This window comes from Panthera pardus, unplaced genomic scaffold, assembly GCF_024362965.1.
Source record: "Panthera pardus isolate Hobbes unplaced genomic scaffold, ASM2436296v1 HiC_scaffold_22, whole genome shotgun sequence".
In the NCBI taxonomy this organism is placed as follows: domain Eukaryota; kingdom Metazoa; phylum Chordata; class Mammalia; order Carnivora; family Felidae; genus Panthera; species Panthera pardus.
In genome coordinates, this window is record NW_026526788.1 from 44,759,769 (window position 1) to 44,822,879 (window position 63,111).

Below are 63,111 nucleotides of genomic sequence, written 5' to 3' on the forward strand. Positions count from 1 at the left end.
GTCATAAGCTTCTGCCTTGTCCCCCACTCTACCATGCTTGTTTCAAATATGTCCTGTCCTGTGGACAACCACTCGGAGTCCTAGTATGGGGCCCAGAACCCCTGGCTCACTCCTGCCTCCTGGGAGTTTTCTCTGCTGCCCTGCGCGGTTCTCCCTCCTTGCTGCCCCTGCTTGGCAGCTTTTCTCTCTACTGGCAACAATAGCCTGCCTTTTCTTCTCAGGAACTACCCTCTCCCCTCTTTGCTCACATGGTAGCTGAGGGAAGACGGTCTCTTCCCTTTACCCACATCACCGGCTCACCCTTGTTCCGGGGCCTTGCACATGACCCAGGCCAGGCCACCCAGTGTGCTTCGTTCCCTGGGGCAATGAGATGTTTCACTCTGGAATTTTTGTGGAATCAGCATTTGTGGACACTTCCTTCTTTGCAGGCCCCGTGGAGCTGGAGGAGCTCAGTCCGGGGTGGTTGGGAGCACTTGTGTGGAGGAGGGTGTGTGAGACCAGAGTCAGCACAGGAGCACAGAGTAGGGTGGGAGGTTTCATGATGCTGTCTGACCCCTGGTCCTGGAACCCTGGCGGCCATCTCTCCCCAGATGGTCCAATAAATTAAATTAAAAAAAAATTTTTTTTTCTTAAGCCCGTATGAGGTGATTTCTGCCACTTGCAATTAAGAGTCGTAATTAATCGTTAACAGAGGCAGGCCACGAATGGGTGGGCAAGGTCTGTGAGCCTCATTCCCATCTCAGTCAGGTGGAAAGTGAGACTCAGGGGTGATGAGTTGCCTGAGGCCACCGAGCCAGGAAGTGACTGGCCAGTCTTGACACCAGCTGCTCTGTCTCCTGACCACCAGCATTGGCCCTCAGACGATGCAGAAGGCAGGGATGGAGGCAAGGCTTGTCATTTCTGAATTGTCACCTCTGGCCCTGCTGCTGTCCCAAGGATTGTTGGCCTCTCGGGGGCGGGGTCTAATCAGTCAGGGCTGTTGTGGCCAATAGCAGTGAATTTATTCCTCAGCCCCCGGTGCCCACCCCACCTCCTCCAGCTTTGTTGCCAACACCAGAACCCACACTCTGTCAGGGCAGCAACACAGTGGGGCCCGGGGATGAATCTGAATGGTCTGGGCCATATTCACAGTGCTCTCGGCCCCCTTTGCTGGGTTCTGACTCGATGAGCCATCTTTGCAGCTACGGGTGGCCCCGTGGCAGTGTTCTAGCCAATGAGACACGTGAGGACATCTTTCAGGGGGCTGTTGGGAAATACTTTAAATTTTTTTTTTTATTTTGATGTGTCAAGGTGTTGATGTTTTGGCGAAGATACGAAGAAGTTTGCTATCAACTCCAAAGAGGGGTGATAGAGATGCAGATTTTCAAAGGTGGCTGAGAACCAGCCACCCAGCTGTCCCACTGGGGGAAAGACAAGCTGAGCGAGTGGAGGGGAGAGACAGGACTTTGGCAAAGGTTGGAGCTGAGAAGGGGACCCCCAGCACGGGGGACGGGGTGGGTGGACATATCCCCCTCAAGCCCAGAGAATGCGTACCTGAACAGGACCACTCTGAGAGCTTGGTTTGCGTCCCCAGAAATTTGGGATTCCTCTGAAGCTTCCTCTCCCACTGCAGTGATGGGTTCGGGGAGACACAGGCACAGGGACTGACCAGGGCCAATGAGTGGCAACATCAGTGTTCCTACAGTGTTGGGCCAGAGGCTCTTCCCGAGGGCCTTGAGTCTTGCCAGGGAGTCTGTTTGAAAGAAAAGAGCCTGACCGGCGGCTGATGCACACAGGCATTTGTGGCTTTTGGCTTGAGGTGGTGCAGGCAGAGTGACAGGTGCGTTGCTGCTGTATTGGGAGGCAGGTGCCCTCCCTCTGATTGGGGGGGGGGGCGGGTCAAAGACTTGTTGACCTTAGGGGTCAGATCAGCCACTCATGGTGGGAGTGTGGGCCTGGGGAATTGCCATCAGCCTGATCCAGGTACTTGTCAGGATGGGGAATGTGTGGCACGTTCCCCATGACTAGAGGTGAGCCATGTGATCGAAAGAGCCACTGTGCCATTGTCTCAGACCCTGCCCCAAGCCTGCCCGGAGCTGATGGGACCACAGCAGAGGGGAGGAGGAGGTGAGCTTTCTAGGGGCTGAAGAGGGAGCAGGTGGCTTCAGATTCATATGCTGGGATCAGGGACTACAGCTGGAGCTGGGGGTGGGGACGGCGGGGTGGGGAGTGTCAGTGGCAGGGGACGGTCTGTAAGAGACTTTTGAAAGTGCCCATGATGGCAGTAAGCCTCTTTGAGATCCAGAAAGCATAAAGCCATCTTATGGGACCATCAAGAAAGAACTTTCCATATTTCTTCCCTTTCCTCTCTCCACATGCTCTGACCTCAGGAGTCCGTGTAGGCAAGGTGCAGGAGGAGAGAAGGTGCTGACCATGCCGCTGTGTCAGAGACCAGGGGCTTGTCTGAAGCTGGCCTTTGCTGTGGGAGGGAGGAAGACTTAACTCTAACCAAGTTGTCAGGTATGATGACTATCCGGGCTGGGCCTTCTGAGGACTGGGCCCAGACTGTTGAGGGACAGAATGAGGGGGGAGGGGTAACCTCTGTTGGATGTTGCTCCGTTCCAGGTGTGACCTCCGTGTGGAGTTTAGGGCTCTCCTCTATCCTCCCCCTCCCCTCCTCCCTTCTCGCAGAGAGATCACGTGACCATGGACAAGGCCATTTTATTTGGCTTCAGTGCTTGCAGTTGGGCTTTCGCTATGACAAGGAAATCAATTAAAAGTGCTGAGCCTGGGGGGAAGGCTGTTCCTTGGCGACCTCGTGTGGCAGATTAAATTTTTGGTCCCAGGGTGCCTGGGTGGCTCAGTCAGTTAAGCGTCCGACTCCTGATTTTGGCTCAGGTCCTGATCTCACGGTTCATGAGATTGAGCCCTATGTGGGGCTCCTCGCTGACAGCTTGGAGCCTGCTTGGGATTCTGTCTCTCCCTCCCTCTCTCTGCCCCTCCCCCAATCTCTCTTTCTCAAAATAAATAAACTTAAAAAAAAGTAAATTGTTGGTCGCAGGCCCTCTCTTCCTGGTTACTAGTGTTGCACTTCCCCATCCCTGCAACATGGTGGGGAAGCATACTTCCCTACCACTTGACTTTGAGCTTAGCCATGAGATGAGCTTGGGCTGATAGAATGTTAGCAGAGATGATGCAAGGCTGGAAATGCCTTGTCCTCTTGAGCTTCTGGCACTGTGGTAAGGAGAGCATGCCCCAGGTAGCTGCTGGCTGCAGGCCAGTGAAAGATCTGTGGGGCGGCTCCAAACCCAAGTGGGAGCCTGGAATCAAATGGGCCCACCCTACACCAGCTGACCCCAGCCAACCCGGCAGACATGGGCGGGAGATACAAACGCTCGTGGATGATTGCCATAGAGATTCTGTTAGCGGCAAAAGTTGACTGAAACACACTCTTTTTGTTTACTAGAATGAAACCAGAGTGATGAGCTGAGCAGGGCTCACTTCTGGAGGGCTATACTCTATCTCCTCTTCCACAGTTCTTGAAGTTGGGGCCCTGGGGTGGATGGGCTTGCCACTTCTCCTTACTGGCTGACTTTGGTCTTCTCTGGATCAGCTTTCATTGTCGAGGGAGTGATAAAGTGCTGAGGCCTGGGTGGTGGTAGTGGGCTTAGGGGAGAGAGAGAAGAGGGCTTGGGGAGGACATCTGGGGTTGTTGTAGCACAGCATCCTTTGTCCTTCTGGTAGAATGGTACCCCAGTGTGTTCTGGGAGAGCACCTTTCTCCTGTCAGTGCCAATGGCTCAGGTGTGGTTGACTCATCCCTCTGCCTTGATTCCTCTGAAGCTCCTTCTCCTGCTGTAGTAATGGGTCCAGGGAGACACAGACACAGGGACTGACCAGGGGCAGTTTTCCTGACAATGCTGGGCCAGAAGCCTCCCAGAGGGCCTTGCATGGGCCTTGCACCAGGGAACCTTGCATGAGAAAAGAGCCTGACTCCATATGAATGAAAGTAGCCGTAGGTGATACTGGAAAAGAAGTCTGGGCCCAAATCATGGAAAGCTTTGTATGACACAGAAATTATTTTGAACTTAATTCTGTAGATAGAAGTAAGCCTAATAAGATTTTCTTGAGATCAATGTAATATTTATTACGTACTTTCTGTGAGCCAAGGCAGATAGGACTAACAAATAAATATAAAAGCAGTTACCACTGCAAATGATAATAGCCTCAGAAAATTAGTTGTGGTACTAAGGGATGCTGTCTTAAATTTCTGTACCAATATGGCAGGCAAGTCTTTCATAGATCTGAGCACAACCGAACAGAATACCATGACTTATTACAGTGGTTGGCAAGCTTTTACATGTAAGGAGTCAGATAATGTATATTTTAAGCTTTGAGAGCCACACGTTATCTTAGTTGCCACTCTTATTATTCTAGTGCAAGACAACCATAGTCGATATGTAAATGAATAGGTGTGGTTTGTGTCAATAAAATTTTATTAACCAAAAAAAAAAAAAAAAAAAAAAAAAGCCTAACTAAGAACAGAATCAGCATCAGCTAAGGGCAGTTGGTGCCCAGGGAAGAAAGGGAATTACTGGGTCTTAGTAACAGATGAATCAGGCTGTGTCTGAAGCCAGAGCATGACCAGACTTTTCCCTTAGGTGAGTCAACAAATTCACATTTGTACTTAAGCAGGTTTGAGTAGATATCTACCATTCATAATCAAAAGTCTCAAATGATACAAGAGTGCCACTTGCTTTGAGTTCTCTGTTGCCCAGATTTGTAACTCAGTGCTTACCTTGGACTTATTTTTTGGATATATACCTCTCTTAGAGGTGTGTATGTGTGTGTTTACAGTTGGACATGGTAGAAAAAATAATTTATATAACTAGATATTGAGCCCCTGACAAAAATACCATCCCTTTAAAATAATCTACATCAAGTACTTTACTTACATTATTTTATTCATTCATTCTTCACAACCACCCTCTATAGTAGACATTTTTTTCTCAGTTAAGAATTCTTTTGGCTACAGCTTACATAAAACCTGACCTAATGTGACTTAAACAATAAGGAGATTTATTATCATACTTAACTCTAAGATGCTTTTGATTGTAAAATGTACCACTATTGTATCACTTTCCTTGCATTAGAAAAAATGATGTCAAACTATGAAGCAATTCTTGGGGCGCATGGGTGGCTCAGTTAGTTAAGCTTCTGACTTCGGCTCAAATCATGATCTCACAGTTCGTGGGCTTGAGTCCTGCGTTGGGCTCTGTGCTGACAGCTCAGAGCCTGGAGCCTGCTTCGGATTCTGTGTCTCCCTCTCTCTCTGCCCCTCCCCTGCTCTCACTCTATCTCTCTCTCTCAAAAATAAACATTAAAAAAAGAAACTATGAAGCAATACCTTACTATCAAATCAGCTGTAAGATGTGACTTGATTTCAGAGGTGTTAAATGTAAAAGAGAATGTGGGTCTTAGGACTGGCGAAATGTAGTATTAACAAGAAATTTGTAGTTAGATGGCTTCACATTTGGTTGGGCAGCTGAAGGTTATCATCCAAGACCCAGGCTCCTTGTGTCTTTCTGCTCTGCCATCTCAACATGTACACCTTAAAGTTGCAAGATAGTTACCACAGTACCAAACTTGGTGTCCTCTGGCACCAAGTTCAAAGGCAGAAAAGAAGGAAAGGAACATTGGGTGGGAATAGTGCTGCTTTCCTCACTCACTTCTCTCCTTTCATAAGAAAGCTCCCGGCACGTTGACTCTTATACATCATTGGCTAGACCCACACATAGCCAAGCTGGTTTCAAGGGGGTCAAGAAAGTGGGCATCTGATCTTTTCAGTCTTACAGTGGGAGGTAAGTAAGGGAAATGCCTATGTCACAGGATTTTTATTCCCATTTTACAGATGAGGAAAGTAAGGCTCAAAGAGCCTAGTTATATGTCCTTAGTTATCCATTCAAGGCCACATAACTGGAAATTGGCTGGCCCTAGAATTGAAGCCTTCACTGACTGATCCAAAGCCCATGTTCTTTCCACTGCACCGTGAACCATCTGAATGTTAAAGACTGAACACACAGTCTTTAACTGAACAAAACTGAAATTTTGAGAAATTTCAAACACAGAAAGGGTAAAGAGTAAGGAATGCAGATCCCATACAACCCTGCTATCAGTGGATCAAAGAGATATGGGTTTCTTGTTCTTATGTAACAAGCAGCCCACAGACTAGTAGCCCAGGACAAGGCAGCTGCTCAGAGATTTTATCAAGATTCCAGGCTCCCCCATCCCCTTCCTTCACCTTCCTTATCATGTGGCTTCCATCCTTATGTTCACAGCATGGCCACCGTATCTCAGAGGCATCATGGCATCTTTCTTTCCCAGTGGTTCCCTTTTACATCTCATTGGTCAGAACAAGGTCACATGGCTATCTCTAGTTACAAGGGAGTCTGGAAAGGTACAGTTAGCTGGGCACACTGTCACCCTGGACAAAACTGTGACTCTTTTAGGAAGGAGGAAGAGAGAGAAACTGGGTAGTGGTTATCATTAGTGCAGTGTATATCTGACTTTCTTCTTTTCATGCAGGTGGTACGAAGTCCCCCTTGGGCTTAGACATGGATGTGTGATTAACTTTGGCCAATGAAATATGAGCAGAAGTGACATGTATCACTCTCTAATGGAAGCTTTAAGAGTTGGTGCTCGATTCAACCTAATCTCAGACTATGTGATAGGGTGGGCTGACTTCTTAACTCCAGGGTTCAACTTGATCTGGAACTGGTCAGTCAGAGAGCCTCACATTTCTTAGGCTACAGTGATGGGTTAAAAGCTGGGTGGTGACTCACATTAGTTTACTGTAACTCAAACCTAGAATTTTGGGGGATAACAACAATAATAGCAATACAATAACTTGGCATCGTTCTCAACTCTTTAAATTCTTTTCCATAGACTTATAGGTGTGAGGATAAAATCCAGGAGCTACTGAGAGCCAAATATTTATGGGAAGTCTGGCTAAAAGAGATGGTGAGGTGCCAGGTTCTGATGACATCCCTTACACCTAGATCCAGCCAAACTCACTGCCTTGGACTCTTGACTTACAAGAGCCCAAGCAATGTTTTTTGGCTGGTTCAGCCGATTTGAATTGGGTTCCTGCTTCTCAAAGTCAAAAGAGTACTGGCTAACACAATATTTCTGTGTAGACATGCAAGACACATCAGTAGTGGTACCTGCCATGCCCATAGCCCTAGCAGGGAGGACAGCCAGTAGGTGGACGTGTTTTAGACCATGTGACCTTTGGGTGGGAGGAGGCCCCTGACCTAGGTGCTGAATCCATCAGCTGGCCAGGACTTGTGTGTTCCTTTGGCATGAAAGATGACCTCTGTCTATCAGCTTTCTCTTGTTTGAACTGGGAGTTGGGGGAGATGGCAGGAGTGAGGCAGCTAGCAGGATGAGTGAGAAGGATGCATTAAGAGATGCCACCAGGAGGAGCTGGGGCCTTGGCGATTCAAGGTATTCAAGCAACAGAAATTCTGCATCAGTAGAGGGCACTAGTTGGCAGAGAGCACGGAGCAGAGGAAAGTCAGGAGGAAGATGGTGCTCCCAGGCTCCAGGAAGAAAGCAATGCAACAATGGATATTTCTGGATCTGTCTTGCTAGTTCCTAAAGACTTCCCAATTAAAGTTCAGATGTATTCTTATAACGGATCCGTGTTTTCCCAAGCAAACTTCAGGTGGTCTCTGACTTCCCTTATAAGACTGAACTCAGGGGCGCCTGGGTGGCGCAGTCGGTTAAGCGTCCGACTTCAGCCAGGTCACGATCTCGCGGTCCGTGAGTTCGAGCCCCGCGTCAGGCTCTGGGCTGATGGCTCGGAGCCTGGAGCCTGTTTCCGATTCTGTGTCTCCCTCTCTCTCTGCCCCTCCCCCGTTCATGCTCTGTCTCTCTCTGTCCCAAAAATAAATAAAAAACGTTGAAAAAAAAAAAAAAAAAAAAAAAAAAAAAAAGACTGAACTCAGGTAGCTGCCTTCCATGTTGCCTCCATAATACTCCAAGGCTTGGCTGAAGACTATCACTGAGGCTACTTTTGGTAGAAAAGGATGGAAATTTAACCCAAACTAGTTTAAATAAAAAGGATAATTATTGGCTTCCTTAGTTGAGAAGTCAGGGAACGAGACCAGTCTTAGCCTAAACTGCATTCAAAGCTCAGATGATATACCTGGGACATTGCTTTTCTTCACATCTTTACCTTGTCAGGTGGTGGCTTCAGTCCCCACATCTCCTTAGGGAAAAGAGTGAGTTTCTTCGGACTCCCAGAGAAATTCTTTATGGCACATCATTGGCTCTAAGTGGGACACATGCTTATCCTGAACGATCTCTGGAGCCAGAGTAATGTGATACAGTGATTGGCTTGGGCCTAGTCATATGCTCCTCTTCTGAGACGCACCCAAAGCACATGGGCGTAAAGGAGAGGGTGAGTAATTTTTAGAATATAGGTTGAACTGCTGGAAGAGACACTTCACATAAGGTTGGCTTAAACAAGACAGAAGTTTCTTTCTCTCTCACCTGTCTGCAGGTAAGCAGCCTGGGAGCCCAGATTTCTTCCTATCTTGTTTATTCAGTACTCGCAAGTATGGTGTATTTGTGTGGTTTGAGATATTGCACGATCTCTACCACCCAGCCAGTGGAAACAGAAAAGAGAAAAGAGGAGGGCATGCCCCCCCCCCCACTTCTGGTTAAAGACATCACCTCTCCCCACTTCAGGTCTACTGGTCAGTTACTTGGCCAAATATAGCTTTTCTCCCTGGATTTCCTGTTGCCAGGTAAAAGGCAGGGATTCTTTAAACAAATGAGGGGATCGTGACTACTAGGGGCAGTTAGCAGTCTATATAGCAATCTGTTCCTTTAGCCATCCAAATATCAGTGTCCCCCATTCTTCAAAGTTTGGAATGCCCTCTCCCAAGTGCATCCAGGGCAGGCACACAACTCTTAGACTAGCATCTGGGCATGGACCACACAGTGCCAGGTATGGGTATGGTTCATCGTAGTGCAGTGTCCTGTAAACTCATATACAAACTGTCCCATCATACCCAATATACAACAGGTAAGAATAGGGTAACATAGTAGGAACCCCCGTCCAGATGAAGGAAAAATGGGAACCCACTGAAGCCACTCGTTGGCTGCTGGGCAGAAATTGGGCAGGGAGTAGAGCAAATTCCTTGAATGACAGCCCTTTCTCTATGACTGTCCCTCTGGGCCCTGGTGGTCCCCTCTTTGTCTACTGCCGTCTGTGGCCAAATCCAAAGCTGGCATTGAAGATGTACACCTCTTGGGGCTATACGGTTATGTAGCCCACTTCCTCCTGGTATGGGTTTGGTGGCAAGAGGTTGGTGGCTGGGTTTTTTTTTTTTTTAATAGTTTTTATTTTAATTCCACTTAGTTAACATACAGTGTTATATTTCGGTGTACAATATAGTAATTCAACAGTTCCATACATTACCCTGTGGAGGTTGGTTGTTTTATGGAGTCAACAATGAAGGCATTGTACTGGCCAGGCTCATGCTTTCTTTGGTAATACACGTCCCTCAAAATCTTAGTTGGCTTTCTGCCTGTTTGCTCCCAGCTGTTCTCATGGGCACACATTTAAGATTTAAGCCTAAAAGCTTTGGTCTTTCATTTAGCAGACACCTGACCACCTCCCTCTGAACTTGCATCAGCAAAGACGTTCAGCTTAGATTGGAAGGCAACATCCTTGGTCTGGTCTTTGCCGTGGAGCTGGCTGTCATTGTCAGGCTGAGAACTCTTAACTCAAAGTGCTTGACAAAGACTAGTGTCCATAGTCTTGTCTCCTGCTAATGCTACTTCAAAAACATCTTCTATACCTGCTTCAGTTTGGGGTATAGAAGCAGTTGAAGTTTCCAAATGCAGAAAACTTTGTGACTTAGGTTGTGGTCATAGAAAGAGAGCTCCTCCTAGCCCCCCCTGCATTCCCTCCCATCTCTGCCAGCATGCTGGCTAGCTCTGGTCAACTTCTTCTGGCTCACGTAGGGCTTTGCTGAGAGTGGCAAGATACAGGCAGCAGACACAAGTACTGTAAAATATTCCACCGTGTTCTTACAGCTACAGACAACTTTCCAGGGTACGCAGGGAATCAGCTTATCAGCTGCTTCAGCATGTTACAGCAAGGGTTTCCAGCTTTCCAGCCTACAACATCTATGTGTTGAGAACACATTTGAAGTTTTGTTACCTCGTGTACCTCTCTTCCAGGCACAAAATTCTGTCTCAATTAGTATATAGGCTTTCCTTCGGTAAGAGAACCTCACTCCAAACGGCAGCTTAAAATAGACTACAGGCTAATTTCTCTTTCATGCAAGGCTCGGTCATAAATGGTCCCGGGCTGATAGACAACTGTATAGTGTTGAGATTTAGGCCCTTCTATCCTGTTGTAGTGATGTCTCTGGGGCCTTGCCCTCATCTGAATGGTCCAAACTGGCCTAACCCCAGTTGACTTGACTCCTGAGAACAGAAGTCCTGGCCACCTAGACTGTATCCTCCTGCCACCAGCATCCAGAATACTGTGGCCTTTGACTCTCTTTTTTTCTCTCTTGCAACTGTAAGTCAGAATTAAAACTCGGTTTTCCTTGATGGTTCTTTCTGGGGGATATTACTGCTGGTCACAAATCTTGCATGGGACCCAATATTGCCTAGCAATATTGACTTCATGCCAACCAGGGGAGAGAGAAAGAACGAAGCACATTCTTGCTGAGGGGCACATCCCTGAAACTTCATGCATCACTTCTGCTAACATCTCCCTGGACAGAGCCCAGTCAGTCACACAGCATGCCTTGCTGCACGGTGTCTGACGAATGTGCTCTCCGCTCTGGGCGGGCATGTTCCTGGCTAGGGCAGTTCTATGCCTACAGAAGGGGAGAATAAGTACTGGGGGGCAACTGGCAGTCTCTGTAGTGGGTGATCCCTTAAATGAAGTGGGGTTGCGGACTGTGGGGAGCTAAAAAGTAACAGATGTCTACCACAGGGCCTCTTCTCTGTGTGCCCCAGCCCCATCTGTCTCCTTTTACCACTCTGATCTAATTGTCTGTGTGTCTATCAGGGCTGTCCCTGAATGCCCCATCACACAGTCTCTGAGGTCAAGGCACCATTGATACAGCCTGCCTTCCCAGCTCATCCTGTAGGACTGGCACTTACTAGGGACTCAGTAAAATGTTTGTGGATGAAACTGAGGTGGTAATTAATAGGTAATAGGTAATAGGTATATCTTAGTAAACTAGTTCCTCCTTCCCTCCCTTCCTTCCCCCCGTCCTTCTTCCCTCCCTCCCTTTCTTTCAGCATCTATTATATGACAGGTCCTGGGAAGTCAGTGTCTTTTGTCAGACAAAAAGACACAGTCTTTTCACTCACGGATCTTATGGGTACAGGAGTCTCTCATACTCTAGGGATTTTCTTGTCTGAAAAACAGACACTGTTGAATTTAGTCAATGCTCTCCCTTCCTTAGGCATTGATGACACACTGACACATTTGGGCTCCCAGTGGCTCCTTTTCTGAGACTCCCAGAGACCCTGCTGCCTGTGGTCATCTGCGCTTTGGGACAGCTCAGTGTCACTTTCCCTGTAGTCTGGCGACAGCATCTTGCCGGCCCACCACTCTCTGTGACCCTTGAGGGGCTGCCAGTTATAGGACAGTGCCCCCACTGTCCTGGGTAGAGTGCATGACACAGGCTGGCCAATCAAAAAGCTCTTTCCCTCTGGCCCGGGATTGTCAGGCAGGGTCAGTAAGATTCGGTTTGTGGATCCAGAGATGTGAGGACGTAGATTTGGGGCTGCTGGCTTTCTTGTTTCACAAGAGGAGAGAGTCTATGTAAGGATGAATCTAACCCAGAGTGGGGTGCCTGGGTGGCTAAGCTGGGTGAATGTCTGACTGATTTCAGCTCGGGTCAAAATCTCGCGGTTCGTGGTTTCGAACCTTGCGTTGGGCTCTGTGCTGGCAGTACAGAGCCTGCTTGGGATTCTCTCTCTCTGCTCCTACCTCGCTCGTGCTGTCTTTCTCTCTCTCTAAATAAATAAATAAACTTAAAAATTTTTTAAAAAAGAAATGAATCCAATCCAGAGGGAATCAGGGGGAAGGAGCAGGTGATGGAGGGCCCTGCCCACATCATTTGAGTCTTTGACTTCAGCAATTGCCTGAAGCTGTATTCAAAAAATTCTCTTATTTGCCTAAACTATACAGGATTAGCCCTCTTATCCAGCGTTCAGGTCTAATAAATGATTGGTTCATAGGCAAGTCAGTCAACTTCAAGACACCTGGGAAGCAATCCGATTCAAGAATTTTCTAGATTGTTATGGTTTTCCTCCTGTTCTGTTTCAAGTTGCCCTTCCCACACTCGACTGACAGCAGTTTTTGTGACTCACTTTCCAAAGCGTTTAACCTAGTTTTCATAGGAACAGAACTTTCTTCTTCTATGCATAGTCCATCCATTCATGTGCTATTTAATTGAATTAGATTTAATTATTTATGTAATTGCATAATGACAGCATGTACAGTTAGAGTAAGTAACTTGGATATGAACTCAGCTGACTCTTGGTAAGCCAACGTCTCCACCACTGATGGCAGAAGGGCCAGCCGGCTCAGCTGTATCCTTCTGGCCACCAGCTTCCAAAATGCTGTGGTCTCCGACTCCCTTTTTCACCCTTACAACTGTGAGTCCTGATTAGAATTTGTTTTTCTTTGATGATTCTTTCTGGGGGATGTTAGTGCTGGTCACGAATCTTGCTTGGGCCCCAGTACTGCCTGGCAATCTTCTACTGCTTTCTTTGGCCCACAGAGGCTCGTCTCCCCTCTGCAATCTCTATTTCATACCTCCTCTGCTCTTCTCACCCCTTCCGATCTTTCCATCTTCCCCTTTCTGTCTCAGAACAAGAGCCTGCCTGTTCTTTCACAGAGAAGATGGAAACCATCAAACTTAGATTTCCAAGCCTAGTAACCTACCTAGGTACTACCCCTGTCATTTCTGCTTGCTTTCTGGTTACATAGAGACCTTATACCAGCAGCGGCTCCCACTCTTTCCACCTCTTCATCTGCTCCCTCTTTATGGCTCCTTTACCATCACCACCCTGCCCCCACTCCACTGTCAAGCGTGCTCAGTTTGTTACAACGTGCAGTGGGTCTATCTGGCGACCTGGACTCCATTGCTCTCTCTGGGGGAAAATATCCTGGTAGGCTGTAGGTACTCCTAGAGATACACTCAGACAGGTATTCCTCTATTGTCCAAGGACAGAAGGCATATGGCCATGGCTCGCCCAAAAGAGCTCCTGCTTCCCTGAGACTTTGAATCTTGAGCTGAGAGGCAAAGGACAAACAACCAGAATCCTTCCTTTGTGGCGATGACAGGGCAAGACTGTGGCGTGGCTCCTGTTGTTGAGGTCTGGAGTCACTTGGCTCCCATCCTAAAGGACCAAGGCTAGCTCTCCACATTAGATTCCATTCTGAGCTCCCTGCAGTCTTCCAACCCTTTCCCTTTGTGCCCAACTTAGCCTGAGTTGTTCTGTGTTGCTTGGAATCAAGGAATCCTATTCCATGATGCAGTGTATTAAAAAGCAAACCAGAAAAAAAAAAAACCCATAACCAAGTCCCCCAAATCTCTCTCATGACCCCATATCCCTTCCCAAATAATACCTTTCTTTTCTTCTCCCTTTTATGGCCCTGCTGAAAAGAGTTTTCCCCTCTGACTCCTCCCTCAGTGCACTCCTTGGGTTCTGCCTCCAGCACCTTGCTGAAGCTGCTTGTTCTAAGTGCCCCATGTCACAGCAGTGTCCCAGTTTCCCTCTTTCCTTTCTGGCCACTCCTTCTCAGTTCTTTGCTACCTGGTTACTCATAGCTGGGTCCTAGGTGCTCTTTGCTACACTCTTCCTGAAGACCTTACCCACTCCTGTGACTTCAGGGACCCCTGTGCCCATGATGCCCAGACCTTCTGGGAGACTCCAGTTCCTCATGTGCAACTCGCCTTTCCATCTGGTGTCGCCCATACCCCCACAGAACTCCTGAGTACGCCATATTTGCTTCTCTTCTGCCAGATTCCAAGTCTCAGGAAATGGCACTTGGCCCATGGGGTCCTAAACCAGAGCCTCCCCTCTCTACTAAAGCAGTCAACAAACCCCACTCCTGTCCTACACCATGCAGTCCTGGCTTTTTATCTCCTGAACCTGACACAGGAGGAGCTTGATAAATATTGACGACAGCAAGAGCATTCTGCAGAATACTTTCACAAACCCTGTCTCTCCCACAACCCTGGGAGGAGGTACAATTACTGTCACTGTGCAGATGAGGAAACCGATGCCCAGAAAGGTGAACAGTTTTGCCTGGGTGTGGGATCGCAGAGCAAGTGAATATGTGGGGGTGGTTAGGATTGCAATTCATGGCTGACTCTCCCTGGGCAGCCACTGCAGCCAGAGAAGCTTCTTGGCCAAGCCACAATTGGAAGAAGAGGACCAGCTGGACAAGATGCCAAGGCCAGGGTGATTCTCAGAGACCCCGGTGGCAGGTCCAGCCAGGTTGCATCTGCAGATGGACACCCAACTCCGAGCCACCTCCCTGAAACATCCGTCTTGAGGTTCTCAGATGGCTCTCATATAACCAGGGAGCAGGAAGTCCCAGGGACTGGCACCAATTCTCAGTGTAACCCCAGGCAGCTCATCCCTTCTTGGAGCTCAGCTTATTTCCCTAAATGGGGAATATGAGTAAGATTCCTGAGATATGAAAGGAGGTGCCCTAATTGCTAGGCGGGAGCAGGAGCGGGTTGGTGACCTCACCAAACAAATCTCCCATTTGCCTCCTTTGGGCAAGATCCCTCTGCCCATCTGTGTGTGGTGGGAGGACAGGGCCTGGGGCCTCCACTTGGACATTCCTGTTACCCCTCAGTGCTTACTGCCCCCTCCATAGCTCTGTGCGAGACTCTGGGTCAATGCTCTAAGACCCCACTGGAAAGGGGCGCTTAGGGCAGTCTGAGTCTTTCTGAGCAGAATGTCACCGACTCCACCAGTGAGTGAGCCCTGACTGGAAGCTGTAACTGACTGTGGTGAGAGGGGCAGAGGAGGTAGGGCCAAGGCTTCCAGCCAGGCCCTAAGCAGCAGGATTCCAGGTCAGAGAGGAGGAGCCTGGGGAGGCACGGATGCCTGTGTTAAAAGCCAGGTGGAAAAGTGTGAGGGTATGACCTGTGGGCCCAAAGGCTGTGTGTGACAGGGTGGTATCGTTGTCTCCTTTGGTCCATGAGATAATCTGATGAGGGGCAGTTCAGAACTACAGACAGGGATACTGAGGCTGGGAGGGGTCCCGCATGCAGGGAATATACCCGGGGTGGCGTGGGGTGGGGGTGGCTGGGTGTGAGGTACCAGCCACACCTGTTGCATAGAGCTGCACACCCCTGTTCTGGACTAGGTGCCAGGCTAGGGGCTGGGGGAAGGGTAGTGAATGGTGCACCTTCCTGCCTCGGCTTTCTACTCTCCACCTCAATCCAGGGGCTGAGGGGCTTTCTGCTGACCCTCTCCTGATGCTCTGGCCTCAGAGCAGGGCTGGGAGAGGCTGGAAAGGTGAGGCTGGGGTCCGGGGTCTTCCCAAACTGGAGGGGGGGCAGAGAGACATTGGCTTCTGGGGGCACTGGACCAAAGGGATGCAGACCCCCTCAGCAAGAGGTTGGGCAAGCAAATCAGGGGTTCCTGGAGTTGGATACAACACTGGGACCCAATTCTCAGAGACGGGGGCCCTGAGACAGGTCACACTCTTCTTACTGTGTGGCTCTGGGGGTGCGTGGCAGGAACCGCTCAAGAGCTGAAGGTGTCATGGGCAGGCCTGTGTGGGGGGCTACCTGTTGTGAGTCTGTGAACCCCAAGCTCTGCCAGATACTGGGGGACATAGAGGGAACGGAGGCAAAACCAGGTGTTCCCAGGGCCTGGACGCTTTCTGGAGCGGGGCAGAGAGGTTGGGAGGGAGGGAGGGAGGGAGGGAGGGACGGTGGGAGGGCATACTGCCAGCTAGAGGAAGCGGCAAGATGGGGTGTGGGCTTGGGTGGGGTTGACTCACCTTCTCACTCACGGTCATTGCACATGCCAGCTGTTGGGGTCCATGGCGGCCGGGCTGGCGACTGAATGCCTGGAGTGAGGTTGGGTTGGGGGGCAAAGGTGGGGATGGGGACACGGGCGGGGAGAAAAGGGTGGGAAAATACAGGCTTTGGGGACGGGGCCAGGGACGCAATTCTAGAAATGGAGTCTACCAGGCTGGGCTTCTGGGAGCTGGGCAGTGGGCTCTGGGGACAAGGCTGGCTGCGTGGAGGGGCCGTGCAGGCGGAGCTCAAAAGACCGGGGTCAGTCTTGGAGTCCGCGAATGTGGATCTGGGAGGATGGGACTGTGGAGTTCAGTCTGGGAGAACGGGGTGCATAGCGGCGGGACGATGGGGAACGCGGCTTGGTATCCGAGGGTGGGTGGCCCTGGAGCAATGGGGGCTCGAAGGTGGGGTCGGAGGCCGGAAACTTGTGAAGGGCGGGGCCAGGATGACGAAGGACACGGGGCGGGGCCGTGAGGAAGGGGGTCGACGGAGGACCCGTGGACTTCGGTGAGGGGTGTGGTGAAGGTAAACAGGGATCGAGGGGGCGAGGCAATGAGGAAGTGTACTTGGGGGCTGGGTCGGAGGCTGGAGGGCTGTGGGGAGCCAAGCCTATAAGACCCGGGGAGTGGGGGCAGGTCGGGAAGATGGGTATCTTGGGGGTTTGTTGGGCAGCCCGGTAAAACAAGGGATCGTGGTGGGGGCGGGGCCGCAGAGACGGGACAGTGGGGACATGTCCTGAGCACGGGAAGGAGGACCGGGGGCTCGTGGACAGAGGGGTGGGGCTCCGGCGCAGTGGGCCAGGGGCAGTGCGCGGAGCGGAGGGGCCGTGGGGGCGGGGTGGATCGTGTCCGGGGGCGTGGCCGCGGGCAGGGGGCGGGGCCGGGACGCCTACGCGGGCGTTGAAGCGCGGGGGCGGGCCCAGGTGAGCAGGGCCACCGCCCCCCCCCCCCGCCCCTCCTCCCGGGTCCCCTAGCCGCCCCCGGGCGCCACCCCGAAGCTGGTTCCGCGGGCCAGGCGGGCGGCGGCGGGTGGCGTCTTCGGCCCGGGCCGGGTCCGGCTCCGGCTCCATCTTGGGCCGCTGCGCCGGGCACCTGTGGCGGCCGCAGGAGCAGCGCTTCCGCCGGCCTGCGCGGCTCCGGGCGGGCGAGTGGGTGAGAGGCCGGCTGTGTGCGTGCCCGCGGTGGGGGGTAGGGGAGGGTGGTGGGATGGGCGGCGCCTTCCTTTCCTGCGCCCCAGAACCCCACTCCTCACCTCGTCGTGCGCTCAGACCCTCCGCATCCCAGGCCCCGCCTAGTGCTCAGCGCCCCCCATGGCCGCGTCCCTCCTCTCATCTCTCCTCTCATTGCCTATCCCATCCCCTCTTCCACGTCTCGTCTGCCCATCCTCCCATTTCCAGCCCTCTGCCTAGGACCCCGTCGTCTTCTGCCTCCACCCCCGCTGCTGTCGCCGTCCCCTCCCATTCCTCTTCCCTTTTCCACCCCCACCCCTCTCTCCACCCTTCCCTGCTGCCCCCAGCCCCAGACCTCCCTTCCCTCTCCTTCCTTCTGCCCCCCATCCCTACTCCATTGCCCCATAGCCTCATCTTTCCTCAGTCATTGCCTTAGCTCCTGGGAAGATCTGTAGCCTAGTTTGGGGGATTGTGTTGAGGACCTTCTCCCCGAGTTGGGTGGGCTTGGTGTGGAGGGGCGGGGAAGGGAACCCTGTCCTGGGAGAGAGTGTATGGTGTGGTGTGTTCAGGCCTTTGGCCCCACAGCCAGAGGCGGCCTGCGTGCAGCCGTGGAGATGCTGTTTCCTGCCAGCTCCCACAGTAAATGGGCCTGTGCGTCGTCGGCCTCTGATGTGGCCACGGGTGGGGCTCCGGCCCATGCTGGTGCATGGGTGCACGGGTGCCTGGGAGCATGCAGGTAGGGAGACACTAGCTTCCTGGGGCTGCCTTTGTTTTGGGGCACCTGGGCCTGGAGGCTTACCTTCTCCACCCCAGACACCACTTGGGAAGTGTGGGCAAATCCTCCTCAGGGGAGAAAGCTCTGGGGCTGGTGGGGGCCTTGGCCTCTCTCTAGTGAGCAGAGCGGGGTCCTTTGGGCCTTTGCCTCACAGTTATCCCAGAACCCTTTACTAGCACAACTTGTGACCTGGGCATTTTGTACTTAAGGCCCCTTTGTCTTCTCTGTGGTGAGCAGATTTTGTCCCCTTCAAACAGTCCTACTTGGTAGCTCAGGAATGCTTCTTGCTGCATTGCCCAACTTTGGCCTTGAGAGGTCCTGTCAGGCCCCCTTTTGCCGCTGGGATGGACCAGACCACCTGCTGGAGGTTGCCATGCCCCAATATCCAATGAGGATTTTGTGTGGTGCCCTACCTGGTCCTTGAGGGTTAAAGTCCATATTTTAACATTGGAGCCGTTTCCCCTCCTGACCACCTGGATTTGCTTTTCCGGTTTGGGTTTTGCTGGAAGCAGAAGTCATCATCCAAATGCCTGTCGCTTAACAAGAGATGTATATGGATGCCACAGTGTGGTCTGAGACAAGGCCTGCTTGCAGTGGCTTTGGTGGTCCCCCTGGGCACACCCCAGAAGGCCTGGGTGATATGGTGGGAGCTAGAATCTCTGACCAAGTCAACCTAACAGTTTCTTTGGTTGGGCCAGTTTGAAAGTTTCTGCAGAACTGGGAGGTTTTACTCAAAATAACATTGGTTGATTGCTGCATGTGAAACTGGCTGTTCTTCCATTTACTGACCAGCAGAACTGAGGCACCAGGAGAGTCCTATATTGGCCACAAGGCACGGCCACATTGCAACTTTGGCATCAAATGGGGCAGGAGAGAGAACAATAAGGTGTCAAAGAACACCAGGGGTCTTGGCTACCTCCATGTACCTGTCATTTATCTGGTGCTAAAACATCTTCCTAGGGTCTCTTTGGGGTGAACCCAGAGCCTTTTAGATGATTTGTAAGGCAGGTGGGCATGCCACTCAAGCCAGTTGGAAGGCAGACTTCACACTTGTGTGTTTCCACATGTGTGTGTCTGTGTGCATGCATGTGTAAGCATGTGCATGTATATCCTCCCAAAGTAAGGCTTGGGAAGCTTCGTATGGTGATGGAGACCTGGGGACACGGGTGGTGACTGGGTTCTAGGATGAGACGAAGACAGGAAGGGTTGGGAAGCAAGACTGGGCTAACCTGTTGGGTGTCTCAGTGGCTTCCTAAAAAGGCCTTTCTGTCCACCAGTACTAGTCCCTGTGATACCTTGAGCACAGGCCACTCCTGATGGGAGGAGGAAAGAGAAGGTTATTATTAGCAATTGCTGTTCCATCATATTAGGATTCACAGCAACCTTGCAGTGGAGACTTACTTCCGTTCTGTAGACTGGGGAACTGAGGCTCAGGGAGGGAGGTGTGCACCTGCGGGTGCTTTCACAGGAAGGGGAAGAGTCAGCGTTAGAAGCAGACCCCTGTCCCTCCTGCTTACCCACAACTCCCAAGGTCATTTGGTCAGCTCCCCTCACTCCCTGGGGGCCCTGTTCTTAGTGATAGGGGGTGTGGGAAACCTCCTTTCCCTGGGATGACTTGAGTGGCGTTCCTCAGAGTACTTCCCTTCTTCAGAGCTGGGAAGGCCAGATGGTAGGAGAAATATCCTGTTGGGGTTCAGCTGTGGGCTCTCTGAAATTTCTGAGCTGCTCTGGGCCTCAGATTTGTCACCTGCCACTTGTGGAGGTGAGGTGAGGAAGGGAAGCCACAGATACCCACCCAACTGGGGTCTCTGTGATCACTGCTCTCTCTGGGTCATGGCTAGTCCTGGTCACTGGACAGCCATCTGGTGAGGCAGGGACAGTGGGACCCTTGTCACTGGTGGCTTCTCACTAGCCCCTGGGGGGGTCTGAGGGCACCCCCAGCCTCATCCCACCTGTTTCCTCAGGGCAGGGGGCAGGGTCTGGCCTGGCTCTTTATGGCCCTGCTCCCTAGGAGGGTTTGGGGTAGGTGGGGCTCAGCCAGCGGCTGTGTAGGCTGTCCAGATAGGGCTTTCTTGGTGTTCTTGGACCTGTAGCTGGGTGCTTGTCGCCTGCCGGGAGCTGCTGGTGACCACAGCTTTCCCAGCTAGCAGGTATATCCTCTGCTCTCCTGACTCCAGGTGGGTGGGGGTCCAGGCTTTGTTCCCACTCATTCAGTCATGGACTGAGTCGGGACTCAGCCAGTCCCACTGGCATGTCATGGAAGCCACTGCAAGTGCCAGATGCTGTGTTGGGTGCTGGGGCTTCAGCTGAGTCAGGACAACAGACAAGTAAAAAGATGGCCACAGTGGAGATCTGCACAGGGCTCAGAGTGGGCACAGAGAACCTCAGGCACTCCTGGCTTTGCTTCCTGACTTAGCACTCACTGTGCCTATGGGCAAGTCAGTAAACCTCTCTAAGCTTTGGCCTCTTCATCTGTAGAATGGGGTTGATGTATCTCATGAGCCTGCTCTGACACTTAAATGAGACAGTGTGTCAAAGGATGTGGCACATGCCTGGCACAAGGTGAGTAGGTACTGGGAGCTGTTATTATCATCACTGTGATGGTTAATGGCTTTGTTGCCCTTTATACATCCATCTTAGAGCTCCTTGAGAATGGGGACTGGGTTCTAGTCCTCTCTTGGCTACTCATCCTTTTCTTGGCTGTTCCAGGGACCAGTCTGGCTTCAGCCCCAAGGAGCAGCAGGGATGGGACACTCCTGTCCAGGCAGGAGCTGTGTCTAGAGCTGCACGGTCCAGTATGGTAGTCATTAAGCACATGTGGCCATTTCCATTTAAATTACTTCAATTTAAGTAAAATTAGAAAGCCAGTTTCTCAGTCACACTAGCCGTCTGTCAGGTGCTCAGTAGCCACATGTGGCCAGTGCTGATCTAATCGGACAGTGCAGATCTTTCCATTGGCCCAGAAGCTGTGCTGAACTGGACTCCACAGGAGGCCTCGAGCTCTCAGGGGACTGCAGCTCCAGAAGCATCCTCACTGTTGGCTTGAATAACCAGCAGCTGTCTCCTGAGTGCTGGGGCAGAAGAAGTTTGTCATTATACAGAAACGGAGTTTCCGAGAGCCCTTTCCGAATTCCCTTTCAGGTGGCCTTGCTCCCCTGGTCAAGGTGGCTGGTTTCCTGGCGGTTCTTATCAGCCCCAGGGGTGGGAGGGCAGGACCGGGATTGCCCAAACTGCGGCTGTTGCTTCTTCCCCCACCCTGTTTCTGCAGCTGGTCCTGCCTGGCAGGGAGTCTCTGGGAGATATTCCTCATTCACAGCTTTGGCCAGGGCCAGGCTGGCCCACATGCCCTGACCCCACTTCCTCCCCCTCGGGCCCTGCCCGGCCTTCAGCCCGCTGCTCCCCTCATGTGCCTCCTGCCTTCTGCTCATCCTGTTCCTCCTCTCCTGACACCTCTCCTTCCTCTCCCTCCAGTCCCGACCTCCAGAAGGCCTTTCCTGATCCGTCACACAAAGTGAGCTCTCCTGGAAATGCCCTTTCTCAGACCCCGTTTTGGTGCTCAGCACTTTCCTCTGTGGGTTTACTCTTGTATTCTCTTGTTCTCTCGGCCAGGCACATGGCAGACATTCTCTGAGGGCCAGCTGTGTGTCAGGGCAGCGCTAGGTGCTGGACAGGTAGAGGGGGACAGGGCGCAGGCCTGCTTTGACAGCTTTGGATTGGTGGGGTGGCCAGGTTATTGCATCCAGGCGAGACAGTGCTCAACCAGAGATGGAGCCGGCCCAGCCTGGGAGAGCTTCTCTGGGAGGAGGTGCTGATGTTGAAGGGCCAGAATCAGTGAGCAGGTCCAGAGGGGTCTGTGTGGCTGGGAAGAGACAGGAAAGGCAGGGAAGGAGGGAGGCAAGGTGGGTGCAAGCACACTTGGCAAGAGGTCATTTAAATTTGATGGAGGGCATTTCTGATTGGTGATATTAGACCACATTCTTGGAGGCACAGGATCTTAGTTCCATGTCCCCTAACTCCAAGGCCGGGCATGCAGTGTGTGCTCTGAAGATGGCTGTGGAATGAGTGAGCATTTGCCAAGTGTCCTGTGTGTAAAGGGCTGGTGCGTGGGGTCTCTCCCTACCCTGGAGCCAGACAAGGGGGTCAGAAAACCCCTTCCTCTTCACAGCTTCCAAGACTGAGTCCCAGAGACATGATTGCCCAACCAGGCTAGGCCTGAGAGGGTGGGGAGGGGGCCAGGGGAGAACCCAGGGCGTGTCCTCTATGTGCCCTCTATTCATTGTTCATTTATCTCACAAACCTCTTTTGAACGACAACTCTGTACCCAGGAGGCCCCAGTCCAAACCAAGATGGATACGGACAGTTCTGGGAAGAACCCAGCTAGTATTTGCCAGTCAAGCTTTACTGGTTATTAAAATACTGCGATACTCCTGTGCTGGTTGACTAAGAGTTATTGTCCCAAAGCGCCCGCCCCCAGTGTCCTGGCAGCCTTGGCCTCTCCCCTGGATTCTCCTCCCTCCACATAATCCAGGACCCTACCCTAGGGCTGGTTCTAATCACTTGGTACCGGTTATTAGATATTTGCAGGGTCATATTGTGTATGATGTGTGATGATCTTGATTTGGAGTGTCTGGTGTCCTATCACTGTTTGGCTCCTGGCTCTGAGCCATCATCCAGGCTAGCGCTGAAACTGTGCCCCGCTGTGTGCCTTGTACCGTGTGAGCCGAGAGCAGAGTCCATTCAACTCCCTTCCCTCCCTCTCTCTCCTGCAGGCATCATGAGCACCAGCCACGCTGACCAGGGTGCCCGGCCACCCCGGAGTCCCTGCCCGCAGCCCCTGTCCCGGAGCTCTTCCAGCCTGTTGGAAGGCCAGGGGCAGAGACCAGAGCTCCGCAAGAGCGCCAGCAGCACTGTATGGCAGGCCCAGCCAGGCGAGGCCAGCGCCAGTCCGCAGGTCCTGGAGGAAGAGGAGCACCACGCTGAGAGCACGGAGCAGACGCAGGCCTCCAGCCCCCGGCCCCGGCCCCGTGCTGTGGGCCACTGGCGGAGCAGCACTGTGGGCAATGTGTCTACAGTGGGTGGTGGTGACCTGGGTCGCCTGAGGGCCCCCGGTGCCGCTGCCATGCAGAGGAGCCACTCGGACCTGGTGCGCAGCACCCAGACCCGGGGCCACAGTGGTGCCCATAAAGCCAGCCTCAGCTGCTCGGCCCTTGGCAGCTCACCGGTCCACAGGGCTCAGCTGCAGCCCAGTAGTACTTCTGGCCAGGGAGGCCGGGCCCCTGCAGGCCTAGAGAGGGACCTGGCTCCAGAGGAAGGGACTTCGAACTCAGCCTGGACACTGGGAGACAGTCAGGTGTGGGTGGCGCCACTAGACCTGGGAGGGACAACCACCCACAGCAGCAGCCCCCAGGCTGGGCCCAAAGCCACCGGGCAGCCAGCCACAACCTCCTGCCATGCCCTGTCCCCAGCAACTCTCCTCTGCAATATGAGAGAGGTGGGGACCGGTGGCTGTTGTCATGCCCTGCCAGCCCCGGGGATCCTGGCCTTTCCCAAACTAGTGGCATCGGTAAGTGAGTCTGGGCTGCAGGCTCAGCATGGGGTGAGGTTCCAGTGCAGGTTGCCTGGGGGGCTCCCTGGGCATTCCCACTGCTGTGCCCACCCTTGGGGTCCCACTGGGTTAGTCACGGAGCCTGGTACCAGGACCAAGGATGTATGGACCATGACCTCAGCCAGTGACTTGGCCCCTGTGTTGGCATCCTCTCTGTCAGCCCAAGATGCTGGTGTACAGGCAGCCCCCATGGCGGTTTGCAAGGCTGTGGCCACCAGCCCACCCCTGGAAGCCCCCGTGGCCCTGCACACATTCCCGGAGGTAACTCTGGGGTCCGGCCTGGAGGAGGCACCATCCCCTGTGCGGGATGTGCGATGGGATGCCGAGGGCATGACCTGGGAGGTGTATGGAGCTGCAGTGGACCCTGAGGTACTTGGCGTGGCCATCCAGAAGCATCTGGAGATGCAGTTTGAGCAGCTGCAGCGGGCACCCACCAGCGAGGACAGCCTGTCTGCGGAGGGCCGGAGGGGGCCTCTGCGTGCTGTCATGCAGTCCTTGAGGCGCCCCAGCTGCTGCGGCTGCTCCAGTGCAGCTCCCGAGTGAGGAGCTGTGGCCCTCAGAGCTATCCTGGGCCTGTGGACTCAGCCCCAGGCCAGGGACAGTGGGGGCCCTGGGCTCCTTGGACCTCCTGGCAGCTGTGGATGTGTCTCTGCTGTTGGCTGACCGCAGGGCACAGGACTGCAGCCTGGGGACTTCCTGCTCCTTGCAGCTGGGCTGGTTTTTAAGGGCTTCATTCCTGAGAGCCACATCCCTGCACATCCAGGCTCTGAACTTTGGGACAGACTTTCAGCACTGTGCATAAGGGAGATCCCGATTTTTCTGTAAAAATTCTCGACGTTCTGTTTAGTGTCTCCTCAGAACTCTGCCATGATTTCCCCTGGGACTCTTGGTGGCTGTATTTTAAAGCAGGGCTCAGATACAACCAATTCCTGACATGAAAGTTGGGGCCCCACGTGACACAGGGACTGGCTGGGTCTTTGGGGATGGCCACCGACACTGTTTAAGACCTCCTATGTGCCGCACACTGTGCTTGTCACCTTCCCTTGGTGAGTCTTTGCCTCTTTGCCCGATTTATGGGTGAAACCACAGGCATTTGGCAAGGCTGTGGCTGACCTGCCCGTTGGACTGCTGGAGGTGGTGGGCCGAGATTCAGAGCCAGGGCTGGCTGAAGCCTGGGCTGCTTTCCCGCAGCACACTGGTAGTCAGTGCAGTGTAGTCATGAACCAGAAGGATTTATTGAGTCTGTATCCTGTGCTAAGTTCTGTGGAATCCTTGGGGAATGAGATGGGCTGTCTGCACCCTCACTGAGCTGACAGGGTTGGGGAGGCGGGATCTACATCCGTACCAGGGCACCGGGCATCCCAGAAGGGCCCGGGGCTGCTGCTAAGAGCCAGCCCTCCTTGTTGGTCATTGGGTCAGGGGCTGGCCTCAGGAAGGGGAGAAAAGGTGGCCACTTGTCCCCAAATACGTTGCAGTGCCTGAAACGACACCATTATCACCTCATTCTTTTGGCTTAAGGACTTATTCCTGGCCAGTGTGGTTCTTGGAAGGAGAGAAGGCAGAAATGGATAGGAGGAGGGAAGGAGCCTGGGGTGGGGTTTTTCACCTGGTGGGAAATGGCCAGAGCTGTGAGGCCGTGGGGAGGTGGGAGGCCTGTGGGCCTGTCCTCCCAGCCCTGCCCATGTGAGCTGACGTGGGACAGGAACAGGGGGCTGGGGTCATGCGGTGAGGAACCCAGGGCACAGGCTTGGCACAGCCTGGCTTCATTGCCCAAGGACCTCCCAAGACCTGTGGAGTTTGGGAGTGGGCCTGTGTTCTCATCCTGGGGCTTAGCGCTGAAGATCCTAAGCTCCTGGGACAATCCGCCAGCCTGCCCTGAAGAGGGAGCCAGGTTAGTGTGCTGCTCAGGGTCCCCTGGCTTGGGAGGGTGGAGTAAGGGCCCATGTGCAGCCCTGCCCGTGACCTGACCCTGTTCCTGGGCCTCCTGCACTTAGGAACCCGGGACCTGGCAGCTGGCTTAGCTTTCCCCACCTCAAGGACCCTGTACTCACTGTGGCGGAAAGGACTCCTCCAAAAGCAGGTTGAGTTGGAAAGCAGGGCTGGCATTCTAACGGGCCAAAGGAACAAGGTGAGGAAGGCATGCATGAGGTCTGAATGCCTCCCATGGCCCTGAGGTGGGGCTTTCTTACCCCCAAACGCACCCTTCCCGCTCTGCTTAAAAAAAAATGACAGCACATCAGAACTGCTTCTGAGGGTGGGGCTGGGGCAGAGGGGTTTGGCGTGGTGAGTGGTGAAAATGTGCACAAGCAGGTTTTCATGCACGCGTAGGCTCTGGCTACTGCGCAGCGCGTCTGTGCCTCTGGGTGTTCTGCGAGGCAGGCCATCACACTCTGGGCGATGACACATGCGTACCAGGCTGCCCACGTGCCTGGCGTGGGCTCTGGGAGCCCCAGCTGTGGGGCCATGAGGTGACAGGTGATGAAATGGAGTGGGGAGGGCACCAGCACACAAGGCCACAACTGAGCGGGGTCTTGACACAGGCTAGACAGGTGGCAGTGGGGAGGGGCGTACCAGGCAGAAAGGACAGCCTGGTCAGACGCATGGAGGCCCCTGTCCTCCCGCGCCGTGGTGAGTCACCGCAATGCACGTTGGGCTGGGTGTTTGTTGGGTTGGGAGGCTGGCAAGGGGTCCCTGTAGTGAGGATCCCTGTGTGACTAAGGAAGCGGACTTCGGGGAGCTGCGGAAAGGGTGACGGGGCCAGATTTCATTTTGGAAACATCCCTTTGGTTGCCATTGGAGAGATCAGTGTGGGAGAGGTGGGAGGCTGGGGCCCAGGGGGATATGGGTATGCGAGCCAAGGAGAGGCCTGTCGGGGAGATGGAAAGGGAGCTGGGGGTTGGGCATTCATGCACATACATGCACACACACATGCACGCACGGGTGCACACAGGGCCTGCAGTGGCTTCAGGAAGGAGGAAGAGTTTTAGGAGGCTGAGGTTTCCAGTTGAGCAAAAGGAGGTGAGGCCACTACCTGGGACAAGGAGAGGCAGGTGAAGGGCCACATGCCAGGATATTTGGCTGAAACCCTTAGAGACTTTCTCTGTCACATGCAAATTCCCTTGAGTTCATTCTCTGTTTGGCTGCTGTGTGCCAATCAGTACCCCTTCCTGGCTGTACCTGGTGTGCCAGGATGGCAGGCTGGGCTGGGCCCCAAGTGGGAAGGCCTAGCCAGTCCTTCCACCCAACTCATCGTGACCAAGATAAATGTTTGCAAGGTGGTGCTGGAATCCAGTCTGGCCTGTGTCCAGCCTTGGGGCTGTGCATGGCTGGGGGCCCCATCGTAACTTCCTGGTTAAGCTTGCTGCCCTGGCCGTGGCCCCACTAGCCAGACTGCACAGCCTCGGCCAGTGGGTCCACCTGGACTGGCTGCAGCTTAAATCTGAGTTTGACCTGGAGAACGAACCCCGGCCCCATCCCCTTGCTGTGGCCCCTCCCTGGCTGGGCCTGACCAGCAGTGGTTTAGGGTCTCAAGACATGGCCACCAGCTTAGTTTACAGATCTCCCTTCACATTCCAGATTTCTGACCAGACTTTCTGGGTCCCCTTCAGGCCCTGCTCTGGCAGGTGATGGATTTCATTATTTGTACATTTGTTTTGTTTTGAATTTGGAATAAAGTATTGGAGGTCAGAGCTTTGCTAGGGAAGGGTCCATGGTCCTGGCTGGTCTTGTTTTTTTCTGACAGATTTTGTCCTTCAGAACATCCGCCCTAGATTCTGAGCTTCCATGTCCAGGCAGCAGCCCCCCTCTTTCTTCTCCAGGGACTCCTCCCTTCTGTCCACTGTTCGTTCCTTTCTGGCGGCCTTCCGGGCCCCCAACAGCTGAAGCCCGGCTTCCGGGAGCTTATCACCTCTGGGCGTGGCCAGGTCACAGAGCAGGCATCTTTTGTCAAGCCCCAAGGTATCCCTGCTGATACCTTCACAGGGAATCACTAGTCCACCCTAAGGGAGAAGGCGTTGCTCCCAGAGTATAGGCTACTACCCGCCTGAGGTCACGATGTGTGTACGGGGTGGGGCTGGAAAAGCAGAGAATGGGCCTGTCCCACTGTGACATCACCTCCTGTGTCAGCTGGATTGGGTCTCTGTCCCCAGAAGTGCTGGATTCTTATTTGACAGGTGCACGGGGCCTTCCCAGTGCAGATCCTGGCACTTTGGGCATTGTGGGGAGGGTGGGCACTACAGTTTAGTGGTCTAAAATTTGAGTTTGAATCCCGGATCTCACCTGTAGCCATGTTGGGTAAGTTGCTGACCTCACTGATCCTCGACTTCCTCACGATGATATGATAATTGTGCCTCCTTCTTTGGCTTGCTCTGAGGATTACATGGAATAACCCACGTAAAGCGCTTGGCACCGAGCTGGCATTCACCACGTGTGCCAGTGTTCCTTTGGCCTACCTCCATGGCCACAGGCAGGGGCTAGCTCTTGCCTGGCCAACTTGGCTCTGATCAAGGTCCACATCCCATCTTGGCCATTCCTCATTTAGAGCCTCCTTCAAGGTCCTTTACCCTGTGCTTCATACCCTGCTTAGGTCACATGTACTCTGGCCTTGGCTTTCTGATTGTGGTTCCTGGAGCCATGCTGAGGAGGCTGGTCTGGGGCTGGGCTCCCAGAAGCTCATGCTAGGATGAGGATTCTGGATTGACTAAGGAAAAGGGAGTGGGGAGTGCAAGTCAACAAGGGTGTGATTTCAGGTAGAGTCCTGGCCTTGGCCAGGTCCCGTAGGGGAGACCTGGGGCATGCCTGCCATGGGGGCCAGGGGTCTGTGCATGTGTGTGGGTAGTTCCAGGCATCCTGGCTGTGGCAGGCAGGCTATGAGGCTCCAGGAGCCCTGGGGAAGGTCTCTGCATGGCGTTGTAGGCCCCTTATCCCAGGGGAGGTGTGCACAGAAACCAAGGGCATCTGTGGGGTCTGGGGGGCACACTCATGAACGGTTGCACTCGTGCCCTGAGCAGCCCTCTCACCCAGTAGACGTGTATGGAGTCCACAGCCTGCAGAGTGCCCAGAACTTCTCCCCGTGAGCAGCTCGGAAAAAGTTGTCTCCTTTGTGTTCATGCTGAGTGACCTTGGTCACTCAACTGCAGAGCTTTGCATTTGCCGATGCTAAATTCCTTCTTGGTTGTCGTTCTGGCCTGGCCTAGTTTGGTCATCTGAAGCTATGACTAGTCCTTTATCAGTTTCCAACCAACTTGTCAGGCAGAGCAGGGCCACACAGAGCCCACGGCCTGTCACTGAGTCATCTTATAGGTCAGCACTGGTCCCCAGGTCCCTGTGAATCAACAGTCATCATGGGCAAGTCCGTTTAAGGTGAATTTGTGCAAATCTGGGTCTTCAACATCAGTAGCACTCTTCTGACCCAAGTCCCGGCCCAGGGACCCTCCCATCCAAACAAGGAAGGGGGGTAGGGGCTTGACTGGAGTCCTCGCTGTCCACATAGCCGGTTCTGGTTCTGGTGATCGCTGCTTCCCTTTCTAACATCTTACTTCTACATCTTACATCTTGTCTGTTTAACAAGCTGTTCTAGAAGTTTGAGATCTGCAGCAAGCTAAGATTCACAGACTCTCCCTTGTAACCTTTTTGGAGATGGGAAGCCACCCCACTGTGTGCTGGCATACCTCCTTTTCATCACCCCCCTCCCCAGCCCCGGGCACATCAGGGCTCACCTCGAGGTTCCTGGGGGGTGGCTGTGAGGAGCATGACACTCATCACAGCTGGCCTCTATCTAGCACCTTCTTCAATGGGCCTTTCCGTGGGGCTGCTCACCCTTTTTTGATAAGAGTCTTTCTGAAGCTGGGTGGAGGTCTCTCTAATGGATAGACATGGGGCTAGTTCTGTTGCTGTGGTTATGTAAAGATAATAAGCCATGAAAAATACCTCAGGAAAGTTGATGTTGGTTAAAGAAAACCAAACCAAATCAGAGTTGCATTGGCCTTTAGGACTGGAGGTGGACAGGTAGGGTCTGACTCTCTTGCTCCAAGAGTTGGGTAAACATTGCCTTTGCTCCCTTCCGTGGTGACCCTCCATGACTCATTCGTCATTTCTCCCTCTCCAAGCGTGGGGTAGCTCAGCAAGGAGGCAGGTCTGTACCCTGAAACATGTGCTCCCAAATGGGTGTCCTAGAATTCATGTTTTATGGCCCCACTTTATAGGACAGAATGTGGGAATTGAGCGAACATGGCAGTCCACATCTGAGGGGCTCAGGGCTGGTGAGCGTGTCCCATTTTAAGGTATGTGGCTCTTAGCCATGTACGCTTCACCCAATCTGTCCTGGCCTGGAGCTTTCCATTTCTGAAACACTCCTGAGAAGAGACACCAGGCACCCAAGAATGTGGTCATGGGAGTGCAGTGCCTCCCCGGATGTCCAGACAGGGCCCAGTGGGAAGGCTCTGCTCTTGGTGTTTTTCTCCCCAACCCCTGTTTCTCTTTAATCTCAGTCTTTCCCTTCTCCTCTTCTGTATCTGGTCCTCTGTGCCCTCCAGAAGTCTTGTGTCTCTGCACTGTCCCACAGTCCTTGCCCCTGCTGCCGAGGGTCTGCCTTGCCCTAATCCTCCTGCTGCAAGCAGCTGCTTGCTCTTCTCGTGGCCACTTCTCCCCCAGCCATGGCTGGGTCTGGGTTTCAGCGTTCCTGCTTTTCACAAGTCTGGGCTCTTCCTATACACCTGTCTGTTCTCTGTCTCGGTAAAAACCAAAACATCTGAGCGTGCCAAAGAGCTTCTGAGCATCTCCCTAGAGAAGGAGGCTTCCTTGGGCTAACCTGGGATCACATTGTCAAGTTTCCATCCTTTTTGCCTCCAAAAGGGAAATCAGTTGTCCTGCCGGGTAAGTGCAGGAACTTTGGTATCCCATCAATCTTCAGTTTTGGTGGCCCTTATTGGCACCTGGCTGGTTAGGTCACCTGAGGGGCATACTGGATGTGTGGTCTCCATCTGCTAGTTTTAGGCAGGCCATCTCCTCTTTCGTGCTTTCAAACTCTTCTTGCTTGGCTTGTAATTAGATTGGGAGATTGGGGCATGTCCTGGGCCTCATTGGGGACACAGCGTGCTGTCCCATCTCTGTGCCTCTCTCCTGTGTGGGACTGGTTTGTGTCTAGGAGCCAGGGCTGGGGACAGGGGGACGAGACTTCTGTCTTTGACACCAAGTAGGCACCTGAGAAAATGCCCACTGAGAAAGCCTGAGCAAGCCCAAGTAGGTAGCCTCTGTTGGGTCTGGTATTTTCTGTGACTCATCATGGAACTAAATTTGGGGTGCTGGAGCCCTGCTGGGGAGGACTGGAGTTCCTCACCCATGTCCACTTGGCCCCTTACCTGTAACCTTCTGCTTTGCCCTACCTCTGTCCACTTCTCATTGTTAGCAGTCAAGGTCCGGGGAGGTGTTGGCCAAGGGTGCCATTTTGTATTCAGGCTTTGTGGCTTTTGTAAGCCCAGCCTGTGTCCCTTGAGGAAGACTATGCGGTCTGATTTTCTTTCCCTTCAGAGTTGAGGCAGTTCAGGGAGAGGGGAAGGGGTTTCCTGAGAAGTTTCCAGCCCCTAAACTCCCTTCTGCCCTGGTGCAACTCAGGGTGTGGTTCAGACTCCCACCAGGTCACACCCCTGGGCTGGGGAGGGAGTGGGCAGGAACCAGCAGGGCTCTGGGCCCAGGAGAGCTTGGACACACAACTGGGCACTACTGGAGGCACCAGGAACATTGCCTGAGTCTTGCTGAAGGTGCAAAGTGGGATCCTGCCTTTATTTGGCTTTTTGATATTTTGTCATTTATTTTTTTGCATTTATTCTGATTTTAAAGTATTCACTAAAACATTATTTATCTTGATTACCGAGCCTTTTGCCATCCCCTTACATTTTGTGCCTTGTCCCTGCCTGGCACCCTCCTCTCCTAGAGCTTTAGGTCCCCTGGGCACCCAGCCCCCCCCCCCCCGCCCCCCCCCCCCCCCCCCCCCAGGACTCTAGTGCGGAGAAGGAAAGCCAGAGGTGCCGCCCGCGGGAGGAGCTCGGTCGCCCCCTAGTGGCCTCAGAGCCGCTCCTTCAGAGACACCTGGGGGCGCAGGCTGGGAACCAATGACTTTGTCCCCTCCCCAGCAGCCTCAAGCTACCTCCAGCCATCTCGCCCCGTGCCTGCGCTCTGCTCCCGGCTCTTCTCCTCCTCCAGATGCTCCAGGACGGGGGCTGAAGATTTCCGACGGGAGGATAGCGATGAAGAAGGTGGAGGGAGTGGAGTCCAGGCGGAGGTGGGGAGGCACCCGAAGCCCTGAGGGGAATACAGCCTCATTTTACAAACCTTTGGATTCCAATTGTGAGCTATACTCTCCAAGGGGGCTGGATGTGGGACCCTTTGTCATTCCACCCTGAACTTGGGTGTGTTTTTATAACCCTTCTTTGACTTGCCTTTGTCTTAAAATTTACCTGGAGCCTTTAACCGCGGGGTGGTCCCACCCCAAGGGAGTCCTCTTCCTGGGCCTTGGGGAGAGCAGGCGTAGACAGCCAGGATTGTGTCTTCCCTCATGAGTCACTGACTTTGTTGGCGGAGGGAGGATGGGGGGCAGCGGGCTGAGAAGGGGGGTTCTGAGCTGGAGTTGACTGTCAGAGAGGGACTGGGGTCTAAAGTTTGTTGCGGTGGGGGCTGTCCTGAGAGCCTTTATTCCTGTTATTCCTTGTCTTCACTGACTCCCTGTGGTCCCCAAGGCCAGCTGAACATGTTAGAGGTCATGCGAGCCAAGAGAGAGGTTGGAGAGAGAACCTCACATGTGAAGTGTGGCTGAGAGGTGTGCCTGGGACTAAAAGAGGGAGTTGAGGTGGGGGGGGGGGAGTTCTTCTCTTCTTTGGTGGCACGAGGGTGGGAGGGAGAGAAGGGAAGTGGCTGTGCCAGGCAGGTGTTCCTATCTCATTCCATGCCCACACAACCTCTCCAAGGTGATATCTCTCTTAGGACATTTTTGGCTGCAAGTAACTGAATTATGAACCAAAGGTATCTGAACAATTAGGATGTTTAATTTCCCACTTAATTTTTTTAAGTTTATTTATTTATTTGGAGGGAGGGGAGGGGCAGAGAGAGAGAGAGAGAGAAAGAGAGAGAGAATCTCAAGCAGGCTCCACACTGTCAGCACAGAGCCTGATTTGGGGCTCGAACCCACAAACATGAGATCATGACCTGAGCCAAAATCAAGAATTGGACACTTAACTGACTGACCCATGCAGGCGCCACAATTTCCCACTTAATTCTTAACTTCATTTCAGAGTTGACTGAGTCACTTTTAGAGTAGTCTCTGTGGCTCAATGGAGACATCAAGGATTCAGGTTCTTCTCTTAATTCTGCTCTGTCATCTTTACAGTATTAATGAGGGCTGTCCTCATGGTCACAAGATGGTTGCTGCACCTCCAGATATCGCATTATGATGGGAAGGAAGAAACCAAAAATCTGCCACAAAAGGTTATTGGTGCATAGTCAACTGATTGAAAATGTCAGCTTTTCATAGCTCGCAGATGAGTGAAGTCTGTCGCAGTTTGACACTAAACAAATGGCAGAAGCACTGACTATGTTTTGCATACGTTATCTTTTCACTGCTCACGATTACTTCACTTCACAATGACAACCGAGGTTTGGAGAAGACCAGTAACTTGCCCTGTTTTATGCCAGCAACTGACAGTGCTGGAATTCAAACTCCAGTCTGTGTGACTCTAGGCCTGGCTTTTCATTTGACTCTTTAAAAATGAAAGAAATACATATTTATGATAAGAATTTCAAACAATGCAGACCTTGGCTTTTTGCTTTGAAACAGTATATGTTCATGATAAGAATTTCAAGTAGTGTAAAGGGCATAGTGAAGATCTGCCTCTCGCCCCTCTTTGTAGTTCCCGCTGTAATTTCAGTGAATCTTCCAGATTTCCTCTGTAGTCACAAGCTCAGACTTCTAAATATTTTATACAAATGAGATCAACTCTGATACTATTCTGCACTCATTTTAAAAATTAGTGCATCTTGTGAGGTGCCTGGGCTCAGTCAGTTGAGCATCCAACTTTGGCTCAGATCATGATCTCACGGTTCGTGGGCTTGAGACCTGCATCAGGCTCTGTGCTGATGGCTCAGAGCCTGGAGCCTGCTTCGGATTCTGTGTCTTTCTCTCTCTGTCCCTCCTTGGTTCACACTCTCTGTCTCTCTCTGAAAATAAATAAATAAGACATTTAGAAAATGAAAGAATATTAATACATCTTACTAGTAATATTGCTATATAATAGAGTCTACCTCTTTCGTTCTCTTGGGTGTATTGTATTGCATAGAATACAAGAATTATTACTGATATTGTTCCAGTTCTCTTCTGCTGGTCTTTATGTCATTTCTCATATTTTTTGTGTTTATAACAACCATGGAAAAGTAAATTTCCTTGTATATATAGTTTTGTGTCCATATGTGAGAATATCTTTGGATGAAGTTTTTATCAGATTGTATATACAAAATGTCTATGGATATTGGCAAACTGTCCTCCAAAAATATTGTACAAATAACACATGGAAATCCTTATTTTCTCATACCTGTGCCAAATTTGAATGTTACCACACTTTAATATTTTGGCTAATTTGATAAATGGAAAACTAATATCTTAATGGTTATTTTGATTTGCACTTCCTTTACTGTGAGTAAGGTTGTGTTTAGCCAGGCTGCTTGGGTGAGAATTCCTCTCCGGTGTTCTCAAGCTGTGTGATGTTGGGCAAATTGCTGTACTTCTCTGAACCTCAGTTTCCTCATCTGTAAAATGGGGACAGTAATGGTACTAGCCTTATTAGTTGGTTTTCAGGATTTAATGGTGTCATACATATAAATTGCTAGCAGAGTTCCTAGCTCAAAACAAGGGCTAAGTAAATGTTTGGTATTATTATTATTATTATGTCATATATTTACTGACAACTTGAGTCTGCTTATGATTTGCCTATTCATACCTGTTTTCCATTTTCACTGGATTCTTTTTTCCTTATTGATTTATTAGAGCTCTTTGTATATCAATAACAAAAACCTCCTTTTACGTGTATTACAAGTATTTTTGTTTGCCTTCTAATCGACTTTATTGTTGAGAGCAATTTTAGGTTCACAGCTAAATTGAGAAAAAAGTACCCAGATTCCCATATTCTTAATTAATTCAGTGAGCTAATGGACCCATTCATCCATTCATTCAATAAACACTTTTTGGTATGTCAAGCTCATGCCTTGCAAACAGTGGCAGCAGCTTAAGATACCAGGCACATCTTGTCACCTTCAACTGTGGACAGTGTTTGCTAATACCAGCATTGGAGAGCATTTTACGAGTTGCGGTGTGAAGGAGGCCTGTCCTGGGCAGGGATTTGGGTTGGCCGTCCAGGCATACTGGGGGCCCTGCCCACTTTGAGCAGCGCTATGGTCACCGGGGCATAAAGACGTCTGCCCTGGCCAGCTTGCTGCCTTCCAGGTGCACCCACCTGACTGATAATCCCAGACACCACACACAGGCCTGGATACTGTGTGTAGAACAAATGTTTATGAGAGGCTTTAATAGAACAAGGCAGATCTCACAGAGAGACAGGGAGAGAAAGAGAACTGGAGAGAAGGAAGAGAGAGAAAGGGAAAAAGAGGGAGAAACAGAGACAGTGAGGAGGAGAAAGGATGGTTAATTTGCCCTGGTTTTCCTGGTTTTCTCCTCTAAGACCCATGGCCTGGAGAGCCCTATAGGCTTGGGAACCTGAAATTGTTAGCCACCCTAAAGGAGGACAATGAGGGAGAGACAGAACGAGGAACAGAGAGCAAAGAGACAGACGCGGAGAGATGGTGTACCCCCTGCTAGGGCTCCTGTAACTGAGCACCACACACTGAGTGATTTAAACAACAGACGCTAACTGTCTCAGTTTTAGAAGTGAGAGGTTAAAGATCAAAGTGTCAGCTGGGCTGGTTCGTTCCGGGGACCAGGAGGATAGGATCTATTCCAGGCCTCTCTCCTTGGCTCATAGGTGGCTTTTTCCTGTGTCCTCATATCGTCTTCCCTCTGTGCATGTCTGTCTCCGAGCCCAGATTTCCCGTTTGTAAGGACACCAGTCAAATTGGATTAGAAGCCACCCTAATGACCTCACTTTAACCTGATTTTCTCTGTAAAGATCCTGTCTCCATAGAAGGATGCATTCTGAGGTACTGGGGGCTAGGACTTCAGCAAATGAATTTGGGGGACACAGTTCAGCTTGTACCTGATGGGAAGTCAGAGAGAGACACCCAGAGGCCAGGGGGCACAGAGGGAGGAGAGTGGTGGGTGACAGTGAGGGGACCGAGGACTGGGAGTGACCACCCACCACAACCAGTTTCTTCTCCTGACAGTTGGCTTCTGTCCATGGTCTATATCTCTCCCAGTTACGTCCTGCCTCCACTCTCCATCCCAGCCCAGGGCCCTCCCCAGAGCCTTGTGTCATCGCACTGCAGACTCCACGTGGGGTATGGTCCCACCCCCAGTTCCAAGTGCAAGGAGTAGTGGCCCCCGCAGAGCCTCAGTGCCACCTCTGTCCCTCTGCAGCTTCTCTGAGCCCATGGGCTATGGCATGCCATCCTACACGGCCATCTCTGGCCTGCAGAACTGCTCCTGGGCAAGGCCTGCTACTCCCTGTCCCACGGGGTGCCGCCAGGGACCATCTATCCCCCTGGGCCACCGGACTTGGAACCTCATTCTTCTCAGGGCATTTATGGTCCGACATTTTTGTCATTTCCACCCCCACCCTACCTCCCACTTTCAGACCTAGTCGGGTTATGGGCAATGTAATCTTGTCTGCTGGGATTCACTTACCAGCTGATTTGTAATCCCAAACAAAACAAAACAAACAAACCATTCCAACCTACAGGTCTTGCGCAGCTTCTCTGACTTTGTTCACAGGTGTTGGGGAGTACTCGGCATGCTTACAGTCAGTTTCTGAACTATTGGCTGCGAGGTGGGGTTTGGTCTAACACCAAGCCTTAGTGCTGAGTTTCATTCCGTTTAGCCTGGGGATCTTGGCAACGATAGATGGATTCTCTGGCTCCAGCAAAAGTTTCTCTGTTGTCTCCTCCCTCTTTGTTATTGCTGTTTTCTCTCCCAACCACTCAGTTTATCCATGGATATTCTCATCCATCCACTTGCATTCCATTACCCATCATTCACCACCTTCCCATCCATCAATAATCCATCCATCCATCCATCCATCCATCCATCCATCCATCCATGCATCCACCCATTATCTCTCCACATGTTAATTTATTCACAATCCATCCATTAATCATTCATCTATACATCTTCCTACCTATCCATTTTTCATCATTCACCACAATCCAGATATTCATTTATTTATACACCTTCATCACTTAACAACCCATCCCCATCTAACTACCATTATCCATCTATCCATTCATCTATATCTCCATCCACCATCCATCACTGACTGTTCTCCCATCCACCCACCCACCCCCCACCATCCATCCTCTCCCATCTGTCCCAGCTCTCCATTTATCCATTCAGCAAGTATGCTCTATATTTTGGTAATATGACAGGGAAGGTCTTAAGTCTTGTAAGGAAGGAGATGAAATGAAAACAAAATGAAACAGTACTCTAAAGCACTGCAACAGCAGTAAATCCAGCAGGGTACTGTGGGAACCCAGAGCGAGGGAAAAATCACTAAATTTCTAAGGCTGTTGGGGAAAGTTTCAGAGGAGGTGACATTTGACTAGGACATTGAAAGATAAATGGGAGTTGGTCATAGAGAAAATGAATGGGTGGTGATTGGGGGTGTGTGTCGGGAGGGGAGAATACACATTCCAGGCTGAGGAATTGCATGTGCAAATGTGCAGATGATGCAGGGGATTCCAGGGAGTGGGGAGATGTCTAGTGGGGCCAGGGTGTGGGAGGTGGAATAAGGAATCTCTGGAGGCTGAAGCTTTGGAGGTAGATAGGGGCCAGATCAGGGGTGTCTTGAATGCCGGGCTTCATTCCATGGACATGGGGAGTCACCGAAGACTATGGAGAAAAGGAGGACCTCAGTCAGGTTTGGGCTTTGGAGGATCATTCTGGCAGTGGGGTGGAGAAGGAGCAAGCCTGAGGTGGAGGTGCCGGGGCCCACACCAGGCCGCCAGGAAGATCAGCCCTTGGTATGGGGGTGGCAGGTACCAGCGAGGAAGGGGCTGGCCCCCGGGGGAGCTAGGGTCTCGGTAGGAAAGTGGATCAGTGACTCCAGCCTCAGATGGAGTCCTGGGGCCCAGTTAGAGCTGACTGTGGGTAGGGAGGATTCTGCTGGTAAGATAGAGGTTGGCGGGCAGTGTTTCTGTCAGCATGACAAAGGGGCCCCTGTGGGCTTCAGTGGAACCACTGCCAGCAGCCAAGAGGCCACCCAGGCGGGGTCTCAGGCAGCAAGAGCCCAGCCCACCCACAGCTGAAATCTGGGGTCCCACGCCCAGGCCTGAGGGAGTGCTGGGGTCAGAGGGCAGGAGTAGGTCCTGATGCTTGGCACATGGAGGTGGCAGGGACTGTTCACAGGGGTCTGTGATTCGAGTGGTTGTGAGCCCACGCCGTGTCGAGCTCAGCCATCTCCCTGGAGATCCTGGCACCGGTAAACCCTGGTGGGTAGTCCAGGGTTCTCTCTCAGTCTGCTGGCGCCTCTGACTTCCTCTCCGGGACGGGTCGTCTCACCGCTGACATGAAGGCTTCTTGAGGTCAGTCCCCAGTTCCCCAAAGGCTGGGGGGAATGGGGGGCTCAAGCACCCCTGTGTCAGTATGTTGCCTGAGGGGCTCCCGGTGCCTCTCTCAGGGAATGGTGGAGGGGTTGCCGTGGAGTTTCTTCTGTGACCTTGGGGGAAGGGCTTCCTACCCTCCTGTAGTTCAGTCGGGTTCTCGCCCTCTTGTCACTGTCTGCTTTCTGACTGTCTCTCCCCACAAAGCATTCACTTCCATCCCCAGGGTCTAGCCCGGGATGTGGTCCAGGTGTAGCATGGCAACCCCCTAAAACAGCCCCCTGGCTACTGTAGGATCCGTTGTCCCCAGCCTGGCCCCGGTGTCCTGTGTCTGCTGGTCTGGGGGCTCCGAGGTACCTCCTGAGGGCTGGATATATTCTGGTGGGACCTTATACCTGTAGGTGGGGGCCCAAGGCAATGGCAGAGCTGGGTACAGGGATCCCTGGGTCCCAAGCTTTTTACCTGCCCTGCTAGATGTGTTTGTACAAACATTTTTTCTAACAGTCCAGCCAGGCAGCACCGTGCAGGGCTGGGGACATAGGCTTTGGAGCCCGATTGACCTGGGCTTGGATCCTGCCTCCCTCCCCCACTTCTGCAACTGCTGTGCAAAACTGGATGAGTCACTGGGCCTCTTCGAGCCTCAGTTGCCATTCTGTAAAATAGGTCTAAATGCATGTACCTCCTAGGGGCTGAGGATACATTAAGGAGCCAGTGCGGCATGGTCCCCATGTCTCCCTGGGCAGTTTCTGCCTGGCTCTGCATCAGCTTCTTCCTCTCCTCACAGTCTCCAGAAGGAGCTCCTCTCTCCAAAGCACTGGTGAGAAATCTTGGCTTCATTGAAGATGCTGTAGGGACCCGAGTGGGTTATGCCGTACCCTCCATGGAAATTGCCTCACCACCTGCCACTTGCCCATTTCTTCTCCCTCTTCTGCCGCCCACGTGAAATCCTTTCTCTCCAATCTCCATCAAGTTTCTGTGTCAGAGACCCCAGTGGCCCCCATCCCTCCTTTCCTTCCCCCTTCTCGTCTCTCTCTTCAGCAATTCCTACATGGCTGGGCTCCCTGTGCTCAGGGATCCTCCAAAACCCAGGACCCGAGCTCAAGAAGAAGGAAGTGGCAGATTAGCAATAATGAGACTGCTGTCCTGAGACATGATAAGTGCCCAGAAAGCAGCAGCACGTACTATTTCTACTTTAGATAAAGGGACACTGAGCCTCTCAAAGCTTCAGCAAGTTGCCCAAGGTGACATGCCAGTTAGAGCTGGGTTCAAAGCCAAGTTCTCGGGCTTCAGCAAAGTTCTGTCTCTGTGGGCTCCAGACTCTGCTCTTCCTAGGGTGTGGCCAGGCTTGGTTTTGGGCTCCCAGAAGCCAGGAAAGCAAGTTCAGGCCAGAACACCCCTTGCGGGTGGGGCTTTCAGGCCATGATGGATGCTCTCAGGCCCAGAACACCCAGAAGATGGGGTCTGGGAGGGGGGCAAAATGGGGTCCATGCTGACTGCTGGAAAGCACAACCTAGGACTGTGGTGTTGAGGCAGGCATCCTATGTGGGGTTGGGGGGGCAGGTCCTTAATGAGGGCGCCCATGCTTGCTTGGCATTTTGGTACCTCTTCTACTCTTGGGTATGATGTTCACTGAGGAGACCAGGTGCTGATGGGTGGCCTATTGGGGTGCATGGGGGCTGGTTTCAGGCAAGCCAGCTGAGGTTGGGCCAGGTGGGGTGTCAGGGGAGCTCCTGGCAGGTTCTTCAGACAGTGGTTTTGAGGGCAACACGTATGAACACACCTGCCAAGTAGAAGTCCCTTGGGGCTTTTCCCCCCATTCCCTCCTAGGAGCGTGTGGGTGAGTAGGGGCAGAGGGGAGAGTCTGGTGCAGGGAACCCCATGCAAAGACATTCCTAGCACAAGAAGATAGCATGCCAACCTTCCTTTGCCATCTTTAGGGCTTCCTGACTCAGAACTTCTGGTAGGCTGAGTAATGGCTCCCTGAAGGTGTTCATCTCCTAATCCCTAGACTCCGTGAAGGGTCCCCTCCCATGCCTGGCAAAGGGACTTTGCAGATGTGGTTCAGTGAAAGATCTTACAATGGGGAGATTATCCTGGATGATCCCGATGGGTCCAATGTGATCACCAGGGTCTTTGTAAGAGGGAGTCAGGAGAGTCAGGGTCAGAGCGAGAAGATGCCAGGATAGAAACAGAGGGGGGAGAAATGGAAATTTGAAGATGCTGCGTTGCTGGGTTGAAGATGGGTCCAGGGGCCAGGAGCCAGGGGATGCGAGAAAGGCAAGGAAACTTGGGGTGCCCCCAAGCCCCTCATGGAGGTGCAGCCCTGCAGACCCATCTTAGATTCTGACCTCAAGAACTGTAAGATAATGGACTTGTGCTGTTTTAAGCCATTAAGTCTGTGACAGTTTTATTACAGCAGCAACAGGAAACTCCTACAACTTTCAGCTCTGGAGATGGATATTTTTCCACAGGGACAGGTCCTGAGTTTTTATGTTGTCAGGCCTGGGAGCATGGATGCACTATGTAAAAGTTCATTCAAGTTATTCTTTTACTTATTTAAAGCTGTTTGTCGGTGCCTCTGGTGGCTGGGCCGTGGGATGGTGCTGAAGACATTGGGGGTGAGTCAGGCATGGTCTCACAGCTGTGGGCAGCTGTGCACGTGACTGATCACACGCAGGAGTGATATATGTGGTGTGAACAGGGTTTGGGAGGACACAGAAGGGGGTACCTTGCCAGCTTGGGGTTGGGCCTGCTGGCACTTGGTTTGTGAGGTTAATCATTTAGATGAGGGAAGAGAGAAATGGAAGGCATGAGAGGGGGTCTCATTTCAATGCAATGCAAATGACACCTGCAAATGACAGCAATGGCTAACATTTTCCATAAAAGACTGCCAAGCCCAGGTGGGATGTCTAGGTGAGATATCCAGGTGGCCTGTTCAGGTGGGATGCCTAGGTGAAACAGGTGTGATGGTCACAGCCCCAAGATTAAGAGGAAGGTCCAGACTCCTGCGGGCTGTGGCAACCTCCCACCGGCTGGGAATGTACAGGATTATTGAGATTGCAGAGAGGGAATCTCTGTGTAAACATATTTTATGGCTTTTCCACGGTGCTCTGGCTACAGTTGTGGCACTCAGGGGTAAAGGGAGGCTGCTGGTGTTTGAATCCATGGGTGACTTCCAGAGAGGAAGACAAGGTGACAAGTCTCACCTGATGAACACTGAAATGTGTCTCTGCTCTGACAATGCCAGGGAGGCTGTGACCCATAGAAAACAGGTCCCGATCCTGCTGATGAAAGGGAGCTTTTAGGAGGAGACGGAGGCTTGCAGACTGAAGGCACAGGCTGAGGAGAGTTTCAGAGTAACAGCCTAGAAAATGCAAAGTCTTGGGGGCCAGTGAGGGTGCAGCATGTTGGTGGTGTGGGCTGGTGGGTGAAAAGGAGGCACATGTGGGCTGTTGGGCACCTGGGGGAGGGATGGATGCTGGGAGATGGGGCCAGAGTGGGAGGCGGGCCACTAAGAGGGTGTTGCTCTGGGCACTTGTGACTGGATAAGTAGGGAACATGGCTCAGTTGTCCTGATGGAGAGGCCAGCCCCTTCTGCAAGAACCAAGGTGCCTGGTACGCAGGGTAGGGCTGCCTTCACCTGGGTCCTCAGTGGAACGTAGTTGCCCTGGCCATAAGCTGGGTGTCCCACGCCAGGAGGGAGTTGTGCTTTTGTCAGAAGGACCTCCTGGGCAGGGCTTGTGGGGGCTGTTAGAGAAAACCAGAGCTGGACAGCAGTTAAAAAGATAGATTTGGTTCATGAACTATTGCAATTGGGGATAAGAGAACTTAGTAAATAGAAGTGAGCTCACTTGCAAATACAGCATGGACAAGTGGAATTTACTGCCAAGGAGCAGGGTGGGGGTCAGTGGATGGAAAGTAATGGAGAGGAAGCCTTAGGGGTGAGGGTGGGGGTTCCACTAAACCTACCTGACAGGATTCTGCTGAAGGCAGGCCAGGGTGAACAGATAGCAACATGGGGCAGCAAGAATTTGATCAGATATTGAGGGTGATCAGATATCAAGGGTTGGGGATTCTCACTGAGCTGACTTGGCAAGGCTCTTGGCTGAAACTGGGCAATGCAGGCCGGACAAGGACACATGCCAAGGTCCAGGCCCTGAGGGCTTAGGGGAGACTGACTAGAGTTTGGTCAAAGGCAGAGACTGTCAGGGTCCAGCCTGGGCAATGCTCCCGCCTCAGAGTCAACCTTGGTTGGGAGCCAGTTACAACTCCACAGGTGGGAGCTGGGGGAGGGTCAGCCCAGAGCCTGGTCACTCTGGAGCAGCTGGGGAGGAGGAGAAGCCTGGAACCTTCTCAGAGTGCATGCTCCCAAAGTTCTAGTCAGGAGAGAAGGAAGGGCTCCTGACGGGGAGCTGTGGACCGGAACGGTCCTCACTGTCCTGCTCTGCCTTGGTCTTTTCTTCACCCACCAAAGCACAGAAGGAAGCAACGCCTACTTGTTCCTATGCCTGATGAAACTCACCATATTGCTATCAGTTTTCCCAAGGGCATAGCTGTCAGTGCTTCCATTGGTGATGTGTTTGGCAAAGAGAGTTCTGATCATGTGTTCGTGCCTTTCTTGATTTGTTTAATGAGCAGATCTGGGGTGTGCCTGGCAAGTGTCAATCAAACGTGGTTGCTATTTCCGAAGAAGGCACAGGCGGATGGGGGGAGGGTGCGCAAACAATGAATGCTCACCAAAGCTGTTAACCCTGACTCAGGACTTTGCAGATGCCAGTAGTTCTTAGCAAATACAGAGCGCTTTGCAGCAGCTTAAAACCACTTTAGGAGAGCTGCCGTTCTCCTTTTACAGATGAAACAGTTGAGGTTCAGAGAGGTGTAGTCACGTGACCATGACCGCATTCCCCGGATGGAGGCTGAACCAGGATCCCAACTCAGATGGAGGCCACATGTGTAGCATCTACCTCCCCACTCTGGAGTCTGAAAACAGAAGTTGTGTCTTCAGGAGTCCTCCAGGCAGATACGTGGGGAGGACAGCCTAGACAGGAGACTCAAGCAAAGCCGAGGGATGGAGATACGTGGTCTCAGTGACTGCTGGCTGGGCTGGGGGAGGGGAGGGGCACAGGACTGGAAGGGCGTGATGGAGAGGAGGCTGACCAGGGCCTCTCTAGTTGTCCTAGGTTTTGAATCAACATCAGGATCTGGAGGGGAACCTGACCTTAGGCTGCAGCAGGAGTATCGCATCACCACTTGAAGCCCCCACCCCCCACCCCCGCCTTGCTGTCCTCAGCATCTGCATCAGGAAGAGGGAGGAATAATGCAGCAATTCACAAGCCCAGACATCCCTCTGACAGCGGTGTCCTTGGGCAAGCGCCTTGCTCTCTCCAGCTTCAGTTCCCCCTTTGTGAAGATGTGACAGTTAAGGGGGATAATATACATAAAGGATGGGGTCTGTTAGACCACTTTGAGTTCAAGCCATGGAAATGTTGATGAATTTAGGAAGGAATTTAGCTCACAGACTCAGCAGGGAGATGGGCCAACTGGGCCCTGGGTCGGAACCAAGGCACTACAGAAGGCAATGTGGGGAATGGCCTCATTCATGAGCAGTCTCGTCAGCAGGTGAAGATGCTAGAAGGAGTGGCTGGAAGAAAGCCAACCCCTTCCAGCCCTGACTCTGTGACCCAGATCCAGATTCTGGGGGGAGGCATGTGACAGGCCACTTCCTGATGAGGGCTGGGCTAGGAGCCAAGAGACAGATGATGGGGAGAAATAGGGCGTGGTTAGGAAGGGAAAGCAGACACGATGTCTCCTGCTTGGGTTGGTATAGGATCAGACACTTTCTACTGTCTCTCCTCTCCTCCCTTCTCTTCCTCCTCCTCTTCTTCCTACTTCTCCTTCCCCTTCCCTCCTTTTCTTCCTTCTCTCCCCAACTCCCCAGAATGGGGGGTTCTCATCAACTTTCATCTAGACTGTAGCAACTGCCCTGCCTCTCACCTCCCACCTCTGACAGCTCACCCACCCATGCACCTTGCAGTTTTATTTCTAAGATGTAAATATTGTCTGGTTACTTCTCTGCTAAAAAGGCTCCAAATCTTCTCAACAATGCAGGATAAATCTTAGAATTCTGAATCTTGTCTGCCTTTTTGGTGTCAGCCCCATTACCCGCACTGCTCCTCTCTGATCCCATCATTTGTCCAGTACTCCAAGTCCTGGTGTTCTGTCTTCCTGAAATGCACCATCCCAAACCCAAAGAGCTCCTGTGTATCCTTCAGGTCCGTCCCAGATGGGGGATGGCCCACACGTATTACAGAAAAAGTGTTCATCCAAATGTCAACGGGTCAATGGATGTTATTTAAAGATTTTAATGACCTGGGTGACTAGCCCAGATGTCATGACATACCTGGGACAAGGGACCTGCCCAAGATGATGTGGCAGGTGATGATGGGAGGTCTCAGGTCAGCAGAAGGGCAGCCTCCTGGGTGCAGTTCTGTGGTTTGGCCTCATAGTGTCACCAGTCCGTTTCTGGCGCTTTCACAAAGTGTAGTTTTTTTCTTGTCTTCCTGCCTCAGGGCAGATGACTGGCTAAGGAGCCTGTATGAACCCTCCCACTTCCAACTCTGGAGTGTCAAACAGCTCATGCTGTTTCCCCATCCAAAGATGGAGAGGCGCTTCTGGTTTTCACGTCTTTTCACTTGATAGGCTTCTAATAGGTCCATTCCACAGGTCACAACTGCTTTGGTCATGGCTCAGAGTAGGGACCTTTACACTAACCTGTCTTCTCTCCTCTGCCCCTTTTGACTCCCTTGGACAGTTAGTGCTTCTGTCCTCTGGGGTTCCACAGCATGAGCAGTGAGACCATGGATTTACTGGCTCTGGGCTCTGACATGGGCAGGACCAGGAACTAAAGGCAGCTTGTTTGTGGTGGGGATGTCAGGAACTGGGAGCCACCTGTGCAGGGAGTCTGGAACAAACTGGAACTGCTACTTGGGGTTAAGGCTTGAAAAGCCTGCATCCGTAAGAGGGCAAGTGGTCCAGAGGAAGAGCTGGGAAGATAGCTCTTGGGCCAGGCCCTGGGCCAATGACTGGATCAGTCTTGTCCTCCAATATTGGCATTTTGGAAGCTCTAACTTGCCATTGCAAAAGTTGGTTTGGGGATGAGTACTCTGGAAGGCCAGATGGGAGCAATGAGAAGATCTGGGAAGATGTGTGTGGGCACGGGAGGTGAATGTAGTGAGAACAGTAAAGAAAACAGAACTTCTATTGCCAACTAAAATTCCAAAGCACACAGGAAAACTAATCATAAGAAGAGTGAGAAATAAAATCAACAATGAGGAGATGAATTCACTGCAGGGAAATGGAAATGGGGGAAAAAAAGCATTTTGAGACCTTCAAAGAGGAAAGAGTGTTTACAAAAATAACAAGAACTGATAAAAGGAAGCCAGAAAGCTATGAATCCAGAACAGATTGGCTTTGGGAAAGAACTGATTAGAAATCTGGGTATAAAAGCCATGCTATTCAAATCAATAGATGAAAGAGTCAAAGATAGAATTAGTGACAACCACTCACAGGTACAAGGAGATGAAAAGATGGGAAAGAATTTAAGAGGCAGGTAGGGCAGAAGTGACAGAGGAGTAGAAGAGGGAATGACTGAGAATCTTCTATAATTTAAGAAAGACATGACTTCAGAGTAAAAGCATGCACAGGATGCTGAACAGGATAAACATAAGGAAATTGAGAGAGAGACCCCGCCAAGACCAGGTTAGTCCCCCCACCCTCCCAACCTCAGGTCACCTTCTCCTCCTCATTTGTAGATACCAGGGCACAGGTCATGATTGTTCAAGAGGTGATCTGGTTCCATGTCTGTCTGGATTTTATTTTTACTTTTTGTTGTTAATGTTTTGTTTATTTTTGAGAGAGAGAGAGAGAGAAACAGAGTGAGTGGGGGAGGGGGAGAGAGAGAGGAGGACACAGAATCCAAAGCAGGCCCCAGGCTCCCATCTGTCAGTACAGAGCCCCATCTAGGGCTCGAACTCACAAACCACGAGATCATGACCTGAGCCAAAGTCGGATGCTCAACTGACTGAGCCACCCAGGCGCCCCTGTCTGGGTTTTACATGCAGCAGGTACTCAGGTGGTGTGGTGCATGGTGTCGAAAAGGTGCTCAGTAAACATGTGGCAATTAATAATTTAAGAACCGGTGAGTAAGTCGGTGCTGGGAGAAACCGGTGCGCATGTCTTAGTGCATGGCCAGGGTGCAAGACATGAGAATCACTAGAGTGGAGTCTGGGAAATGGCCATGGACAAGCTCATGACCGTCTCTGGTTGGGCTGGCCAGGCCTGCTGCCGATTCTGAGGGTTGCTCTTGGGGTCATCGTGCCTGGGGGCAGTGTGAGAGAGCTGTGTGCCCTCTGGGAGAGGCCTGCTCAGACCATGCTCAGCGCCCAGGGATGTTTGAGGACCAGCTTCCCCATGAGATCTTTCTGGCTTCCATACCTGGAGAACGGCTGGCCCAATGGAGGTGCAAGCTCATTCTCCATAAATATGTTATTGGCAATGATTTATTAATAGAAGGATAGCCCTAATAGCAGCAGGATCAACTAATATTGATACAACACTTTATGGGTTCCAAAGTGCTTCACATTTGTTATCTCATCTAATCCCTATAATAGCCACAGAGGATGTTATTTGTGTAATCATTTTGTAGGCTGGAAAAAACCTAGGTTTGGAGAATTGGAACATATCACCCGAGATCCCCGAGCTCCTGGGGGCAGAACCAGGACTCCGCACTACGGCTGTTTTCCTGGGCTCTTCCGGCCTCTGCCCTTCTGCTTGTCCAGACAGAGGTTGGGCTGCCAATGACCTTTGCTCCTCAGAAACAAAGAGTTTACCGAGTAAGTGAAGAATGTATACAGTACTGCACAGCCAGCCATGTGTAATGTGTTCCCTAGGCATGAACAATCTTCAAACATGGAGTGGGCGGGGAGTGGAATGCGTGGAGGCCTAGAACAGACCGATGTGTGTGGGGGTGAGGGGGACCCTTTCAGGGAGGTAAGGAAGAGATGAACGATGGTACAGTCCCTGCTTCTTCCTCCACATCTGGATACAGGACTCCCGGCTGCATTGCTAGCATTTCATACGTACAGTTTAATTTTACTCTTTTCCTTCACGTGTGGCCTGTGGACTTCTGCTCTGGCATGCCTGAAGACCTATACTCTCATCTCAGTTGAATGCATCCTTCCTGAGTCCTGAGCACTTTAATTTAGAGTTTTCCACTATTTTATTTTATTATTTATTTATTTTTAATATTTTATTAAAATCTTTTTATTTGAGAGAGAAAGGCAGAGAGAGAGAGAGAGAGAGAGGGAGAGAGACTGTGAGTGGGGTAGAGGGGCCGAGGGGGAGAGAGAGAGAGAGAGAGAGAGAGAGAGAGAGAGAGAATCCTAAGCAGTCTCCATGTTGACATGAGGCTCGATCCCACGACCCTTGGATTATGACCTGAGCCGAAATCAAGAGTCGGATACTCAACCAACTGAGCCACCCAGGTGCCCCCAGAGTTTTCCATTATTTTAATAAAACCAGGGGAAAAGAAATAAAGCACTGGAATAATGGACAAATACAGCTATACAGACGTGGAGGTCTTCAGTCTGGATGGGCTGGGCCAAGTAGAACTCAACACCCCCATCCCCTCCCACAGCTGTGAGCGAAAGTCTGAATCAGGCAGAGGCAAGACCATATACCAGATACACTAAAGGGCAGGTCGTTTAAAAGTAGAACGTGTGGGGCCTAATTCAAAAACAAGAGGCTTTGCGTTGGGTGGGGCGGGACAGGGAAGGAAGCCTGGGGCACTGGGCACAGGTCCAAAGGCACAGAGCAAGCAGGCAAAGCATGAGGTGTAAATGCACTGGGGTCCACAGGGCTGGCCCGTGGGAGCCTGGCTCTGTCCAGGGCAGCCCCTAGGCTCTTACACTCCAGAGCCAGCTTTGCCAAGAATCCGGCCACTCAGCTCCACAGAAGAGCCATGATGATAGTGACCACCGGCCTCGGAATGTCCACTTTACCTGTCACTTATCAGTAAAGTCCCTGCATTTGAATTTCCATGTGACAGGGCGCCTGGGTGCCTCAGTCGGTTAAGTGTCCGACTTCGGCTCTGGTCATGATCTCCCTGTTCGTGAGTTCAAGCCCCGCGTCGGGCTCTGTGCTGACAGGTCAGAGCCTGGAGCCTGCTTTGGATTCTGTGTCTCCCCCTCTCCCTGCCCCTCCTCTGCTCTTGATCTGTCTCTCTCTCTCTCAAAAATAAATAAACATTAAAAGAAATAAATAAAAAAGTGGAACATGAGGAAGCTGATGACAGCTTCTATTTCCAAAACATTTATTCATAAAATAATCAATTGACCTATTTGTGAACTACTCATTCAGCAAACATTTATTGTGTGCCTGGCCACCTGGAAATGACTCAGAGCAGGCCTCACCCACAAGGAGCTCATGGCCACAGCGGAGAAATCATGTGGGGTGGAAAGTCCTAGGTGGTGATTAAAGAACATCACCGTCTATTGATTGGAGCAGTCTCTTTGGGACCCTCCCAAAGCTGTGGTTTCTGAGTGAGGGGCTGGATTTCAGTGTTTCTATACACATACATTCTGAGAGTCAGACTGGTCTTCCCCTGGCTCCTCTGAGTGTAGTTTACTTGCAGAGAAAATGCTACTTAATAGGGGAAATGAGAGGAATGCAGGAAAGAAGCCTTTGTGCGGTGAGGCGGGCTGGGGCTTGGGAGAGGAAAGAGGCAGCAAGAGTGGGAGGGAGGAGCAACTGAAGCCAGGGGCCAGGGGCCGGGCCGCCCTCCGCTGCGGTGACAGAACGTGGCAAACGTGGTGTATTCCCAGGGTTTGTGTAGGGCAGAAGGAAGTTCTTACCTGTCTGTGCTGACAGAGCTGCAGAACAGGAGGAATCCCTTTTGTCTGCAGGTTTGAACATCATGGAGGCTCATTTGACAGATACGTTAACTGCTCGTTAGCTGTCCCTCTTTTGAGCAGTTGTCCCCCTGCATCTACTTGAGTTAACTGCCCTGCACAAATGTGTCTTCCTCCCAGAGGCTGCCTCTCGCCTCTGCAGGCTGTGAGCAGCCTTGGCCCTGTTCCCAGAGGGCCTCCTGCCCCTCTCCTGGGGGCACTTAGAACCTTCTAGAGTGAACCGTTCATTACTAGGTCTCTGCCTTGAGAGGATGAGTCGTCTAGGAGCCCCCTCTCCCCTCTGAGTCCTCGGTGCCGGGCACAGTGCTGGACAGGAGCGCCAGGGTGCCTTGCCAAGGGTGGGAGGGAGAAGGAAAAGGGAGCACCCCAGGGACATGGAGATCAACGCTTGTAGGTGGGAGTGAAGGGCTCCCGTCTTTCCTCTTTGTATCACCCTGAGGGTCCCTCCCGGCATCCTTCTCCTCTTCCTCCTCACAGCCAGATGCAGAGATGCTGGCTGTTTCCAAAGCATTTTCCCTGCCAGGTGAGAAGAGAGAGCAACAGCAGTGACCTTGGAGAGGGGAGGGTGCTTCTGCTGTTTGCAGAGGTCCAGGCAGCAGGGGGTTGCACACTATTGGTGTTGTCGGCCGGGGAGGTGGGGGGGGGGGGGCGGCGAGTGCCATAGCTCCAGGCTGTCGCTTACTGACCGCACTTGGACACATCACTTCTGTTCACTGAGTCTGTTTCCTCACCTGTAAAATGGGGGTAATAACATCAACTCCCGGGATGATGTGAAGATTAAGTGAGAGATACAGTATGAAGCGCTTGGCACCTTACAGACCCAAGATGGAGGCCGTCGTTACGTATTCTCGGCCTGAACCCCTGGAGGAGATACCACAGATGGACGATGCCTGAGTGTGACCGGCACTGTGGTTCACCGTGGTCTTGTTATGGGATGTTGAATGTAGAGGACAGAGTGAGTGGAGAGAGCACTACCTCAGGAACCAGAAGAGGCTGAGGTTTGAGTCTGGGTTCTGTCTCATTACAGCTACATGACTCTGAGCAAGTGAGTTACCTTCTCTGAGCTATTGTTTTTTCTAAATTGTTTAACATGAATGGAGCCTTTCAGATACTCTCTTTAAGAGTGGAGACAGTGATCTCCAGAAGAAAGGCAAAGTGTCACCGTTTTCCTCCCGATAGGACATTTCTTCCACTGGAGCTTTAGGCTCACAGATGGTGGGTGGGCTCCTGGCAATTGTCGTGCATTGACTGGCACCCTAGTGAAGCTGATACCAAGGAGCTGTTTTCATACCCTCTGTCTGACCTCTTACCAAAATGGCACCAAATATTTACCAAGGTCTCTGGCTGGCGGTGGGAATGGTGGTCTAAACATTATGATGGGGTGGGGATGAGATTGAATCGGGGGCATCCTGGACTCATCACCTATGTCCCCAGATGTAATTATGTCATGTTACCTTTGACGGCCCAGAATGTACGAGGGCTGCCTGAATTATGAAACGTGGGATTTGGTGAGTAGCAGAAATCACCACCCACTGTGTGTCGTGGGGGACAGCTGAGGGGCAGGAGCGGCTGTCGGGCGGCTTCCAGCTGGAGGACACTCATAGAGGGAACAGCGGGCCCTAGAGCAGCAGCAGGCAGGCTGCCTGGGAACCAGAGTTGGGACTGTTGGCTCTGACCTCCCTCCCTGAACAGCAGGCAGTGGATACTAGGGTGGGAGCACGAGGGCAGCACCCAGGAGGAGTGGGGAGCACCCCCCGCCAGAAGGCTAACTATTGGCACATCCAGTCCAACAACACTCTCTATAAGCCCCCAGCCCTGGAGGACACCTTCATTCCCTTAAGGCAACAGAGCTGATAATGCTCACCGCAGGCTTCTAGTCGAAGTCTAAGATGGGCCGTCAAACAACACCCTCCAAATATTTGTGGGAAAAAAATGACAATTGAATAGAGACACCAAAGAAATCGAGTTAAATGAGCAAGCAGGAGATTTAAAAGAAAAAAAATATTTAAGAGGGATGGGTTTATCTAACCCATTAAACGAGAGCAAGCAATTTTATTTTGAAAGTAAGTAATGAGGTTTGGGCAATGAAAAATATGATTGTCAAAGTACATTTAAAAAATGAAAGGGAAGGACTCCTAGCCACAGTAGTGAAGAGGGAGTTAGTTAGCTGGAAGAACAAGACAGGAAGTATTTCCAGAACCCAGGGCAAACATCATAGAGAGACCATTGGAGGTCTACCGCATTCCAGCCTCCCCTTTTCCAGAGCTCAGGCTGGACGGTTTCCCAGTACTCACAGTGGGTTGATGTGGCCACGTGACTAAATTCTGTCCAATGGACGCAAGAGGAGGGGCTGGGCCCCTTCTGGACTGAGGGTCTGCTCCCTTGCTGCTGGTCCCCCTGGGGAGGGGGGGAAGGGAGAAATAATCAAGTAGAAAATGGAAGAAAATATCCAAGATGTGAAGAAAGGCAACACTAAATTTAAGGACCCATTGAGGGTCAAGCAGGATGAAAGGGAAGAAAAAGAGAAAGAAAGCCTGACTTAAATCTTTGTTGTGAAATTTAAAAACACAAAGGATAGAGAGAACATCCCAAGAAGGGGAAGGAATTAATAAATAAACTTAAGAAATAAGGATTAAACTAACGTCAATTTTCTCACTTGGCAAAACTGAATACAAAAGTTTTGGAGCAGTATATTTGAAATTCTGGGGAAAACTGCTTTGAATTTATAAGGCTCTCTATACCCAGCCAGTCTGGTAAGTCAAGTGCAAGGGCGAAGTAAGGATATCTGAAGGGAGAAAGTTCTGTTTACCACTGATCTTATTATCTGTGAATTTATTTGAAAGAGTTGCTGCAAGATGTACTTCAGCAAAATGAGGTATGAACCCAAGAAAAAGATAATGTATTACAAGAAATATATGAATAAAGCTACCAGTAAAACTCAATAATTCCAAATCATTGATGATACTGTCAGTATAATGTATTGATTATATTGCTTATGATTATAATAATCTGGAACAAAGATTCTAAATAACCTCAACATTGGGGGGAAGTGATGAGGAAAATAAAAACATGTTAAAAATGGCTATAATAGGAGGCTCCGGGATGGCTCAGTCGGTTAAGCGTCTGACTCTTGATTTCGGCTTAGGTCATGATCTCAGGGTTTGTGAGATTGAGCCCCACCGGGGCTGTATCTGTGCTGTCAGCACAGAACCTGCTTTGGATTCTCTCTCTCCTCTCTCTCTGTTTCTCTGCCTGCTCTCTCAAAATAAAAAAGTAAAACTAAAAAAAAAAAAAAAAAAAAAGGAAGTAGTAATCCCCCTTTTTACAAAAAGGAAAAAATATGAGATCAGAAACACAAGTCTCTTTTTAAGAGAGGAGTCATATGGGGCGCCTGGGTGGCTTGGTCGGTTAAGCGTCCGACTTCAGCTCAGGTCATGATCTCACGGTCCGTGAGTTCGAGCCCCGCGTCGGGCTCTGTGCTGACAGCTCAGAGCCTGGAGCCTGTTTCAGATTCTGTGTCTCCCTCTCTCTCTGCCCCTCCCCTGTTCATGCTGTCTCTCTCTGTCTCAAAAATAAATAAACGTTAAAAAATTAAAAAAAAAAAGAGGAGTCATATTTAATTAAAGGGAAACTATGAAGCAGATCACTTCAATATATTGTAAGTTGCCTTCTCTGTGCTACCATGAAAATGGAAGGATGTAGTATATTTATGACTTGGTGAACTAAAACATAGAATCAATTTGCTGACAAATCTGATTGATGTCAAGGTCTCAAGTCAAATGAAATTTTATTCTGCTCTAACTTTATCACAAGTCATGGATCCTCCCTGCTGTGTTTCCTGATGTTCAATATAAAGATATAACAATTATCTTCATTATAAAGTTGTCCCTTGTTATCTACTTGTTTTTCTACTGAGCATGTCTTTACTCATCAAAAGTGTAATTTCTTAACTTACAAATGGTATGCACTTCAAGGCTTTTGAAACATTTTAGTCAATTTTGTAACACATGACCACCAAAGGAGACAGTGGTTATTCAAAAATTGTACCTAGTGTTAATCACTCCAGACGTAATTGACTCACTTCCTTTCCTTCCTTCCAGGTTAGCACTCAACGTTTTGTTTTCCTACGGTGTTATTGCTGGGAGTTGCAATAGTTTTTTCTGCTAGTTCTCCTGGCTATACATATTTAATATAAACTTGAGTTAAAAACAAATGCAAAATAAAAAGAAAGTAGTGTTGGGGCTCCTGGGTGGCTCAGTCAGTTGAGCGTCCAACTTTGGCTCAGGTCATGATCTCACAGTCCGTGAGTTCGAGCCCGACGTTGGGCTCTGTGCTGACAGTTCAGAGCCTGGAGCCTGCTTCGGATTCTGTGTCTCCCCCTCTCTCTCTGCCCCTCTCCCTCTCACACTTTGTCTCTCACTCTCAAAAATAAATAAACATTAAAAAAAAATTTTTTTTTTAAAGTAGTGTCAATGTTAGATGTTGGCAAGGATGTGGAAAAATTGGATTACTCATGCATTGCTGGTGGGAACATACAATGGTGCAGCCACTCTGGAAAACAGGTTGGCAGTTTCTTAACAAACAAATAATCAAACAAACAAACAAGCAAGCTAGACTTGCAACTACTATTTGGACCAGGACTGTACTCCTGTACATTCACCCCAGAAATAAAAACATTTTCACCCCAAAATGCAACACAAATGTTTATAGTGGCTTTATTTGTAGTAGACCCAAACTATTGGTACCAACCCACCAACCATTGTCCTTCAACAAACAAGTCAACGGTTAGTTACATGGTACATCCTTACTATGGAATACTTCTCAGCAATAAAAAGAAACAAACTATGGCTACGTGCAACAACTTGGGTGAATCTCCAGAGAATTATGCTGAATGAAAAAGCCAATCCTAAAAGCTTATCTGTTGCATGATTCCATTTATATAGCATTCATGAAATGACACAATTATAGACATGGAGAACTGTGGTGCTTGTCGGAGGTTAAGGAGGTGGTGGGAGCAGAGGGTGGGAACAAGTGGGTGTGGCTATCAAAGGTCAACAGAGGGATCTTTGTGGTGGTGGAAATATTCTGTACCTTGACTGCTTCAATGGCGATATTCTGGTTGTGGTATTACACTGTGGTTTCACCATGATGGATGGAGATAAAGGGCACAGGGATCTCTGTGTTGTATCTTAGAACTGCATGTGACTCTATAATTATCTCAAATGAAAGTTTCTTTTTTTTTAAAAAAAGAAAAAGGTTATTTGTTTATTTTGAGAGAGAGAGCAAGAGTGAGCAGGTGAGGGGCAGACAGAGAGGGAGAGAGAAAGAATCCCAAAGCAGGTTCTGCGCCATCGGTACAGAGCCCCTTGTGGGGCTCAAACTCACAAACCATGAGATCATGACCTGAGCTGAAATCAAGAGTCAGATGCTTAACTGACTGAGCCACCCCGGTGCCCCTCAAATAAGTTTCAATTAAAAATGTGCTTCTGAGAATTTCTATACATATAACCCGATTAAGAATTTTATCTTTGGCATTATGGTTCTCTTCTCGTTTGGGTGGGATATAAATTATTGTTCATATATTTTACTCTTTCCCCCCCACATCTCATGAGAAGAGTTCCTGGTTCTGTTAATGTTGGTGGCAGCTCTGTGACTTGTTTTGGCTTTAGAGTGGGTGGAATACAGTTCCTTGCCCCCTGACTTTGTGCTCAGCCATGCAGCTTGCTTGGCCAAAGGATGTTAGCAAATGTGACTCAAATAGGGCTGGAGATGAACTTGCATAGTTGGGCTTATCCCCTTGCCCTTCTGTGGTCTCCATGAGTGAAGCTTTTGAACTTGCCCATCTCTTGAGGGCCCAGAATGAACACAGATGGAGGAGCCTTAACCTCAGTGAGGAACCAAGTCCTCTCAGACCTGCAGCTCAAAGCAGAGCTTCCCCATCGAGCCCAGCTTAGGTCAGCTAAACCCCAGGTGACCTGTAGTAGTTTGTATGCCACTGAGAGTTTTGTGGTTATTTGTTACTCAGCAATAGCTGACCCATACATCATTGTATCAAGTAAACATGTTAGGACAGCACAGCTGAGCACAATTTCAGATGAGAGAGTGGATTCTTCATCCAAGACATATGGTAATCTGGTGGATATTATACTTAAAATCCCATCTGTATCCATTTTGGGAGTTTCTGGATCAAAATCCCTTTTTTTAAAAAAAAAAAATTTTTTTTACGTTTATTTATTTTTGAGACAGAGAGACAGAGCATGAACGGGGGAGGGGCAGAGAGAGAGAGGGAGACACAGAATCGGAAGCAGGCTCCAGGCTCTGAGCCATCAGCCCAGAGCCCGACGCGGGGCTCGAACTCATGGACCGCGAGATCGTGACCTGAGCTGAAGTCGGACGCTCAACCGACTGAGCCACCCAGGCGCCCCTCAAAATCCCTTTTGTAACATGTCTTGGGGAGCTAACTGTATGTCCAGCATACAGCACATGTAGAACTACTTAAAAATACTTGTTAAATAACTGTGGACTGTTTGAATGAATCCCAGAAGGTCCCAGAAGGCAGGGATGGGGATTGGGGGGCTGATGTAAACAGTGTAGGATGGACTGCTTTGATAATTTCTCCCCTGTCTTCCACAGAGGGGCAGTCGATGGACTGTGGGCTAGTAAGTCCATTGGGGTAGCAAAAGGCAAGGACTATAAGCCTCTAGGGGAATGATGTCCCTTTTCCCTCATCTTTTTCTTAAACTCTGCTAAGGAGGAAAAAATGCTGTTCTGAGCTGGTCATCTTCAAGGTCATGGATTGTATTGGGGAAATGGAGCTTTAGCGACAGGGGCAACTGTGCCCTTTTCCTCCTTTCTCTCTGGCTGGTGGGCATGTCTCGCATTGCCTTTCTTGGAGATGGAGTAGAGAAGGAGCGAAGCATTGCTAAGGAGAGGCAGGGAAAAGGCAGCGGACATCCAGCCTAACCTGGAGAGAGCCAGGGAAAGGCCAGCTGCCTGGGGTGGGTCACAGGAAAGGTGTTGGCTGCCAGCAGACATCCCTTATCTTTCTTTCCTGCGGTATAGGTTATTTTACAGCCTAGCCTCTTTATGGCCTCAGTAGGGAGCAAAGGCAAACAAAGAAGGAGTGATCCTGCAGGGTCTAGGGAGCCACCTCCCACAGCAGATGTGCTTTCTTTAGCAGCCCTGCCTGCTACCTGAAGCACTTTGTGGAAAACCAGGCGTTAGGGGCTGCCTGACCTTGAGGTCCCTCGTTTATATCTTCCTTTCAGGTGGCTTTGAATGTATCCCCATCCCTTAAACCTTAGCATCCTTGCCAGCTTGTCATGAGCTGGAAACCAGTCTTGGCTGCGTTTCACAGATGATGAAACTGAGGCTGGGATGGTTGTTACCAAGCTTCTTTACCCTCTGTGCTGTGGAATGCTATTTCATTTCTTTGATTTATTCTTTTCTTTAATACTTACAATTATTCTTCTTTAAAAGAGAGACTGCAACAAACAAATGGGCTATATTCCTATTGCTTAGATAACTGATGTTAACACCCCCCCCCCATTATTTCTAGAGGTTACTACTTTCAACTTTTATTTTTGTCTTATTCCATGAAGGTGCAAGATTCTTTTTATTATTTTAAAACTTTCTGATTTAAACAATGTAAAACCTAGAGAAAAGTTACAAGTGAGGATAAAGAACATTAAAAAAAAAATTCTGAACCATGTGAAAGTAAGCTGCGACAAGATGCGTCTCCCACAAAGATTGGTTTAATTGTATATTTCTTTAACATTTTTTAAAATGTTTATTTATTTTTGAGAGAGAAAGAAACAGAGTGTGAGCTGAGGAGGGGCAGAGAGAGAGAGGGAGACGCAGAATCCGAAGCAGGCTCCAGGCTCTGAGCTGTCAGCACAGAGCCCGACGCGGGGCTCGAACTCACAGACTAAGATCATGACCTGAGCTAACGTGGGATGCTTAACCAACTGGACGCCCCCTGTATATTTCTTACAGAGAAGGACATTCTCCTACTTACCAAAACACAACCCTTGTGATTCAGGAGATTACCATTGACATATAACTACCCTCTCATCCCTAGGCTTTATCTATCAGTGGTCCCAAAGTGTTCAGATTTAGGTCTCCTGAATCTGGCCTCCTTTAGTCTGGAACAGTCTTTCCTTGAGTTTCATGGTCGAGACATGTTCCAGACTACGAGGCCAGTTACTGGTAGCCCATCCCTGGCTTTGTGCTAGTCTGATGTTTCCTCAGGATTGGGGTCATTTTTATGCACCGTTGGCAGGAGTATCATAGGCAATGATGTGCTCTTTTTGTATCCTATCGTGGGTACATGATTTCAATTTGTAGCATTAGTGAGGTGGTTGTTTGGATCGCTTTGATGAGGGTGGTGTCTTTTGGACTTCTCCACTGAAAAGCAACTAATTTTCTCTTTGCAATTAATGATCATTTTATGCTGAGGGACACTGAAGCCGTGCAAATATCCTGTCATTCATTAAACTTTCACTTTATTCATTTAATTATTTATATTGGAGTGGACTCATTGGTTCCTATTTTATTCCATGGACTATTATCTATCACAATCGTTATTTATTTTACTGCTCACAGTCTCCCAGATTTGGCCAGTGAAGGTGCCTTCCGGCTGGATTCTGGGTCCTTTTAACATGCCCCCATCATTCTTAGAGCACTCTGTTACTTTCTAGCTTCCAAGGATCTCTTGGGCTCCTCTTGTACGTTCCCTGTCCTTTGGATTCTTTTAATGGAGAATGACATTGGAAGCCATGTATGGGTGCTAGGAGTGCTCATTGTTATTGGTGTCACCACTCCAAGGCTCTGTCAGTGGACAGAGCAAGGAGATGAGTGTGTGTGTGTGTGTGTGTGTATCTCACAACTACATTCATTCATTTATATATACAGATCTTCCTTGACTTACAATGGTTCTATGTCCTGATAAACCCATTGTAATTTAAAAATAACGTAAATTGGGGCACCTGGGTGGCTCAGATGGTTAAGTGTCCGACTTCGACTCAGGTCATGATTTTGCAGTTTGTGGGCTGTCAGACAGCTCAGAGCCTGGAGCCTGCTTCAGATTCTGGGTCTCCTTCTCTCTCTGTACCTTCCCCACTCGCACTCTTTCTCTCTCTCAAAAATAAGTAAACATTAAAAAAATAACGTAAATTGAATATACATTTAACTAACACCTAAATCAAACATCGACGCTTACACGCTCACAACCCTTAACATTTGCCTACAGTTAGGCAAAACCATCTGACACAAAGCCTATTTTATAATAAAGGGATATAATAAAGGGAATATCATGTAATTCATTGGATACTGTGCGGAAAGTGAAAACAGAATGGCTGTATGGGTATCAGTTGTTCAGTTTTGTGATTGTGTCACGGACCGGGAGCTGCCCACCGCTCAGCATCACAAGAGAGTACGGTACCACATATTGCTAGCCCGGGAAAAGATCAAAATTGGGAATCTGAAGTACTGTTTCTACTGAATGTGTATGGCTTCCACACCACCGTAAGGTTGAAAATTCGTTTAAGATGAACCATTATAAGTTGGGGACCACCTGTATGTTGAAAGCTGTGAGTTGATACGCTACCTTCAATTCTAATTTCAAGCCACAGGGCTCATTCTATTTTTCCCCTTCTGTGTTTGTAACCACCTTCTCCATCGGTGAGAAACCCGGCTCCATTATCTTTGATACACTTCCTTTACTTGGTTGACCCCCCTGCGTGGAGCCAGGCTGCCGTAGCAGAACTCCCTCCCACCAGCTCTTCACTCTACTTGGGCTCTGGCACTCCACCTCGGCTGTCCTCTTCTCTCACATTGTATTTGAGCTCTGATGCCCTGTGTTGGGCTGCCGGTTCCCTGCCTCCCCACGTGGACACTCTCTTTGTCCTGTTCTGACACCCTATGCCAGGCCCCTCCATGGGGTGCCGTTCTCCATGGGCTTGGCTCCCACAGTGCTGGGCTGTTGGGGCTGCTGTCCTGCCCTCTGCAGATATACTCCTCCCCTGCCAGGTTCCAACACCCACTGGCATGTCCCTTGGTTGGGGGGGTGGGGGCATCTTTGCACTCTGCTTGGGCTCCAACTCTTTGTTCTTGGCCACCAGTCTCCATAACCCTGGCCTCACCTTCCCTCATGGGACACCATCTTGCTCAGCCCTACCTAATGGCTTTTGGACTACACTCAGGCATTTGGAACTAATTTTGGATATGGATATGGGTGTTCGGAAGGGAAGGGAATGGAAGAAGAACAACACATGTGCTTTGAAATTATTGAAAAAAATTTTCTTTATTGCTTATTTATTTATTTTTGAGAGAGGGAGACAGAAGGTGAGCAGGGGAGGGGCGGAGAGAGAGAGAGAGAGAGAGAGAGAGAGAGAGAGAGAGACAGAATCTGAAGCAGGCTCCAGGCTCTGAGCTGTCAGCACAGTGCCCATGGGGCTGGAACCCACAGACCATGAGATCATGTCCTGAGCTGAAGTTGGACACCCAACAGACTGAGCCACCCGGGGCCCCCCCCCCCACCCCCCCACCCCTACTTTTTTTTTGAGCAGCACCCAGGAGATCTTTTCAATTTGCATCTCTGGGAAAGTTTCTTTTATTACTGAGAATTCCCTGTGCTGGGTACTCTCTGTTTACACTCCACCCAGGTCCATTCTCCACCATTGTTCTGGCCTTCTTTATGCCCAGAGAGGCTGGATTCCAGGTGGCTTTGATCAATGGCAGGAACCCACAGGAGACCAGAAGTGGACTGAGACAAGTTGGTATACTTCTGCCCTACTTCCTTTTGTGTCAATGCTGAGTCTCTGGCGACAGTGGCATGCTTCCAGAGTACAGTAGCTCATTGGGTGGCCTTTCTTCCACAGTCCCCTGGCTCTGATGACACGATTTTCTTCCCCTCATTCTTTTAGCTGGAGGGTGGTTACTGCCTTTGCTAACCTCTGAGTGCCTCACCACTTCTTGTATTTCCCCTTACCCCTGTCCACACCTCTAGAAGTTACTTTTCGAATAATGTCTCTTCATTTGACTATCTGGGAGTGAATTCGGCTTCCCACTGAGTCTATCACTGATGTGCTTTCATTTTCTTGGTTCTCCCTTCTGGAAATTTTATTAATTGGATAATAGATCATCTGCATTAATCATCTACGTCTCTTGTTTTTGCTCTTAGGTTTTCCATCTTTTTGTGGTTTTGGCTCCATATTATGTGACATTTCCCTACCTTGTCCCAACCATCCCTTCCAATAAAATGTTTTTGTTTTTTTTAACTTCAGCCATCATATAGTTCATTTCTAAAGGTTCTTTCTTGTTTTCTAGATCGCTCTTGTTTCCTGGCAATCTGCTCCTGTTTTACAACTCCAGCAACTTTTTTAATCTCTAAGGATTAATGAAAGTGTTTGATCTCTTAAAGTTCTTTTCTGGTCCCCTAGTTACTTCAGTTTTATTTGGGGTCAGTTATTTTGTTTATTTATCTTGACCTGTCTCCTCTGTGCTATTGATTTCCTAAATGTATGGGATTCTTTGGTTTTGTCACAAGAATGGGAAAACAAGCAGATTTTCCTGGATAGCTGTTGTGGCTTTCTTTTGCTATAGCTCTTCCAGGAGCAAAGCAGGACAGCTGCCCAGGAGCTCTCTGTGTCAGCTTGCCATTAGAATGAGCACGCGGTGGGGACGCCTGGGTGGCTCAGTCGGTTAAGGCTCTCCGACTCTTGATTTCAGCTCGGGTCATGATCTCACGGTTCGCGAGTTCGAGCCCCACATCAGGCTCTGCACTATCAGATTCTCTCTCTCCCTCTCCCTCTGCCCTTCCCCTGCTTGCGTGCTCTCTCTCTCTCTTTCAAAATAAATAAAAAGGACATTTAAAAAAAAAAAAAGAATGAGCACGTGGTGGGGCAGGAACATTTCACAGAGGCCTGGCTGTATGGGCTCAGTCTCCAAGAATGAGTGGGAGTTTTCCAAGTGAAAAGTGAGCTCAGTGAGTCCCGGCTGTGGAAGTAACATCTATACAAGCCTGGATATGTCAAATGCATGATATTCTCTAAAAATGAAGAGTGTGAGTGGAGAAGGAGTCTGGGGGAGACACCCTGGAAGGGTTTAAGGAGAAACAGACTGGCGTGAAAAGCTGCCCATGGATGTGCATGGGGCCTGTCAGCACCATGTCGGACTAATTCTGGTGGGAGTGTGGGTCTGGAGACTGCTGGGTTGGAGAGGGGTGGGGGCGGCGCTCAGGGAGGTGGACGAGCACACAGAAGCCCGGGGCGGAATGATGGCAGCCACAGATCTCTAGGGCATGTTTCCTGTGCTAGGAGCCGGTCACATCTCATCTCGTTTGTGCCAGCAACAGCCCTGGAGGTGGAATTTATTAGCTCCATTTTACAGAAGAGAATTTGAGGCTTGGAGAGTTGGCTCCTGGGCCCAGCTCTTGACCACCCGCCACACTGGATCTTAAGGTGGTGACAGTAACAGTGACATGGGCCTGATTTCAAGTCTCAGTGCATTGCCAGCAAGGAAGTAGTGGGGATCCTTCCCCCCCCCTTCCTGACCCTCAGCTTTCTCATCAGACCAAGGAGAGCTTGCAGTGGACCAAGGGGTCAATCTGCAAGCTGTTGAGGGCCACTCATGCCTGATGGATTAGTGCTTGCGCTCATCTCCAGGGTGATTCACGTGGAACATGCCTCAGGGAGCAGGAAGTGAGGTCCATCACCAGGCTGTTAAGGAGACTCCACGTCTAGGAGGTCAGACCAAAAGCCAGCCACTTTTGTGGCACAGGGAGAACCTTACCGAGCCCCTTCCTCAGAAACTGCAGAATGTAGCCTGCCCGGCCGGCCAGACCTCCCAGTCTGGGGTCCTGGCCCCAGGCTCCCACGAGAGGGGAGGTACAGTGGCCAGCTTCTTGCTTGAGGCCTCGGCTTTCTCGGAGGGGAGCTTCAGATGCTCCCGCTCTGCTGGGTGCCCAGCTCTGCCGCCAGAGGGCGCTGTTTCCTTCTCCAGCAGAGGCGCGGGGTCTGACTGCCAGCTCCCTTAGTGTCCGTCTAACTAGGAATTCTGCTCTGAGGAGCTCCCTCCCCCTCTCAGAGGAGCCACTGCCTGGCCTGCTGTCTCTGCTCCTTGGCCCTTGTCTGACCCATGGGGCAGTGGTTCTCAAATGCGGCCATGTGGCAGCCTGCCTGAAAGGGCTCAGCAGCAAGGCCTACACAGCTGCTCCACGAGAAGGCGGTGACAGCATCTGAATTCTTGCCTCTACAGAGAACAGGTGTCTCTAGGGCTTCCTGCCAGTTGGGTAGTTTCTGGATAGACAATATTCTTTGCTTTAGACTCCAGGAAGCCACTATTATGATTAGGTCCCATTAAATGCATACCTGCCTTCCTTTGGAGACACTGGTGACTTAGTGATGGGGGATGGGGCCACAAGCGTCATCTGCCTCTGCCGCAGAGCACAGAGGGCTGCAGGAATGGATCATAGCAGAAGGGTCATTGCAGGGTCCTTGCGAGCAGAGGCGTGGGTCTGGGTCTGTTGCTTGGCTGAGTGACTGTGGGGGAGGTGCTCAATCTTTGAGTCTCACTTGGCTTCATCAGTAAAGCAGGGATACAAATGCCCACCTCTTGAAGCTATTGTGACGATCAAATAAGGTAGTGTTTGCAGAGTCCACATGTGCCTTGAGTGGCAGCTGCCATTCCAGAAAGAGCCACTGCCCACAACTCCAGGGCCATATCCACAGATGAATAGTACCTCTGGGGTTACTTGGGAAGAGTGGC

General features: G+C 50.8%; 1 protein-coding gene across 2 annotated transcripts; it reads left to right on the forward strand.

Moving 5' to 3' along the window:
• Positions 1 to 8,441: 8,441 nt before the first annotated feature.
• On the forward strand, positions 8,442 to 24,512 carry GPRIN2 (G protein regulated inducer of neurite outgrowth 2). Of its 2 annotated transcripts, none has more exons than XM_019444842.2 (2): positions 8,442 to 8,544; positions 22,794 to 24,512. In XM_019444842.2, exon 2 carries the CDS (start codon positions 22,799 to 22,801, stop codon positions 24,170 to 24,172), a length of 1,374 nt encoding a protein of 457 aa, XP_019300387.2. In that variant the 5' UTR covers positions 8,442 to 8,544; positions 22,794 to 22,798; the 3' UTR covers positions 24,173 to 24,512. The 2 variants fall into 2 exon arrangements, with proteins under 2 accessions (XP_019300387.2, XP_019300386.2); XM_019444841.2 differs by lacking the exon at positions 8,442 to 8,544 and adding an exon at positions 17,059 to 17,232.
• Positions 24,513 to 63,111: the final 38,599 nt, after the last annotated feature.

Bases quoted from the DNA above. Each gene is read 5' to 3' on its own strand.
- GPRIN2 (XM_019444842.2), top strand. From the start codon at position 22,799: ATGAGCACCAGCCACGCTGACCAGGGTGCCCGGCCACCCCGGAGTCCC.